Source organism: Talpa europaea (genome assembly GCF_964194135.1).
Source record: "Talpa europaea genome assembly, chromosome: 14".
Lineage (NCBI taxonomy): Eukaryota > Metazoa > Chordata > Mammalia > Eulipotyphla > Talpidae > Talpa > Talpa europaea.
The window spans coordinates 71,351,270-71,423,358 of record NC_140082.1 but is presented as its reverse complement, the minus strand read 5'-3'; the positions used below and the strand labels follow the sequence as shown (position 1 = coordinate 71,423,358).

Genomic DNA, 72,089 nt, shown 5'->3' with positions numbered 1-72,089 from the left:
CTGGGTACAGTCAGAAGCGCAGGAGGGTGAGAGAATTCACCAGAGCCAGAGCAGGGAGCAGAGCAGGCAGAAGGACCGAAGTACACTGCTGAGGGGAGCAGTGGGTGGCAGGAGAGGTCTGCACACCATGTGGGACCCTCCTCCGGTGGCCGGGGAGCAGCCGGGGATAGAACCGGCGCTACAGAGGCTGCGGGCAGCTTCGCAACCCAGCGCTCAACCGCTGCGCCACCGGGGAAGCCCTACAAGGTTGCAAGGTTGTCTTCTTATAAGGACACCAGTCACGTAGGTTAGGGGCCCACCCTAGTCCAGCATGTGTGCATCCCCCCCCCCTTTACTGATTACATCTGCAGTGGCTGTATATCCACAGGTGCCATTCTGCAGTACTGCATTAGGACTTCAACGTGTTTTGTTTTGTTTTGTTTTTTTGGAGGGGATATAATTCAACCAACAACACATGGCTAGAGCTCCTTGCAGCGCCTCGCATGGAGCCTACGCCATTGAGGGCACCTGAATTGGAAGTGTCTTTAGTACCACAGTAACTGTCCCTGGGATTAGGATGGAGAGTGGCCTGGAGGAGGCAGGTGACAATCACTAGGGGACACAGTGGCCCTGGTGTCCTCTCAGTCCACTCTGGAGGTCCCACTTCCCCTTTGTGCAGAAGCCTTCCTTGATCCCTATGCCTAAGGGATTTCTCTGTCCCCCCACCCTAGCAAACTGGAGGTGTCCCCAGGAAATACCATCAACCAAAGAGGAAGAGCAGTTGGCGCATATATACTTCAGCTTCCTCATAACTCAGATAGATTTAAAAAAAAAAAAGTTTATTGTAAATGTAGATACAGAAAAATACAGAGAAGAAACATAAGGCTTCATGAACTACTCTGAGGCAAACACACTGCGAGCACTGGCACAATTGTCACTGAGCACTGGGCCCACTACCAGTCGTGCAGAAAGGCTGATCCCATGACACCAGGTTTTTTTTAAAGATTCATTTATTTATTTATTTATTTATTTGTTTGTTTGTTTGTTTGTTTATTTATGCATACAAGAACTGGGGTACAGGCCAGAGGTGCAGGAGAGTGAGGATTCACCAGAGACAGAGTGGGGAGCAGAATAGTCAGATCCACTGAAATACACTGCTGAGGGGAGCAGTGGGGGAGACAGGAGAGGTCTGCTGCACCATGTGGGTCACCTCCCTGGTTGGTTGGGGATTGAACTCCTGCTACAGAGGCTGCCCAAAACTTCACAGTGCTATGCGTAAACCCTTGCGCCACCAGTGAGACCTCCATCACATGAGCTTTGGATAAGGGAAAGGTGCTTTATATAAATCAGTTGGCAAGGGCACAGGAGGTAAACTCATATGTCCCTACTTAAGAAAGGAAATAAAAAAAAAAAAAAGAAAGAAAAAAGAAAGGAAATGAGGGCCTCCCCTGGGGACACAGCGGTTGAGGCTGGGCTGCAAAGCTGCCCAAAGCCTCTGCAGCGCCAGTTCTATCCCCCGCCGCCAGTGAGGGTCCCACATGGTGCACAGACCCCAGCTGCTCCCCTCAGCAGTGTATTTCATCAGTCTGCCTGTTCTGTTCCCCGCCCTGGCTCTGGTGGATTCTCTCACCCTCCTGCGCATCTGGCCTGTACCCCGGTTCTTACATAAATAAATAAATCTTTAAAAAAAAAAAAAAGAAAGGAAAGGAAATGAGGGACCTCCCTGGTGATGCAGGGGTCAAAGTCTCAGCTTTATCAAGAAGTCAACAGCCACTACTGTATGAGTTCGATCCACAGTCAGGTATCTAACCCATATAGCGCAGCAGACCTCTCCTGTCTCATCATGTCTGGTGAATCCTCTCACCCCTGGCCTACACATACCCCAGTTCTTGTATGTTTAAATAAATAAAAATAAATCTTAAAAAAAAAAAAGGGGGCCTCCCTGGTGGACAAGGGGCTAAGACACAGCATTATGAAGCTATATGCAGCCACTGCATCATGAGTTCCATCCCCAGCCAGGGAGATACCCACATGGTGCAGCAGACCTATCTCACCCGCTGTTCTCCTCAGCAGTTTATTTCAGTCAATCCTCCTGTTCTGTTCCCCACTCTGTCTCTGGTGAATCCTTTCACCCCCACACCTCTGGCCTGAACCCCAGTTCTTGTATGCATAAATAAATAAATCTTTTTTAAAAAAGGAAATGGGGCCTCCCCGGTGGCGCAGCGGTTGAGCGCTGGGTTGCGAAGCTGCCCGCGGCCTCTGCGGCGCCGGTTCGATCCCCGGCTGCTCCCCGGCCACCAGAGGAGGGTCCCACATGGCGTGCAGACCTCTCCTGCCGCCCGCTGCTCCCCTCAGCAGTGTACTTCGGTCCTTCTGCCTGCTCTGCTCCCCGCTCTGGCTCTGGTGAATTCTCTCACCCTCCCGCGCTTCTGACTGTGCCCAGTGCATGTATAAACAAAACAAACAAACCAGCAAACAAATAAATAAAGCATAAAAAAAAAAAAAAAAAAAAAAAAAAAAAAAAAAAAAAAAAAGGAAATGAATTTATATAGGTTTGGGAGAAGAAAGAATTTAAATTTTATTGACTCAAAGGGGATAAGGACAAAGAAATATGGAGTTTGCTAAAGTTCATGGCCTAATAACAGGGCAGTTCATCTGTGAAGGTGTGTGAAGAGGCTTTCCTTCAGAGATCTGGAGTTTTGAATTCTGGTGGTGGCCCTCTCTGTCTTTATGCAGTGTCCTGGCTCTAGCCTTGGGGCTCAGCTCAAGAGCAGTTGCTTTTGCTTGCTCAGGCTGTTATCTGCAGATAAACAGCACCAGGAATGCAAGTCTCAAAGAGAATTACATGCTTTTTCTCTTTCCTTTGTGCCCTAGGGTCTGAGAGCAATCTAAACATTGCCCCTCTGCCCCAGGAGGGTTCTGAGATGTGTTCCATCTACTCTGCAGAAGTCACTATGGGACCTCCAACTTCTTTTTCTAATCTGTTTCCCTCTCCCCTTGTTAGGGGGAAAAGGATGTCCCAAAGCTAATTCCATACAGGCTTTGTGGACTCCACCCCCACCCCAAGTCAAAGCCAAAGACACTGGGAACTCCAAAGTCACTCTCAGAGCTGGCCGGATACTGCGAGCTGGCGGAGAGCCAAAATGGGGGACCCCCAAAGCCCACGTCTCTGCCTTTTATATCCACCTGGCTGCTTAACCCCACCCTCATGTCCCAGCCACCTTCCCTTTGGTGGTGATGGGATTTGTCTTTCCCAATGTCCTGATGGCTTTGGTCTGGAGTGGGGGTGGAGTCCACAAAGCCTGTATGGGATTAGCTCAGGACATCCTTTCCCCCTAACACCCTCAGTGCTCCTGCAATCACCTTCCAGGTAAGCTGCTTGCACCCAAGTTCATATCTCAGGGTCAGGTTTTGGGGAAACTTGGAACCAGGCAGTTAGTAAGTAAAGGCTTGTTTATGAAAAGATGGAATTTGCAGTGAGATCTCAATTGAGGTGCTCCAGGCAGAGGGAGAATGTTCCTAGTATATGCAACAGAGAGAAATCCATCGCGGCTGGACAGTGCATTGTTGTGCCCAGCGTCGACCAGTGCAACCCCCAAGGATACACAGACAGCCGCTGCAAGAACATAAAGGAGTTTATTACGGGCTCGAGTCCGGGCCCACGACATGCACTGATGTAACGGCGGAGGTCGGGAGCCCTGAACAAAGGGAACAGGGATCTTATATAGGGTTACAAGCAGATCTCTAAAAATTAAATCATGTTGGCAAACATTCATTGGTTACACAGGTGCATTTCCTAACAACGGTGGGTGCACAGTTTCAGTTTTTGAGCTGATTGGTCACATCAAGATGCAGCTCTATTTTATGGCTAGTTTGACCCTATTACTGGCCTGAATTGCTGGGCTCCGCTGTGGCTAGCCGACTGAGATAAGACCAGAGTGGGGTGGGGGGTCGAACTCTGGAATGCAGTCTTTTCCGGGGACAGCAAGATCTGAAATTCTAAAATGGCAGTTACACACAAAATGACAAAGCAATGGCTAAGAATACCTATGCTTGGTTCCACAGCATTAGTGGGAGAGCCCTGAGAAATAGCAGGAGAGGCGAGTAGAAGCCAGATCACATAGGCACATAGGGCCTTCCAGCCCAGGGTGTGTGTTTGTGGGTAGTGGGGAGGCTCCTCCAGGAGTGTGAGTCATGAGTCATGTGGGAGGTGTGAGCCACAGGGCTGGAGGACCCGGGGGTAGAGCTGCTTCTCCTTCCCTTTCACCCCTTCCCCCACCTGACACTCCACACATGTACACAGGGAGCTGAATTTTAAAAACCCATTCCAGTCCATTCAAATCAGGTAGTTAAAAAACAAAGCATCGGGCCTCCCCGGTGGCGCAGCAGTTGAGCGCTGGGTTGCGAAGCTGCCTGCGGCCTCTGCGGCGCCAGTTCAATCCCCAGCTGCTCCCCGGCCACTGGAGGAGGGTCCCGCATGGCGCGCAGACCTCTCCTGCCGCCCGCTGCTCCCCTCAGCAGTGTACTTTGGTCCTTCTGCCTGCTCTGCTCCCCGCTCTGGCTCTGGTGAATTCTCTCACCCTCCCGCACTTCTGACTGTACCCAGTGCTTGTATAAACAAAACAAACAAACAAATAAATAAAACATGCTTCTATTAAAAAAAAAAACAGCTTTTAAAAAAAAAAAAAAGCATCATTATGAGCTGCACTAAGTGTGTAGACAAGTGAATTGCCAGGACCCAGCTTCAACATCTCTTTGTATTGGCTAATCATGCAAGCAGCCTGCAGCTCAAGTGATAAAACAGACAGATAGCACAGGTGAGGCCCTGGCAGACTTGTGACTCTTCGCTGCACCTTCAGCCCTACCAGTCTCTCCAGCTGTGGAGGGGCGTGAGTGAGGGTGTCGAAAAGTTGCCCCAACCAGAAGCTGGGGAGGGTGTGGCTGCCACTCTGACTAATACCTGGCTCAGCCACTCTAGACTGAAATGAGGCCAGAGGATAGTTTGGGCAAGAAGCTTTATTTGCTGCGGTTTGGAGCAATTGTGACACAGCCTTTTGTTTCTGGCACTGTTCCAAGCCACCACTCTAACACCTCATTGTTCCCAGTGGTCCCAGTAAAAGCCAAGCAGGGACTGGGCCTCTAATATACAATCTCCACAAACCACCCTGGGAGGCAGATTGACACATAAGGAAAGCAGCTAGAAGAAACTCCTTAATTTGCCCCAGGCACAGAGGCACTCCAGAACCTGCTTTTCTTTCTTTTCTTTTTTTTTTTTAAAGATTTATTTATTTATTTATACAAGCACTGGGCACAGTCAGAAGCGCAGGAGGGTGAGAGAATTCACCAGAGCCAGAGAGGGAAGCAGAACAAGCAGAAGGACCGAGGTACACTGCTGAGGGGAGCAGCGGGCGGCAGGAGAGGTCTATGTGCCATGCGGGACCCTCCTCCTGTGGCCGGGGAGAAGCCGGGCATCGAACCGGCGCCTCAGAGGCTGTGGGCAGCTTCGCACCCAGCGCTCAACCGCTGCGCCACAGGGGAGGCCCAGAACCTGCTTTTCTTCCCCATTATTATTTTGAGAAGTCTAGAGGCCCTGTAGCATCCTCCAAGCCCCTAGGAACATTGGTGACCCTGCTGGGGTCCCTTCCTAGTGCCCCATTTTCAGGCCAGTGCTCCATCTGGCCTTGGCGACAGGGTTTTAGAGTTGAGGTTTATGGGCCTCCCCGGTGGCGCAGCGGTTGAGCGCTGGGTTGCGAAGCTGCCCGCAGCCTCTGCAACGCCGGTTCCATCCCCGGCTGCTCCCCGGCCACCGGAGGAGGATCCCACATGGCGCGCAGACCTCTCCTGCCGCCCGCTGCTCCCCTCAGCAGTGTACTTCGGTCCTTCTGCCTGCTCTGCTCCCCGCTCTGGCTCTGGTGAATTCTCTCACCCTCCCGTGCTTCTGACTGTACCCAGTGCATGTATAAACAAACAAACAAATAAATAAATAAACATGCCTCTACTAAAAAAAAAAAAAAAATAGAGTTGAGGTTTAACACCTGCCAGTTGCTCTACAGGTGAAGAGCAGGAGTGGGTGTTTTCAGTTGCTCATGCATGCAGGTGTCTGCCTTCCATTCTTATGGCAAACTGGGCTGGGTTTTTTGCCTGTTTTTCCTGGGATGACTGTCCCTTTGGATTATCTAAACTGGGCTTTACAGAGTGGTGTTGTTTGGAAAACCATGTTTCTCAGCCAGCTCTGAAAAGTGTTTGCTTCAGTGTAAGCTCCAGACCACAGGTTCCTGCTCTGACTTCCGAGCACTTTCCAGACAGCCCAGTGCACAATAGCTTAAGGACATGACAGGCCACATTTCCATCATGTTAAGAGCCATCGCTGGGCCTGTTTCCCACATTCCTGGGACTGGCAGAACGATATTCTTCTTTTTTTTTTAAAGATTTATTTATTCATGCACACAAGAACCCTGGTACAGGCCAGATGTGCAGGAGGGTGAGAAGATTCACCAGAGACAGAGCAGGGAACAGAACAGGCAGACTGACTGAAATACACTGCTGAGGGGAGCAGCGGGCGAAACAGGAGAGGTCTGCTGTGCCATGTGGGATAAAACTGGTGCTGCCCGGCCGGGATAAAACTGGTGCTGCAAAGGCTGCGGACAGATTCACAGCGCTGCGCTCAACTGCCTGTGCCACCAGGGGAGGCCCCAGAACAATATTATTCTTAGAAAAATTGCTTGTGTTAGACTAATTATAAGAGGGCTCTGAATTCAGGAAAATATTCTGCAAAATCCTCGTTAAGAAATGTGAACTTCATGGACTTTGAATTTAGACACTTGATTTGAGTTTCGACCTTTACTTCAGGCAAGTTATTCTTTGCTATTCATTTGTTTCTTTTGGCTGCAAAATGAGGATGATAACTAATGTGAGGGTTAACAATGCATGAAGAGGGGCCTCCCTGGTGGCCCAAGGGATTGAGCACAGCACTTATGAGACAATTAGCAGCCTCTATAGCATGAGTTCGCTCCCCGGCCAGGGAGGTGACCCACATAGCGCAGCAGACCTCCTGACTCACCCACTGCTCCCCTCAGCAGTGTATTTCAGTCAGTCTGCCTGTTCTGTTCCCTACTCTATGGTGAATCCTCTCACCTGCCTGTGCTCCCAGCTTGTATGCATAAATAAATAAATCTTTTTAAAAAATGCATGAAGAAACGAGCCCAGTGCCTGGCATGGGGGTGAGCCCTATCAGTAATGTCAGCCCCCAATTAGGATTCCCTCAGAATAAGCATCCCCTGGGCTCCATCATCCTGTAGCCCTCAATTACAGATTGGCTTCTTAACAACATAAAATTCTGTGAAGTTCTTCCTATACCCTCGCTTACTGTATTAGTTTGTTCAGCAAACAGCCAGGTCTAATGGGTCTGGAGTCAGATCATTATTTTCCCTAGATCTGCAACCATGAGCCTGAGCTGGTCACAGAAACAACTACTTGTGTTGTTAGCATCTCCCTAGAATGTGGAGACTCCTGGGGAGTGGGTGGCACCCAGCCTTCTCTGCAGAACAGTTACTTCCAATGACTGCATTCCTGGTGGGGCATTCAAAGACCCAGGATTCTCAACTGGACAGCAATGTAGCCCAAATGTCCTCATCTCATCCGAGACCAGACACAGAGACTCCAGAGATAAGTAATTGAAGGGAGGTGTCATAGTGTGGTGGTAAGGCTTGTGTTTAGAAGGAAGCTAGTTGAAATCTGAGTTCTGGTTCTGCCCCAACTTGGAGATCAAGTTGGTCAACTTGAGGCAATTTACCTAAAATTGATTCCAGGTTTCCTCCTCCTGGAAATGAGGACAAGATTTACGTTGTGTGACTTAAAAGGAAATAATGATTCTATATTGAAGTAGAACTGTCATTTTCCTAATACATGACATCCTTGTCTCTGATCCTTTAAGAAGTGAGACAACACAGGGGGCAGATGCCATGGTTGGCCCACCTGGCCTGAACGCTCAGGGTGGCACCTCACCCAGTAGAGATATCTTCTGATTATAAAAGAGAGAAGTAGGGATTCTAGGTCAGTTAACTTAAAGCCAACACAGTTCCCAAAGGACTAGGAGGATTTTGAAATATTACTCTAGTCCTTCCCTCTGCCACAGGAGAGGTACTCGTGCCACACCCCTCTGCGGGAAATAAAGAGCTACAAACAACTTCAGACCTAGGAGGGGCTTGTGGTTGGCCCAGGGGGTGGGGCCTCAGCCTTGGGCTGAATCTGGGGCTCTTAAGGGAAAGAAGAAATCTACAGAGAATGGTTGAATTTGTCATTCAGACTTGATTTTTTTGTGAATTCTCTTGCACTTCAAAAATTATAAAATTTTTGAGAAAGTAGTAGGAGATGAAAAATTTGCTTTCAGAAAAATGAGCAATGGCAGAGTTTGATGTAGAATCTGCAATTTTTCAACTCTAAAAGAGTCCTCCACAAGGGGTGCAGTGGGGGAAGTTAGCAGATTGATCTAGGATCATGTCTTGGGCTCTGGTCCGGGAATCTGTTCTAGCTGGGTCTAGAGTGGCCTTCCCTTGAGAAGCAGAAGACTGAGGATGCCCACACAGGTTTGCACCATGGTGGCCCTCCTGGGGAGTCAGTGATGGTATGGCAAGTGAGAAAGCAGCTGGTCCCAGTGGTGGGCCTTGGGAGTGTGCGCTTTGTGGCCAGAAAGAAGCGACTCACACAGGTCTCCAAAGCTGGTCTGGTGGGCTGTTGCCGTTTTACTGTCAGTACCAAAGCAGACATCTGCTCAAAAATAGAAAGGGAAAATCAAAGTGCTTTTAATAAAGCAAACAACACTTTCCAGCATATTCAAGGCCCAGCCCAGAGGGGAGAGCTAGTCTACTTGTGTGGCTATGCCTAGAATGGGAGATCATGCTTCAGGGAACAGGACAGCCCCTTGCAGCAGTAAAATTTTCAGCTACTTAATAGAAGGGAGGTTTGAGGGCTAAACCATTATATGGACAAATGACTGCCTGTTTTGCTTTTCGATTAATGAAGGCTTACTCTGGGTCTTAACAGGACTCTTCCTGAGGACCTGTTCAAGCAGCCTGGGATGATGACCTAATGGGAGAGAGATTACAGAGGCTTCTTTGGATTAGCGCATTGCTGTTTTATATGGATTTAGAAGCCAACATTCAGGGCAACTCAATTCCTCCATGCCTTTTTCACAGTGCATCTATTCTACTCTTTTCCCAAGGGTCACAAAACACAGGGCCCTGAACCTGGAAGCCCAAAATCCACTTGACTCTATAAAAAGATACTAGCATTTCTTTGGGTTCTGTCTTCTAAAGGAAATTCTAGGTGTGTGTCACAGATCCAAGAAGGCATATTGTCTGGCCAAATTCTCCATGCGGCCATGGTTACACAGAACCCCCTGGGACAGAGTCCTTGATCCTTGTCTTCCTCTCAGTTGACCATCCACACATGCCTATAACAGCAACTACCTTCTGAATGGTAATCTTAGAGATACTTATTGTCAGCATTGAGGCGTCCCATCAGTTGTGTCCAGTTAGCAGCTTCATGAGCTGACAATTCAGATTAAACTTGGCAAAAACCAAACTGTCCTTTTTCAGATTGCTTTCCACTGTTCTTTTTCCTCTAAGTCATTAATTTTCCAACCAAAAAGTGTGTTGATCAGCCTATTCCTCTGTTGTCAAATCCTGCTCCTTTTCCCAATCGGAACTCTCCCTGGGTTGTCAGTACATCCCTGTTTGCTGACTTCCCAATGCAGACAGTGTGTCCACAGCCATGTGGAACATTGAGTTCTACTCAAGTCTTGAGGCCTCTACTCCAGATGGCTCTCTGTTGCCCTCAGCCCCCTGTTCTCCCTTGCAGGGCCCCCACTCATCCGTGAGCCGTCTCAGAGTTCAGTATACATAGAGGGTCTTAGGCTTTAGTGCTTCTGGGTATTAGAGGCTACAGCTTTTTCAGGGCTTTCCTGGCTCTTTGGTCGTTAGACCATCCTTGCTCCAATCCAAATGGCTCAGGCTCTCGGAACACTTTTCTAACAAGAGAAGAAATAACACATTTCCTTGTTCAAAGAGTTTCCGGATCAGCTGGGCAAGATGCAGCACAGAAAGGGCACCAGCTTTGGCAGTCCTGGGTTCAGGTCTTGACTTTGCTGTCACTGTACATGCCCTCCCTCTGGTTAATCAATTCGAATCTTCACTTCCTGAAGTGACAGTGTGGGGAGTGCTATCTCCCTCACCAGGCTAACATGATGAGAATGATCATCCATTGACCGGGACAGTGTTGACACCTGCTCTCCACCTGTTCCAGCCACATCCTGACTTTCCTGTTTTTTGTTTTTTTTTTTTAATAGAGGCATGTTTTATTTATTTATTTGTTTATTTATTTTGTTTGTTTTGTTTATACATGCACTGGGTACAGTCAGAAGTGCGGGAGGGTGAGAGAATTCACCAGAGCCAGAGCGGGGAGCAGAGCAGGCAGAAGGACCGAAGTACACTGCTGAGAGCAGTGGGCGGCAGGAGAGGTCTGCGCGCCATGTGGGACCCTCCTCCAGTGGCCGGGGAGCAGCCGGGGATCAAACCAGTGCTGCAGAGGCTGCAGGCAGCTTCACAATCCAGTGCTCAACCGCTGCGCCACTGGGAGGCCCACTTTTTTTTTTTTTTTTATGCATGCATACAAGAGCTGGGGTACAGGCCAGAGGTGTGGCAGGGGTGGGAAGAGGGGAGAGGATTCACCAGAGACAGAGTGAGCAGAACAGGCAGACTGACTGAAATACACTGCTGAGGGGAGCAGCGGGCGAGTCAGGAGAGGTCTGTTGCGCCATGTAGGTAGCTCCCTGGCTGGGGATCAAACTCGTGCTGCAGTGGCTGTGAATAGCTTCATAGGTTGCGTCTTAGCACCTTGCGCCACCAGGGAGAGGCCCTGTTGATTTTAGATGACAAAATGCTCAAGTTCAAGGATATCTGATAGCTTATTAAGAACTGACCTCAATCAAGAACTGAGCTTGCCAGGGAATAAATAAAGGTCTTTTTTTTTTTTGCCTTTAAGTAGAGTTACATGACATATTTGCAAAACAGCATCATGAAGGTAACCACTGGTTTAGAAAGTTCAAAAAAGTTACTCTGGGGGGCCTCCCCGGTGGCGCAGCGGTTGAGCGCTGGGTTGCGAAGCTGCCCGCAGCCTCTGCAGCGCCGGTTCAATCCCCGGCTGCTCCCCGGCCACCAGAGGAGGGTCCCACATGGCGCAGACCTCTCCTGCTGCCCGCTGCTCCCCTCAGCAGTGTACTTCGCTTCTGCCTGCTCTGCTCCTCGCTCTGGCTCTGGTGAATTCTCTCACCCGCCCGCGCTTCTGACTGTACCCAGTGCATGTATAAACAAGCAAGCAAGCAAGCAAGCAAGCAAACAAATAAATAAAAAAAACATGCCTCTATAAAAAAATAAAAAAAAAAAAAGTTACTCTGGGGAGTCGGGTAGACTACAGAGAAGGCAGATGTTTAACTCAAAGGACTAGTTCACCAGACCTGAAATGGGGAAAGGGAATAGATGCAGAATGACATCTTAAGGCCAGTGAGTGATTTCCTGACACTTACTATGCTTTGAGGGTTCTGAAGCCCAACCTTCTGCTGATGCAAACTACCACAGGGCCCTCTCTGGCTGTCACAGCAGGGACTGAAATGATGAACTATGGCTAGCCAGAAGTGAGACTGGCTAGGAGACCTACAGGAGGCTGAAACCTGTCCAGGCAGGCAGTGATAAGGTAACCAGGTCTGGGAAGGAGACTGTCGTCTACTCTCCAGCAGGATTTGGAACTGAGAGAACTGAACTGAAAGAGTTGGAAGTTTTCAGCATTTACATGGCAGATTTAGTCACTAATTGGAGTTCCATAGGCAAGGTATTAAGACACCATCTTAATATCAAGCATCAAGTCCACAGGTGTCTCACAGATGCTATTTTTGGTGACTGACCAAGTATGTTTAAGTTACAAAGTTGGTTTCTACTATCCCTCTAAACTTTACATTGATGGTTCTTTAACAGTGGTCCTTTATACCAGTTTAAAGATAGTAGACATTTTCCTTGGTAAGAGCAGGGAGGGAAAGCAAAGTCCTTGGGAATGACAGTGTCTGTAATACAGGTACCTGATCATTCTGAGGAGACGTCTGCTCTTAAAGTAGATAAAAACTGTAACATGATTATCAAAACAGGAATTTATTAACACTTAAGGATGCCTAAGGATTGGTGTTATGTACAAATCGTAGATGGTTTTTGATACCACTTACATTTTTTAAACATTCACCATATAACCTGAAGTGACACACTTCAGATAACCAGGATGACCAGTCCAAGAGACCATGGTTCCAGTTACTTGGGTATCAATTATCATCGGGCCACACCAGTTTCCACTGCAATGAAATAACATATGGGCTGAGCACTTCTAATTCGATATTTAATGCATCTAAAAAAGGAAGTTGAGTGCTGGACGTGATTAAATTAGAAGCACTTTATGAATAAGGCTATGCAGGACGCAGCATTGTCTAATTTAAGCCCTACATACAACAGTAAAAATTAAAATGCATAATTCAGTTTGCAGTGAAATAGTTTCAGTCCCCACCTCCACCATTTCTTGGGTGAAATTTTTTCAAGAACCCAGACTATCATAAAGACAGTAGAACACAAGTGTGATAAACACGATTATGATTAATAGCTCAGTTTATTAGCTGTTATAATAAAGCAAAACTTTATAGTGAAAATAATATACAATAAATCACTGTTTAAAAGCTTTTTAATACAATGCTTACAAAATGTCAGACATGAGTGAAAACATCCTCAACAATGATAATACAACCAATAAGCTTCCTGCTAGTAAAGCTCAACACAGCACAGACAAGCTGTTAAAAGCCAAGTTAGCTTCTTAACAAGATACCATAGTGACCACACTTTTTGAGAAATTGTGTCAGAGTGGCGCCTAAACATCACTGTTCTTGGTTTGATAATGAAAAATTCCTTTGGTTATAATGACATTTACTCCAGTACCATCTTCCCTTTTTGGGGCCTCTTCATTCTCGAGTAAGGACTTAATGTGTCATCCATCACAAAATCATACAGTACTCTTATCCAGGAATTGTAGTGGGGGAGGTTGTCATAGTACTCAGCTGCTATTTTCCTCACCTAGAAAGGAAATACACACCAAAATGAATAATGGGTATTAACTGAGTCCTATTAAAGATGACAGATAAATGTTTGACACAATCACAGAAAGGAAATCATTGAGACTTTTCTCCTTACTCCCTCTCAAAATGAAACAAAACTCAAACTCAGCAGCTTTGGGAATTTTAAACAAAAAGTAGTTTGCATCTCCATAGTTAAATATACTTGACTTATTTGTAAAATCTGTCACTTGGGATTTTAACAACATATACGTGCAAAACCATCAAATTTATATATTTATATATTTAAGGTATATATTAACTCCCATGGTTAATGAACCTGGGGATACTAGCATGAAGTATGCAATTCTGCCATCTCAAGTTGAAAATGTCTTTAAAAATGACTACTGCCGAGCTAATTAAAAAGCAAGAATAAGGCTCCCCGGTGGCACAAGGGGTTAAGTCGCAGCACTATGAAGCTATCACTAGCCACTGCACCATTGCAGCGTGAATTTGATCCCCAGCTAGAGAGCTACCCACATGGCACAGCAGACTTCTCCTGTCTCGCCTGCTGCTCCCCTCAGCAGTGTATTTAAGTAGCTCCGACTGTTCTGCTCCCCACTCTGTCTCTGGTGAATCCCCTCACCCACCCCACACCTCTGGCCTGAACCCTAGCTCTTGTATGCATAAATAAATACATCTTTTTAAAAAAAGCAAGACTAATTAATTATGAGTAGTTAACAGTTCTGCCATTTCACCAAAATGCATAATATCTACTCTACTAGAGCCCAAAGGAAAGCAAACAAGCAGAATCCAAATGGTGAAGAGTTAACAAGAAAAAGAAAAGAAAATTAAAGTTTAATTTGGGAAATGTAATGATAGTTTCTGCTTGTGAAGAAGCAGATTAAGGGCCTCCCCGGTGGCGCAGCGGTTGAGCGCTGGGTTGCAAAGCTGCCCACAGCCTCTGCAGCGCCAGTTCGATCCCCGGCTGCTCCCCGGCCACCGGAGGAGGGTCCCGCATGGCGTGTAGACCTTTCCTGCCGCCTGCTGCTCCCCTCAGCAGTGTACTTCGGTCCTTCTGCCTGCTCTGCCTCCCGCTCTGGCTCTGGTGAATTCTCTCACCCTCCCGCGCCTCTGACTGTACCCAGTGCTTGTATAAATAAAAGTCAAAGAATACGGTTTATGTTTGAAATGTTTCTGTTGGGCCTCCCCAGTGGCGCAGAGGTTGAGCGTTGGGTTGCAAAGCTGGCTGCAGCCTCTGTAGCACCGGTTCCACCCTGGGCCACCAGCGAGGGTCCCACATGGCGTGCAGAACTATCCTACCACGCCCGCTGCTCCCCTCAGCAGTGTACTTCGGTCCTTCTGCCTGTTCTGCTCCCCGCTCTGGTGAATCCTCTCCCCCCCCACCCCGTGCTTCTGACTATACCCAGTGCTTGTATAAATAAATAAATAAATCTTAAAAAAAAATGCATTTAAAAAAAAGAAATGTTTCTGTTGTTCAAAAGCAGACCAGGGCCTCCCCGGTGGCGCAGCGGTTGAGCGCTGGGTTGTGAAGCTGCCCGCAGCCTCTGCAGCACCGGTTCGATCCCCAGCCTCCAGGCGAGGGTCCCACATGGCGCGCAGACCACTCCTGCCGCCCCACTGCTCCCCTCAGCAGTGTACTTCGGTCCTTCTGCCTGCTCTGCTCCCCGCTCTGGCTCTGGTGAATTCTCTCACCCTCCCGCTCTTCTGACTGTACCCAGTACTTGTATGTATGTATGTATGTATGTATGTATGTATAAATAAATAAAACTTAAAAAAAAAAAAAAAAGCAGACCAGCTTTCCTCTGTAAACTATAACCTTAAACAAATGAAACTTCACTTCCCTAGTCGGGGAAGAGGCCACAAAGTATTCAGAATGCACTACATCCCATTACAACAGTTGCAAAGTATCTTTGGACAATAGTGTGGTATTTTTGCCCAGACATTTAAAAAAATGTACAATCTACAAGAAAGATGAAAGAGTAGTGAGATGAACACAGAGGTGCCCTCTGCACAGGCCCACCACCTATTAACACTATGTCAGTCACCTCCTCTCCTACGCAACATACATGGTACATACTCTGCTTTCTTTGATGAACCTTTTCAGAGTAAGCTGCACACAATATGTGACAACCTGCCCTAGTGCTTCACCCCTGAATATTTAATGTGTACCTCCCGTTACAATGACATTCTCCCATAAAACCCTAACACCTGTACAGGTCTCATTGCACCCCCAAAGTAAATATTGACACAATATTATCCAGATGCAGTTTTCCCAGTGACCCAATGTCCTTTCTAAATTTTCCTTTCCTCAGTTTGAAAGCCAATTGGTAATCAAATATTATACTGAGGTGTCATGGCACTTGTTAGTTTTTAAACGGCCAACATTTAAAAAACTTAAGAAACCTATAAAAGTGGGTGGACATGATAGCATCAAATAACTGGCTATGGTTTCTTATACATTAGCTTAAAAAAATAAGAAAAATAAACATTACATTTCATACAGATTACATTTTTAGAATTCTGGCAATATTTTTTGATAATGGAACTCAAAAGCTACCCATTTTGAAAATGGGAAGTTTAGTAAGAAATTTCACCAGAAAGACAATTACAGTTAGGAAAAGTGGTCATTTTGGAGAGGATGAAAGGATGAAGGTCAAATGTCTTCTTTACTCCACAAACAATACTCCAAAAGTCTACTGCATAAAGAAACCTAAGTTTCCTGCTGTGGGAAGTTTGGAGTACTGGAAATTGATGTGTATTTATTCTGCAGATGAGTTATGTAGGACATCTGTATTCACAACAAACCAACATATAAATCTAACACATAAATCTTGGCTGAGTCTATTTAGTTTAATAGTGATGAAGGTTATGTGAACTTCTGCTTGCCTCACAGAGGAATTTCATTTTCCCTTTGAATTACAAGTTAGCAGATTTTGCAGCTCTGCCAATACTTCTATTTTTTTAAACAAAAAGATTTATATATTTATGAATACAAGAACTGGGGTACAGGCCAGAGGTGTATGGGGTGAGAGGATTTACCAGAGACACAGTGGGGAACAGAACAGGCAGAATGACTGATATACACTGTTGAGGGGAGCAGCGGGTGAATCAGGAGAGGTCTGCTGCGCCATGTGGGTATCTCGCTGCCAGGGGATCAAACTCGTGCTGCAGTGGCTGTGGACAGCTTCATAGGATAGCTTCACAGGTTGTGCCTTAACCCTCTGTGCCACCAGGGAGGCCCACTGTCAATACTTCTAAACCTTAAGTGTTACCACTATTATGAGCATCCAAGAGAGAGCATTCTGTAAAATAAGGCTGGCAGACTCAATTTATACTCTTGTGGTTTTCTTTGATGATAGACAAAATAAACAAGGTATCTTTTAAAATGAGCAAGTCAAGACTATTTGATCATATAAGCATAAGCAATGAGAAGCTTTACATCTTTACTTACCAGTGGAAGACTTTTTCCAGGAATGTTAGGGAAGTCATGGTGTTCGTTATGGTAACCCACATTGAAGGTAAGTAAATTCAAAGGCCCATAATATGAGTAAGTTTCATATCCCTTTAAGAACATGTAATGTTCAGCTATAAAATGTCCAGAAATCGGGTGCAAACCTAGACCAAGTAAGGATGCTGACAACATGTATACTAAGGATTTAATCCCCCAGACATAATAAACTATAATGTCAAAAGTGATCTGGATCACAGTATTGATAATTTCCAGGTTAGAAATTGGCTTGGGGTTGATGAACAGAGGTCGAAAAGCGTAAAAAAGAGGCTGAAGAATAACCCACATAAACTTTCTGAAAGTGGTACAGAAGAACCAGCCTTCAAAATCAGTTGGAATATCCACATCAATGCCATCACTACCAAGGTATCGATGATGGTCCATGTGATATCTCTTAAAGGAAATTGAATATGGAACACCAATAGGAAGATTAGCAAATATTCCAAACCAACGATTCCACATAGCTTTGCAGTGGCCAAAGGCACTATTGTGGGAAACTTCATGGATAGCCAGAGTCATGGAGTGGTTAATGCAGCTGCCAAAGGCATATGCCCAAAATATGACCCATTTCCAGTCCAAGTCTTTTACTAAATAAAAGGCAACCAACTGTGTAAGAACCATCATAATTATAATCCATATCAAGTTGGGATCAGGTTTCATCAAGGATTTTATCTCTGGATACTTTGCTGTAAAGAAAAAACAAATAAAAAATCAAGAACTGAAAGAAATACATAATGCCACAATTATAATTAAACCAAATTTATAATAACACCAAGTAAATGAAAATATTCACAGTAATTTTTAAAAACTTCCCAAATCAGTATACACTGTATTAGAGACTTTAATGAATATTATATATCATAGGGAAAGAGTAGTATATTCTAACAGTAAATTTACTAAATATCATGTTACAACAAATTGAGAATTTATGCAGGAAAAATAAAACATTACACAAAAATACAAAGGATTATAGCTTTTATGTTATCCAATTCCCTTTTCACCCCTAACAATTCCTTGCATATTAAATGAACAGGTGCTACAAAGTCATGATCATTGTCTAGTAAATCCATTCTATGTATCTGACAAAATATATATTTTTTCCTATATACATATTGTAATATACTACCATGTAGAATATATAACATATATGCAATATGTTTTATATATATATGAAGTTAAATATAATTATATACTTATATTTCACAATTTCCTTGCTACTAATGATTAAATCACTTCTAGTTGCCAGTCATAATTTTTAACCATTTCTCTATTATTAGACATTTAGATATCTAAAATTTTTGCCAGTATAGACTTTTCTAGTTATCTGGAAATAAGATAATTTCCAAAGTGTGCTATCAATTTACAATGTCACTTTTCCTATTGATTTATTAGAATTATACAGTGTGAATTTGTGAGAGTCCTGGTCAATCTCCATGAAAGTATCCAAGTATTATGAAAAAAGTCAGTAACAAAAGCTGCATTTCAGGAAAATGTCCCTAAGAGCAAATGCAGTCTCCTCTTAGTCTACCATCCCAGAGACTGAAAGTCAAATGTAACAAAAATCTTTAGTTTTTACAGGCCAATCTCTCTAATGAACACTGACGCAAAAATCCTCAATGAAATTTCAGCTATCAGAATCCAACAATGTATCCATAAGATAATTCACCATGACCAAGTAGAATTCATTCCAGGGACACAAGGATGGTTCAACATCTGAAAATCAATCAACGTCATCCAACACATCAACAAAAAGAAATATAAAAACCATATGATAATATCAATAGATGCTGAGAAAGCTTTCGACAAAGTACAACACCCATTCATGATAAAAGCCCTTGAAATTCTTGGGCTACAAGGAACATACCTCAACATCGTAAAGGCCATACATGACAAGCCAAACAGCCAGTATCATTCTCAATGGTGAAAAGCTGAAAGCAATTCCATTAAGATCTGGAACAAGACAAGGATGTCCACTCTCACCACTGCTTTTCTTTTTTTTTTTTTTCTTTTTTTAAAAAGATTTTTTTAATTTATTTATACAAGCACTGGGTACAGTCAGAGGTGCGGGAGGGTGAGAGAATTCACCAGAGCCAGAGCGGAGAGTAGAACAAAGAGAGTGACGAAGTACACTGCTGTGGGGAGCAGTGGGCGGCAGGAGAGGTCTGCACGCCATGTGGGACCCTCACTGGTGGCAGGGGAGCAGCTGGGGATAGAACCGGGCTGCAGAGGCTGCGGGTAGCTTCGCAACCCAGCGCTCAACTGCTGCGCCACGGGGGAGGCCCAAGCTTTTCAATATAATACTGGAAGTCCTAGCCAGAGCAGTAAGACAAGAGAAAGACATACAAGGAATCCAAGTAGGAAAAGAAGAAGTTAAACTATCACTATTTGCAGATGATATGATAATATACATAGAGAACCCAAAAACTCCACAGAAAAAATAATTCAACTAATCAATCTGTTTAGTAAAGTGGCAGGATACAAAATCAACACACAAAAATCAGTAGCCTTCCTACACACAAAAAATAAATCTGAAGAAGAAATTAAAAAAAACATCCCTTTTATTATTGAAACAAAAAAAAAATCAAATACTTGGGAATAAATCTAACAAAAGAGGTAAAGGACCTATGCAAAGAAAACTATAAAACACTGTTAAAATAAATAGAAGACACAAAGAAATGGAAAAAAATCCCCTGCTCAGGGATCGGAAGAATTAACATTATTAAAATGGCCATCCTACCAAAACCAATATACAGATTCAATGCTATTCCAATAAAACTTTCAATGACATTCTTCAAAGAAATAGAAAAATTATTGATGAAATTCATATGGAATCACCAAAAACCCCAAACAGCCAAAGCACTTCTGGGGAAAAAAAAAAAAAAAAAAAAAGAGAATGGAGGCATCACACTCCCAGACTTTAAACTATACTACAAAGCCATAACCATCAAAACTGCATGGTATTGGAACAAGAACAGACACACAGACCAATGGAACCGAATAGAAAATCCAGAAATAAACCAACAGATTTATGGTCAACTAATCTTTGATAAAGGAGCAAAGAATATGCACTGGAGCAAAGAAAATTTGTTCAATAAATGGTGCTGGGAAAACTAGGTCACTACATGCAAAAGAATGAAACTTGACTACTACCCCACCCCATGCACAAAAAACAACTCAAAATGGATTAAAGAACTAGACAAAAGACCTGAAACCATAAAATACATAGAAGGAAATATAGGCGAAACACTACATGACATGCATCTCAAAGACATCTTTACAGACACATCACCCAAAGCAGTGATAGTGAAGGCAAAGATAAACAGCTGGGACTACATCAAATTAAAGAGCTTCTGCACAGCAGAAGAGACAATAACCAAAACAAAGAAAAACCCCACCGACTGGGAGAACATTTTTGCACACAACACTAACGATAAAGGACTGACCACAAAAATCTACAAAGAGCTGATGAGACTCAACAAAAACAAAGAAAATAATCCAGTCCAGGGCCTCCCCGGTGGCGCAGCAGTTGAACGTTGGGTTGCGAAGCTGCCCACAGCCTCTGCGGCGCAGGTTCGATCCCCAGCTGCTCCCCGGCCACCGGAGGAGGGTCCCACATGGCGCACAGACCTCTCCTGCCGCCCGCTGCTCCCCTCAGCAGTGTGCTTCGGTCCTTCTGCCTGCTCTGCTCCTCGCTCCGGCTCTGGTGAATTCTCTCGCCCTCCCAAGCTTCTGACTGTACCCAGTGCATGTATAAACAAAACAAAACAAAACAAACAAACAAACAAATAAAACATGCCTGTATAAAAAAATAAAAAATAAAGAAAATAATCCAGTCCAAAAATGGGCAGAAGAGCTAAAAAGAAACTTCTCCAAAGAGGAAATGCAAATGGCCAACAGGCATATGAAAAAATGTTCAACATCACTTGTAATCAGGGAAATGCAAATCAAAACTACAGTGAGATACCATCTCACACCAGTGAGAATGGCACATATTAAAAAAACTAGCAACAACAAATGTTGGCGAGGGTGTGGAGAAAAAGGAACTCTCCTGCACTGCTGGTGGGAGGGCAAACTGGTCCAACCACTATGGAGAGCTGTGTGGAGATTTCTTGACCTACTAAACATAGAGCTTCCATATGATCCAGCAATTCCACTCCTAGGTATTTACCCAAAGGACACAGAAACAGTAATTCCAAAGGGCACCTGCACCCCTATGTTTATAGCAGCACTGTTTACAATAGCTAAGCTATGGAAGCAACCCAAATGCCCAAAAAATAGATGACTGGATCAAGAAGATGTGGTACATATACACCATGGAATATTACTCAGCAATCAAAAAAGATAAATACATGCAGTTTGCAGCAACATGGATGGAGCTAGAAGGGATCATGCTCAGCGAAATAAGTCAGAAAGAAAAAGAAAAATACCGGATGGTCTCACTCATAGCAGGAATTAGAAAACCTAAATAAGAGACCAGGAAAAAGACTAATCAATACAAAGTAAAAATCAAAATCAACAAGCAACTATAAACCAGAGACACACTATGGGGGCTGGGGGGCAGGGGGTGGTGGAGGGAGGGAGGAGCGGGGAAAGGAAGGAGTAGGGTCAAAATAAGGGGGGGTGCAATTGTATGGGGAATATAACCAAAATGAAAATGCATACATTGTGCAAAGATGAAAAAAGATGTAAGAATTATATAAAATAAAATATTTAAATAAAAAAAAACCTTTAGTTTTATGTGCTATTAAGTATGTTTGACCCAGGACCACAAAGGAAGAACCTTTTTCTTGGGACATTGAAAATGTTTTTGAAGATAAAATAGGGAAAAGAGGAGCAGTATTTTCTCTAATTGTGAAATGAGGAATTCAATACAAACTTAATATGCAAGACAGGAAGCTATTTAAGAAATAAGTAGTGTTAGCTGAAGGTAAGTAATTCTCCTAGTTTCTTTCCCTTCTACTTTTCTCTCTATTCCTTAAAATCTACTCTTTTGTTGGTGTTAGTTTATCAAATGTTAGTAATTTTTATAGGCAACAGACCACAAAGAGTAATCCTACAGGCCCGGAAATTAGTCTATAATAGAATAACAACCCTTCAGTTTCTTGGTTAAGCAATAATTCTTTGTATTAATATGAGTTATTTCAGTTTAGACAAAGCTCCAGCATTTTTACCTTATAGAAAACCTGATTAAACTAATATATTTAACAAAGGATAGGCAATAATCTACATTTTGTTGGTACTCTTAAGATCCTGAAACCTATGCAAAGTTCCCTCAGACAAATCAACTTGCTCCAAGCAAAATTTTGTACTAAATTTCTGCAAAACTGTAATAATACATAAAAACCAATAATATAAGGTGTTAATATAATTAAGTGGTGAAAGACAGTCCTCTGAATTGTGAACACATTCAAAAAGTTCTGGGATCACGTCCTCCCCGACACACACCCACACACCCACACGTGTAACTTAGCCAGGCAAGAATTTGAAACAAGAACAGGTTCTGTCTTATTCTAAGATGTAGCCTATGCAAAAATCTGCTGCCTGAGGGTAATCCAGCCTTTCAACCCCACTAACCAAGGGCCTGATAAAGAAGATTTAAACAATGGGTACCCAGCCTTTAGTCTCCACAGAGCATTCTTTAGAAATCAGACAGATGATTAAGTCCCAGGTTTTGCCCTCTGCTGCCAATAGATAGGCATCAGCAAATCTTTAAGATAATGTAGGAATTGGAAGATCTAAGCATATAGATGAAAACCAGAAGCCCCACCCATTGCTTGTCAAGAATAATTACATTTTTTGAGGTCAATGAATCAGCCTCTTATCTAAATAAACTAAACTCCAAGTTGTGATTGTTTAAAGTTCTCAAAGAGTAAGACTTTCTTGGGAGTGCTTCTTGGGTTCGAATCCTCACTGTGATTATCTAAGAAACTCTTTGTCTATTATTGAGGCTTTCATTTCAGTTAACACAGCATATTGTGCTGGAAGCAGATACCCACATGATAAAGAATGAAGTAGATCTCTTCTTTATTCCATACACAAAAAAATTAACTTGAAATGGATCATGGACATAAATACTACAAATCTATTAAAAACTTACAAAGAGGGCCTCTCCGGTGGCGCAGTAGTTGAGCGCCGAGTTGCGAAGCTGCCTGCAGCCTCTGCAGGGCCAGTTCAACCCCCGGCTGCTCCCCGGCCACTGGAGGAGGGTCCCACATGGCGCACAGACCTCTCCTGCCACCCGCTGCTCCCCTCAGCAGTGTACTTCGGTCCTTCTGCCTGCTCTGCTCCCAGCTCTGGCTCTGGTGAATTCTCTCACCCTCCTGCGCTTCTGACTATACCCAGTGCTTGTATAAATAAATAAATAAATCTTAAAAAAAAAAAAAAACTTATAAAGAAAACAGAATCAACTGTTTCCCAGTGCTTGTATAAATAAATAAATAAATCTTAAAAAAAAACTTATAAAGAAAACAGAATCAACTGTTTCTTAGATATTATATGAGAAGCACAAGTGACGGATAAATTGTACTGCATCACACACTTTTGTGTCCAAACGATACCAAGGAAGTGGACAACCCAAGGATGGAAGGAAAGACTGGCAGATCATATGACTTATAAGTGACTTATGCCCAGATTAAATAAAGAACTCTTAAAAATAATCCAGTTTTAAAACAAGCAAGGAATCTGAATGGACATTTCTCCAAAGCAAATATTCAAATGGCCCATAAACTCGTAAAAGATGTTCACCAGTATTAGTCATTAGGAAAATGCAAACTGAAACCACAATAAGGTATTACTTCACAACCACTAGGATGACGATAATGAAAGAGACAGGCAATAACAAGGATGTGGGGAAACTGGAGGCCGCATACACAGCTCACAAGACTCTGGTGCATCTAAAGATGGTCTTGAAAAACCACTCCGAGGTAGCTACCCAAGAGAAATGAAAATACATACCCATCCATACAGTAACTTGCATATAAATGTTCACAGCATTATCCAAGTCTACCAACTGATACTTGGAGAAAGAAAATGCCATATGGCCATAAATGTTAAGTGATTCAGGATGAGGAAGAATGACCTGCTAATACGTGCTACAACACGGATGAACTTTGAAACCCCTATACCAACTAGAGGAAATCACAGAGGACCAAGTACGATATGATTTATAAGAAATGTCCAGAATCGGCAAATCTACAGACACCCACAGTGGCTGCCTAGGCCTGAAGAGTGGGAGCAGAGGACACACGGGTTTGCGAAGCACGAGACCCGGAGCCTCGCCTGTCACCGGGAGCCACCTGAGCGCGGGCAAGCGAAGTGACTTCTCCCGTGAATAAGCGGCCTCGGGCAGCGACGCGCGCCGCCCACTGTGGGGAGCAGAGCAAGGCCTGCTCAGCCCGGCGGAAGGGCCAGCGGCGAGCGGCGTAGGGCCGGCGGGCTCATCTTGGCAAGTGTCCCCCATTTCAGCCTTCCCATCCGCAGGCCTGGGATGGGCAAAAACACTCACGAACCCGGCCTTCTCGCGACGCAGGTCCGCGGTGGGAATCCAGGAGACAACGTGAAGGGCGCACAGAACTCGGGTCCTGGAGCGCCCCCGCCCGTCCCCCGGGCCCTCCGGGTCGGGAGCGCCCCCCCCCCCCCGGGCCACGCCCGGCCTCGCAGGCAGCAGCCCGGCTCCGCGGGCCCGCCGGGGAGGAGGGCGACGAAGCCACGGAGGGCGCCGCATCCCCGGGGGAGGCGCCGCCCCTCGGCGGCCTAGCGGGCCCGCTCCACCTGACGCCGGCCGCCCGCCCCGGGGACGCGCCTGCGCCTCTCGGCGGAAGGGCCCGGCCGGCACGAGGCCCCCCGCCCGCGCCCGCGCCCGCCGCGCCGGGGGCCGCCGCCGCGCCTCGGCCCGCGCTGGCCGCCGCGGGGGCCCGGGCGCCGCGGGGGGAAGCGCGTCTGGGAGTCCCGGCGCGGGCCCGGCGAGGAAGGCGCGCCCCGCGGGCCCGCGCGCGCACATAACGGGGCGAGGGCCCGGCCTCACCCAAGATCTCCTGGCGCCGATCCGCGTGGGGCTGGTCGGTGTAGACCCACTCGAAGTCCTCCCGCGAGACGCGGCTCCCCATGGCTGCGACGGCGACCGGCCCGCTCCCGACACGGCTGCTCTGGCGGCGGCGCGGCGGCTCCGGCCCGGGTCGGCCTGGGCGGGCGGAGCGCCGGGGACTGGGCGTGGAGCGCTGGGCCCCGCCCCGCCCCGCCCCCCGGCCGCCCGCAGCCCGACGGCTCCGGACCCGCGCGGGCGGGAGGCGGCCCTCGGCCGCGCGCGCTGCGGACGACCCGGGACGCGGAGCCCTCCGGGGGCCGAGCCCCCGCCGTCCCTGCGCCCCGGCCTGGCCCGCCGCCCGCGCCGAGCTCGGGGGAAGGAGAAGATGCGAGGAGAGGCGTGGGGCGGCCGGGCTGCCGCTCTAACGCCTCGGAACCGGCAGAGCTCGTTACCGGGTTCTGTGGCGGTTTGTCAATGGCAGCTGGCCCGGGTTTAATTTTGAAAAGCAAATTACTCATTGAGCCAAGTTCTTTGTTTGCTTTTTGGCTGCTTCCTGGAAATAATACCGTAGGAAAAATACAGTGTGTGACAATTAAAAGCTAATTAAGCAAAAAGAAATCTCTGTCGTTGAGAGGGGGAATGGTCGGGAATTTGTTTTGCTCGAATTATTCTAGTGTGACTACAGAAGGAAAGCCCTGTCCTGCATCTGTCACAGCAGTCATCAGAACCACAAGCTTGTAGCTGTGGTTTTGTTTCAAAATTAGTTACCACTTCTCCATAAAAAAGAAAAATTTTTACAGATTACAAAAAAGGAAGATAACCAGACTTTGTGCACCGCCTAATAAAAGAACTCTTCTCCCCACATCCCCATCATTTACAAAGCTCCAAATATGATCCAATCTCTACATCCAACAGCTGTTCTGTAGAAAATAGAAAGGAGAGAGAAGCATGTTAAACGACACCACGAAAACGCAATCAGCAAGATCCCTACTCCACTGTGGGAAACCTTAGGACATATCCTGGGTTCTTAACACAGTAAATGCAAGAGAGAACAAAAACCTATAGATTAAAGGGGGCTTAAGGGATATCAACCTCTATTTACCTAACTTAGAATCTGATTCAAATAGTTAAAATTTTTAAAAATTGATATGAGAGAATTTAAATATTATCTATGTCATGATATTAAGAAATTATTGTGTAATTTCTTAAATGTGTTATGGTTATAGTTTTTTTGAAGTTCATATCTTTACAGAGACATATCAAGAAAAAATCGTCACAAAACCAAAACAATTAAGTTTGGTACATGCAGTTAATCATACCATGCTAAACTATACCACCTCAAAAAAAAAAAAGAGGAAGTTCTTTATGTATTAATTTGAACTGATCTTCAAAATGCAGTGTAGAGGGAGTATACACATATATTATATAGAATCTATTACATTATATATTATATATACATACTTATATATGTATATATAATACATACTTATATATGTATATATAATACATAATAATGTTTCCTTGGATGGACATAAAATATATTTAGAAAGATACCCCCAAAATAATACCATGTAGGAAAGAAAGTAGGCACTCAAGGCGAAAGGGTTAAGAGGGAATGCTTTCATTTAACTCTTTTTTACCTTTTACACTTGAATTGAATGTGGATCTTGACATTTTAAAGGAAAGAATTTGCCACTTGCACTGATCCCTACAGTCCAGCATGGCTCTTGACCTATTAACTTTGCTGCTTTTACTTCTTCTTGGCCCCAGCTCAGTCCTTACCACCTACTTCTACCTCCTAGTTAACTCTCAGGACCAGTGCCTCAGCTATCACTGACCAGTTTCAGGATGCTGGAGGCCAGCGCACCTGCCATGAGAACACAGGTTCTGATGGCCATACTCTGTTCTGAGCACTAAGGAGGATGCAACCAAGAGATAATTTGCCTTTACTACTGAAGATTATGGCATATACCAAGTTTTGAAAGCAAGAGAACAGGGCAGATATCTAACCAATTCATGATTCTACACACTGAAGCATGGAATGTAGGTGAAAAATTACAAAGAGATTACTAATGTTAAGAAGTGCAAACCTTTAGTAGCAGAGCTATGATGCCTGGGAGATCTTTCAAAATCTATAATTAATATTAACTATTTTGCCTACAGGAAAAAGGGCAAGAAGATTTGTGATACCAGTGAGTCAACAAACAACTCCAGACCTGAACTTCAGCATCTTTTCATTGTTCTGCCTTATTGGACAAGCCACCTGGCAGGTTTTTTACCTGCATCTCTTCTTCAAGGCCAAGAAATTGATTGAGTAATAAGGCCAGGTTTCCACCCACATTGTATCTCAGCTAGCAGAATGTCCCTGTTACAGGTCTGGCTTAAGGCATCCTCCCAACACAACCACCCAGAGATATTGGAACTTTCTTGATCTAATCTGTTAGTGAGGGAGGAACCGATATGTCAGATGAGGGACTTCTTTCTTTTTTTTAAAAAGATTTGTTTTATTTATATAAAAACTGTGGTACAGGGCCTCCCCGGTGGCGCAGCGGTTGAGCGCTGGGTTGCAAAGCTGCCCGCGGCCTCTTGCGGCGCCGGTTCGATCCCCGGCTGCTCCCCGGCCACCGGAGGAGGATCCCACATGGTGCGCAGACCTCTCCTGCCACCCGCTGCTCCCCTCAGCAGTGTGCTTCAGTCCTTCTGCCTGCTCTGCTCCCCACTCTGGCTCTGGTGAATTCTCTCACCCTCCCGCACCTCTGACTGTACCCAGTGCATGTATAAACAAAACAAACAAACAAACATAATAAATAAATAAATAAAAACATGCCTCTATTTAAAAAAAAAAAAAAAAAACTGTGGTACAGGCCAGAGGCGCGGGTGGGTGAGACAGAGTGGGGAACAGAGCAGGCAGACAGATAGAAAACACTGCTGAGGGGAGCAGCGGGGGAGACAGGAAAGGTCTGCTGCACCATGTGGGTAGCTCCTTGGCCTACTGGGTCATCAAACTCGTGCTGCAGTGGCTGCGGACAGCCCCAAAGTTTACGTCCTAACCCCTTGCACCACCAGGGAGGCACTCATGGGAAAAATCTTTAAGAGAAAATACTAATTCTTCTCTGAATGATATTAAAGACTTAAGAAAATCTTGAGATAGGCCATATTAATAGATTGGAAGACTGAAAGATGTCAGTTCTTCTCTTCCACACTGATCTCTAAATTCAATACAATTCTAATCAAAATCCAAATGGGTTTTGGTGGTACTTGATAAGCTAATTTTAAATTTATGTGGAATAATAAAAATATCAAGAATATCTCTATGACAGATATACCTATGGAAGAACAAGATAAGGGGACTTAGTTTACCATATGCTAAGAATTCTGATAAAACTTTACTATATAACATGTAGCATAATGTTAATTCAGAGATAAATAACATAATAGTGGAACAGAATAGAAAATCTAGAAATAAATTCTGTACATATACAGAAACGTAAAATCAATGAGGAAAAGGGAAAATTGACATTAAAAATGTGTTGGGGGGATCCTGGGGAGGCCTCCCTGGTGGCTCAAGGGGTTAAGATGCAACCTATGAAGCTATCCTCAGCCTCTGCAGCACAAGTTTGATCCCCAGCCAGCTAGGGAGTTACCCACATGGTACAGCAGACCTCTCCTGACTCGCCTGCTCTCCCCTCAGCAGTTTATTTCAGTAGATTTGCCTGTTCTGCTCCCCACTGTCTCTGGTGAATCCTCTCACCCCCCACACCTCTGGCCTGAACCCCAGTTCTTGTATGCATAAATAAAATAAATCTTTTTTTAAAAAGAGAAAATAGATTTTAACAGTAGACTAGTGACTGAATTTAAGAGCTGTTTATCAACAGAGGTCATAGAAAAAAGTGATACACCATAAAGTGAGAGCAAATATTTCCAACAATGAAGGATTAGCATTAAAAATATATGAAAAACTGGGGCCTCCCTGTTGGCACAAGGGCTTATGAATCTATCTGCAGCTACTGCAGCACGAGTTCGATCCCCCCTCAGGGAGGTGACCCACATGGCACAGCAGACCTCTCCTGACTTGCCTGCTGCTCCCCTCCACAGTGTATTTCAGTCAATCTGCCTGTTCTGTTCCCCACTCTGTCTCTGGTGAATCCTCTCACCCCCAGCACCTTTGGCCTGTACCCCAGTTCTTGTATGCATAAAAAATAAATCTTTGGGGGCCTCCCCGGTGGCGCAGCGGTTGAGCGCTGGGTTGCGAAGCTGCCCGCGGCCTCTGCGGCGCTGGTTCGATCCCCGGCTGCTCCCCGGCCCCGGAGGAGGATCCCACATGGTGCGCAGACCTCTCCTGCCACCCGCTGCTCCCCTCAGCAGTGTACTTCGGTCCTTCTGCCTGCTCTGCTCCCCACTCTGGCTCTGGTGAATTCTCTCACCCTCCCACGCTTCTGACTGTACCCAGTGCATGTATAAACAAAAAAACAAACAAACAAATATAATAAATAAATAAATAAAAACATGCCTCTATAAAAAAAAAAAAGATCTAGAAACATTTAAAAAAAATAAATCTTTGAAAAATAAAAAGTATAAAGAGGAACTCTTAAAGATCAGTTAGAAAAGGGAGGCTTAGAGAAAAAAATAACACATGAAATAAAGAAATATTTAATGGAAAAGGAAGAACTACTGATATATGTCCCAGTCTGAAAAAAAAAAACCAGGTATGTGGGAACCTGGGATATACAGTCTATAGGGAGAGACCCTCTGAGTGTAGTGCAGAAAACCATGTGGAAAGAATCTGGGCGCAAGCTGGTACTGATGGGTGAAAATGGCCAGGGAGGATGTGAAAATTGTCAATTTTATTAGTTATCATGGACCTCAAATAAAATCTACAATTACTTCCAGAATGGAGGTCTGAGCAGCTCTGTGGGCCTACTCTCCAGTTAAACAGCCTTACATGGTGAAAATGATTGGAAACAACTATTTAAAATCTTTGGAAATTGTTCTAAGGACATAAACACCAAGAAGAACTATTTATTTGAGAGAATCTAAAATGTCAAAACAGCAAATGTTCGTGGCATTTTAATCATGGCCTTCTAATTCTGCCCCTAACCCTAAGTCAGCATAACATACTCCACTCCCGGCAGATGCAGCCAGTAACAGAAGACTCCCTATTCGCTCAGCTCCCACTCAAGGGCTAATGGTGTTTTTTTTCTTCAAGGGCAGGTTGCCAGCATTTCTCTTTCTCACTGTCTCCATTTTCACTCCATCTTTCAGAGGTAAGAATTCAGGAGAGTGTAGCCAAGAAGTCAAGGGCTCTGCTCATCCATTCCATCAATTGTTCATTTCAATAAACATCAAGACTGTTACTTTTTCTTTTAAAAAAGATTTATTTATTTATGCATACAAGAGCTGGGGTACAGGTCAGAGGTGTGGGGAATGGGAGGATTTACCAGGTCCAGAGCGGGGAACAGAACAGGCAGATTGACTGAAATACACTGCTGAGGGGAGCAGCGGGCGAGTCAGGAGAGGTCTGCTGTGCCATGTGGGTAGCTCTTTGGCTGACTGGGGATCGAACTCATGCTGCAGTGGCTGCGGACAGCTTCATAGAATGCGTCTTAACCCCTTGCGCCACCAGGGAGGCCCAAGACTTCCTTTGAAGTCTTCTTTGGGTCACTTACTCAGTTCTGTTGCACTTAGATTTTCCCCTTGATTTATGTTCTATCATTTGTTGTATAATCCTGTCTCTTCATTTTGCTTAATACTATATGTTAATTTCTTTGTGTTGAGCTAAACAGCTTTCTTTCCTTAACTTATGTATTGAACTTATATTATGTGAACAGTTTGCAGGATAGAATCCTAGGTTGTTTGTCCAGGACACTTGGTTATCTGTTGCTTTATAAACTGAAACCTTTGGAGGACTGGGCCCCTAGTGTTGGCACAAGTTAAGAGTTAGGGCATCTGGAAGCAAAGAGGTTCCTGATGGAGAGGACGTAGAGTTCAAGTCTTCCTAGAGGTTGTGGGTGCTAGACCTGAGGGGGAAATCTGCAACCTGCTTCTCTAGGCCAGTTCCTTAATCAGAGCTTTCCCAGAAGCCTCAGGTCAATACTGACCCCTCAGCTGTGGTCCAGCTCTGGACTGCAGGTTCTACAATTCATGTTTTTCCCAGGAGTGCCTGCACAAGCAGTTATGTGGGAGCTGGGGGTTTGCTTGCAGGCTCTCTCAACCCTCTCTTGGAGGTTTGCCCCAGGAGAGGGTGGCGCAGCGGTTGAGCGCTGGGTTGCGAAGCTGACCGCGGCCTCTGCGGCGCCGGTTCCATCCCCGGCTGCTCCCCGGCCACTGGAGGAGGGTCCCACATGGCGCGCAGACCTCTCCTGCCACCCGCTGCTCCCCGCAGCAGTGTACTTCGGTCCTTCTTCCTGCTCTGCTCCCCGCTCTGGCTCTGGTGAATTCTCTCACCCTCCCGTGCTTCTGACTGTACCCAGTGCATGTATAAACAAAAGAAAACGAACAACAACAAAAAAAAAGCCTCTATAAAAAAAAAAATAGCCTTAGCTTTAAAAATAAATAAATAAACAAACAAACAAATAAATAAATAGATAAATAAATAAATAAATAAATAAATAAATAAATAAATAATAATAAGATCAGGAGGGAACTGCAATGGGTCTCTTTCTGGCAACCTCCCTGAACAGACTCTCCTTGTTGGCACAAGCTCCTACCACAGGGCCTGAGTGCTTTGAACTCTGATTAATGTCAGCAAGCACAGTAAATGCATGTAAGCATGGCAGTTGCCCCAGGAGGGGCTAGGACAGGTATAACAAAGCCAGTTGTAGAGAGGAGATTATCTCATGAGGGGGCCAGAAATGGATGTCTATCTACTTCCAGTAATTTCTACTAACTGGACCTTCCCCAAAGTCTCAAACTCCAGCTGCCTACACCCAAGGGTTATAGATTCAAGCTGACAGTCACTGCTTTGGGGAACAGTTCAATGGACAGTTCCATAAGGACAGTTCAATGGCCTTAGGCACCCTTAACAGTAGGGGTGCAGGATGTTTCACCCTCTGGCCTGGGCCTCTTGGTTGACCACTAGCAGCATGGCATTTGCTCTTGCTGCCCATCGGCTACCCCAGCACTTGGACGTGGATCTCTGGTCTCCAGTATCCTATAGAGGAAGGCCCATTGTCAGCTGAGTTATTAAAAATAACTTTTATTTTGACCTTTTTCTTAAAGCTTTGTAGTTATTGACAGTGACATCTTGGAGGCAGCTCCTACCAGCTTGAAGAACAGAAAGAAATGAATCATCAAGACCTTTATGAGTCAGTTGATTTCACTGAATCATAAAATTAGTACCTTGAACTTTGCCATGGTAGTTATTTATGCTGCAGAAATTGCAATTATTACAAATCATGGCTTCTCCATCCCTTGCAAACGTGTTGTAAGACACAAACACATCATTGACTGCATCTCTCTGTAGCTCATTCTTTATACACATTCTTTTTCTAAGGAAAAGAAGGAAACAAGTTCACCAAATCCAGCATAGTGGTTAACATGAGGGAGGCATACGATGGAGAGGAGCCTGTGGGCTTCTGGGGTCAGTTATGTTCTCTTTCTTGGCCTGGGAAGTGCACCCAGTTGTAGAAAAGGACCACAGACTTACAATTATTTTTTTTAAATATGGCATTTGTCACTTATTGAAGATTTCTATGTGGGAAGAAAGGAGGGGACCAGCCAGTCAGAGACTAGAGGCTAGAATATCTCAATTATCGACATCAATTTTTATGGACACAGAATTTGTGTCAAATTCCTGCCTTCCCCCTACCATATGCGATTATTTCTCGAATTGCTTTGGGATTCAAACAATGGAGAAGGCCTTGGATTCACAACTAAACAAACCTCAAAGGCTACCACATTTGAGAACACCTTCAAATATACATCTTATTTATTTATTTATTTTTAAGCATTCCCATGCCAGCAGTACATATTTATTATTATACATGAATGGTCCAAAGACTTACATAGATGAAATAGCGCTTAGTGACATGGAGTGGAAATTACAATTTTATATATATTTAAAAAATACATACACACACACACATTCCCCTCCTCTCTCCACGGCTCACCATACATTGCTATAAAATTGGGAGGCATGAAGCTGGAGGAGTTCCAATATACATAACTCACTGAACTATCTCAAGCATAAAAACTGAACTGATGCTGCAAAAATAAAGTTTCTTTCCTCAAATATTTTGATCTGAGTTCAAGCAAAGCAGATAATGAACACAAAGATTTTCATCCTATTCAATACACTTTAAAACGTAAAAGATTCAACAGTTGTGAAGTCCAGCAAAGGTAGAGGTTGTTGGAATGAATAATGCATTTCATCAAAAAAAAAAAAAAAAAAAAAAAAGGTCTACAGCAGATCGGTTTTGTCCTGGCTCTCAAATATTTAAGAATCATAATTTACTACACTCAAACAGTAAGTTAAGCCAGAACAAACAAATGATAAACAGAAATCATTACTTCAAACAAGGCATTATTTATTGCCCTTGGTTTCTTTAGACAAAAATTTCACTAGTGCAAGAGCATCATTTACCTGAAAGCTCAGGAGTCACAATTAAAGAGCACTCGTACAAAACTATTTCCTTTTTTTCTGTAAAAAGTGCCACATACTATACAAATGAACAAACAAAAGCCATGCATGGACTAATGAAAAGCCATTTGTCTCCATCTCTTGTCATTGAGGAAAGGCCAGAGTGATTCTTTGATTCCAATTCGAAATGGAGTCCGCTGGCCAATGCCCAAGGTCTCTAACTTGGAGCAGTCGAGCTGAGCGTTTCTTGGACGCTGTGCTCCCAAGACAGGACTGTCAGTTATAGGTCTTAAGTGACTGCTGGGGAGGCTGAAGGCATCCTCAATTGCACAAGCCATTTCATACTTGGTCATCTGTTCATTGCCAGACCAGTGAAAGGTTCCCTTAATCGATGGATCCACCATTCTCTTCTCCGCTAACTGGCGACACTGTGGCTACGTCTTTGATATGCATGGTGAACCTCTGCTGCCAGTGGTCCACGTTTGCGGACTTGTTGCTAAACTGCGCTTTATCAAACATAACAGTCACAGCACTTTCCTCAAGCTTTTCAACTTCTCCATATAGAATTGGAATCCTTAAAACAGCAGCTCCTAAATTGTTCTGTAGGACAGACTTTTCTCCTTCTAATTTTGTTTTACCATACAGATTTAGATACAGATTTAGGGGACATAGTATGTCTTCCTCTCTGTAAGGTGGATGTATTCCATCAACTACATAATCTGAGCTAATATAGATTAGAAATGCTCCCATTGCAGCTGCTTCCTTTGCTAAATTCCCAGAAGCATCCACATTAAGTTGAGAGCAGCATCTGGCTGATTTTCTACAACATCTGGCCTTCTTTCTGCTGCACAATGTACTATAACGTGGGGCTGAAAATCATGAATGATGTGATGAACTGCAACAGCATCCAACAAATTCACCTGTTCAAATTTCGGTCTCACTCTTCTAAAACCACAGCCAACAAAATGCTTTCTCCTGAAACTCTTTGTACACAGCTCTGCCAAGCAGCCCGCTGGCACCAGTAATCAGAATCCGCCTACTGGGGATGTTAACTTCCTCCTCCACCAGCAGGCAGTCCCCAGGAGTGAAGTGGATGGACGGCTCCTTCTCGAGTCCCACCAGGCCCGTCATCTTGTAGCCGTCGCCACGGTGGCCACCACCTCCTCTGGCCCAAGACCGCTTGGGCCCAAATATACATTTTAAAAGCAAAGAATGTCACAATAGTCACTCCAAATAATGGGAACGACAAAGAGCTCATAATGGTTGTAGAAGGCAATAGAACATTAATTTTGTTGTTATAAGCTGAGCTTTTAACTCCTAAACTACATAACAGAGTTCTATAAAGAGCAGAGTTCTTTAGTACATGGATTTCTTTCTTTATACTGTTCTATTTTATGCCATATTTCATAAACATTAAAATTGGTGACAGTGTGCATCCTTGCTGTGTTCTTGATCGTAAAAGGGAAATTTTTCCAGTTTTCAAGTTAGGTATTTTATTGGTTAGGTCTATGATAGATGACCTTTATTATGTTGACACATGTTCCTTCTTTTGTCATGTTGTTTAAAATATTTGTCTTAAATGAAAATATCGGGTGGTTTCACTTATAGGAGGAATATAGGGGAACCAAACAAGGGATCAGGAAAAAAAAACAACAACAACAAAAAAACAAAAACAGAATTATCCAGCAAACTATAAACTGTGTAAAAATTGGAGACATTCAGCAGGGGAGGAGGAAGGAGGAGGATCAAAATAGGGGAGGGAAGAGCACAGGAGACCATGGTGACTGTTTACTGGTGACTTGGTGGTGGGAATTTAATGGGGATAATACCTGAGAGGAGAATTCAAACACTGTACAAAAATGAACAATGATGTAAATATATGTATATATAAACTATATTTATCTTAAATGAATGTTCTTATCAAAAACTTTCTCTGCATCTATAGACATTGTTATATGATTTTAATCTTTTGCTGATGTGATATATTGAATCATTCTTACATCCCTAAGAAAAATCCCACCTGAGATAAATTCCTAATGATGTGCAATCCTTGTAATGCACTGTGGAATTCTGTTTGTGTCCACCTTATTCGTTGTGTACTGTCTTTAATTTGCTCTCTCCATGCCCTCTCCCTTTTGTATAAACTCAATTCTTTTTTTTTTTTAGGATTTATTTATGTGTACAAGAACTGGGGTACAGTCCAGAGGTGTGGGGTGGTGAGAGGATTCACCAGAGACAGAGTGGGGAACAGAACAGGCAGACTGACTGAAACACACTGCTCGGGAGCAGCAGGTGAGACAGGAGAGGTCTGCTGCACCATGTGGGTAGCTTCCTGGCCGGGGATTGAACTGGTGCTACAGTGGCTGCGGATAGCTTCATAGGTTGCTTCTTAACCCCTTGTGCCACCAGGGAGGCCCTAAACTCAATTCTACAGACAGACTTCTAGGGTTTGTTTTTGCTTTTTTTCTGACACTTTTTTTTTGTCTCTACATTCCACCTATGTGACACCATTAAGTATTTGTCTTTCTCCTTCTGGCTTATTTCTTTGAGCATAACCCTTACAGTTCTATCCATTTTGTCACAAATGTTGAGTTCATCTTTCTTTTTATATCTCCGTTGTCTGTCTATATACCACATCTTCCTAATCCTCTCATCAGTACTTGGGCACTTAGCTTGTTTCCATTACTTGGCTATTGTAAGTCAGGCTTCAGTGAACACATTATATATATGTTGCTTTGAATTATTATTTTGCATTCTTTGGGCAGACATCTAGGAGTGAAACTGCTGGATCATATGGTAGTTCTATTTGTTTTCAATATTCCTTGCAGCTTTGTCTCACTTATAATTATTTTGTAGAAAAATGTTTAAACTCCTTTCTTATTTCTCTTGTGTATATTCCATAGCTGTTTTTTTTTTTGGGGGGGGGCGCGTTAACCTGGGGGTTAAATTTAAATTTTTTTTAAAGATTTATTTATTTATACAAGAACTGGGGTACAGGCCAGATGTGCAGGAAGGTGAGAGGATTCACCAGAGACAGAGCAGCACAGGACTGACTGAAATACACTGCTGAGGGGAGCAGCGGGCGAGACAGGAGAGGTCTGCTGCACCAAGTGGGATTCTCGCCAGCCGGGCAGGTGGGATTGAACTGGCGCTGCAGAGGCTGCGGACGGCTTCACAGCGCTGCGCTCTATACCTGCACCACCAGGGGAGGCCCCTAAGTTTAAATTTTTATGTGATAACACTCTGATTTGAATTTATACCAACTTAAGTAACTTATAAAAATTTGGCTCCTTGAGCCCTCTCTGCTCACCTTTCAGTTGTTGATGTCACAAAATTACTTCTTTATACATTTTGTGCCCCAAAATATAAAATATAAACTAATAATTCCTTTAAATGCATTGGTCTTTAATAATTGGTCTTTAATAATTCCTTTAAATGCATTGGTACAAAGTAAGATTTGGTGTTACAAATCAAAGTTACAATAATACTAGCTTCCCTGGTAGTCTGCCCTGGTAGAGCAAAATTTGTGGTCACTGCTTTCGTCGTGATCCACAACATAATAGTAAGGAAATGGGGAACCTCTTACCAGGCCTCAGACCACATGTTCTGCTAGGACTGCCTAGTTGGTTTCTTATTCAAGAAGTCTTAGAAATGTTTTCTTTAACCTGTACGGTGAAAAACCATACGGCATACAGCTTTAGGGTTAAACTTGCCTTCTTCAAGTTCAGCCAGTCTTTTCCAGATTTTAAGTTCTGTATGTTACAGCATTGACTACTTCTAGTGGATGAATGGCATGATTATCTATATATATTCATTATGTAACCTCGAGTCTCATTGCTCCTGGGTTTTTAAAGAATGTATTAATAGTATAATGTAGCAGGAAGCACATAAGTTTTGGAAATAGGTAGCTCTGGTTCAAATCACATCATTCACTTGTATAACACCTTGGATATTATACAAAATGCTTAAGCCGAATCAACTTCCCTATATTGAGTAAAACCTGATTTATAAGGTTGCTGTGAAGATTTAAACAACACATGTAAAACACACAGTGTAGAACTTTAAGAGGTGGTAGCTGTTAATATGGCATCTGTTAGAGTGAGCTCTATAATCTCATGTATGAAATACAAAGCAAACAAGTAGCACTGGTAACAACACATTTATTTATGTACCCTGTTGTGTGACCGGGAGGTGCTTTTTCACTTTCAAATAATTTAACAATTAAAATTCCAAAAGGTAAGCTAGTTATTTATTGTTGCTCATGAGCATAAGTAAACAGACATGATACCACATAAAGGAATTAAACATATCTAAACTTTTGGTATAGCTTTGATTGTGGACCAGTATACTTTGGCAATGGACCTAATAAATTACCAGTATGCTTTGAAATAACATGGTTCTCTTCAGACAAAACAGGAAACACTTGAAAGTAACTTTTGAATTTCAAAAATAAAGATTCGTAGGAAGCTGGAAAAGGCCAACATTACCTAAGCCTATTGTATTTATCATGAATACAAATTTTATGCTATTAAAAATAAAATGGTAGGCAGCAGTCAACAAATTGCTCATTTCATTTTGCAGACTAGTTTTTTAAATTCATCTCAGATGATAGGCAGTATTTATTTTCAAGTAGTTTTTACTAACTTTTTGTGCGCGTTAAGGGAATTCAGATTGATCCCAATTATATGGTATGTAAAATTGGATTTTGTATTAGAAATCACCATTTCCAAGACACTGCATCACATGGGATGTTTCCTTTCAGAATGCCTTATTATTCCTGGCTTCAAATCTTACTTACAGCATGTTATTTTTAGAGGATTTGATAACAAATGTGTACTCTTTGCAGGATTAGGATATAGGAATGTGCTGGTCACCAAGGATGAATTTTATATTACACTGAAACTATATACTGTTGGAAATAGACAAGATAGGGAGTTCCTAGATCCTAGAAAATATTATGGCTAAGGAAATAGGGAACTCAAAAAAGAAATCCACCTCCTAGAAACTAATTTCGTATAGTAAAATAGAATTAAGTGCCCTGTCTTAGGAAAAAGTTTATTAAAGAACTGGGACATCAAACATCATTTCTTTGGAGATTAAAGTGCAGGCTATGAAATGGCATATAAAATAATGCATAAAATAGTGCAATAAGGTGTCTTTTTTTAATTACACATAGCCTTATGTTCACATGTCCCTTTTTCTCTCAAAATTCCAGCTGTAGTGACACCTTTAGCTTATTTAAGCATTAAACTCTTTTTACTCACCTTTGGGGCTACATAGAATATTTTAACAAGTAGAATAACAACACACACATCTTGAAACTACTAGAAATTAAGGCAAGCCCCAGTAAAGTTCAGTATTCCTCAATAACGTTTTACACAACAAAGGTGACTCCAAAACTACTGGCTTTAGACCTGATGGCACCCCAATGGTCTTTAAAATATGTTAAAGAATCCATTTTGTATTTGTATCATCACTGAATCCATTTTGTATTTGTTTCATTACTTTCAGGCTCTATACATCAAAAAAAGAGCTGGAAAAAGAACAGATTCTATAACTTCATGTTCTGAGATAACATCATTTCAGGAATATGTGAAAACCAAGCCAGGCCCATGTGGGATATAAACTGAGGATCCTGCTGGGGTGAGGTGGGGGCAGTCTTCATTTTTTATCTATGTCTGTTCACATTCTCTTTAGTGTTGTATAATAATCAATTTCTGAGTGGGAACAACCCATTAAAATAGAGAAGTCTCTTCCGAAAAACAGCCAAGGAAGATGACAAGAACAGTTTACGAAATGTTGTTCTAGGACAACACAATATTAATATATAGCATTTAAATTACTGTCTATAGTCCAGGGCAGGATAGTTTTCTCTCAGGAAGCTAAGTTATATTTTTCCTGTAACATGTCAGTTTTAGTTGATCAAAATAATTTGTGATTTGTTGAATTTTAAATACCACTATACTATCCAAAAGTATAACTATCAAATAGGTAATATCCCAACATGTTTTAGCTAGGTAGTTTAATAAGATTTAAAACAAACAACTTAACTGTAGTGTTTTATTCTCTGTTGTTACGGAACATTCGTGCATTAACAAGTGCAACTCGTTAATCTTATGGGCAGGTGATTACAGTGTATACTGTAGAAATTTGAATTTTGAAACAAAATCCACCTTCTATTAGTGTGAATGCTCATTATGAAAGCCAAATTCTCATGTTAACTAATGGAAGACTGTAGGTACATTTAGGGTATCTACATGTAGTTTAAAAAGAAATTCAGGAAAATTTAACTCATTAACAACTACTTAAGGAAATAATCTGAGGTTATATCCCTTTGATGCATAAGGATCATACTTTGCAAACCTGTAAACATGTACTTTGTTACTTAAAAAAGTCTTCCCATTACAAGGAAAGCAGACTATTAAAGGCCATGAGTATTACAGCAGGCCTCCTCCAAAGTTATGACAATATGGCTAAATCCTATGATTACAAAAAATGAGATCTGCTGAGAAAATAAGTTCCAGACGTGACGTAGACTTTTATGGATGACCTTGGCTGACAAGTGTTTTTTGGAAATTGTTTATTTTAGTATTACCTTCCCAACAAACCATGAAACACTTGGATGTTACTTTATGGTTTTTCATTGAAAACATACTATATTGTAAATGGAGTTTCAAACTAAGACATAGAGTTGATCAAAATCTAAGGACAATGTTATGTAAGGACAGTATTAAAAATGGGTAAGAAAAATTTTCATTTGGTGAAATTAAGCTAAAAGATGCAAATCCATGTCATGTTGGAGGGATAAAAAAGGTGGTATCCTTGTGCTTTTCTTCAACTAAGGTACTTACCACAACCTTAAAAATTTATACAGGTGTCAAACTCCCACCTGGAAAGGGATAGTTTTCTACATTACACCTAAATTTATTTTAAATAACTGAAGTCCAAAGCAACAGTTTTTAAAAGAACTTAACAGTAAATAGTAACTACATAATTTAGTACATTAAAATAAAACTAGGACAGTAATAACTGAATGTCTCAAAAATATACAAGTGGGGAAAATAACCACTGTACACAATTTGGAGGTTGTTTAAAGTGACCACTCAGAAGGTTGAACAGTGCAAGACATGCTTTTCCAGTTACAAGCTCAAAATAGGAGTGCAAACGAAATTAAAGCTTTTGTTTAAAGTTGTAGGAAAAGGAAAGCTTGAAATTATTAAAAAGCTTCCCTCAGGTCATCCCCCAGAAATGAAATTATCAAAATGCTTTTTCATGGTAAAATTTTCTCAATGAACTTTTTTCAAAGGCAAAACTGCATCCCACAAGTTGAGTCCCCTACTCAGTCACCACACTGGGTCAATGAGCACATACACAGTGGTGAGAGTGAGGAACAGTACTAGTTACCAGAGGTCTGATATTGATAGAGCCTTGGAATTTGGGGTTCTGCCTTAGCCAGTATACCTGAACCCTACAGAGAATAGATAAAGCAACAGGGCTTTAATACTCTTGTTCCTGTAAAACTGGAGGACAAATGGACTAATAAATCCCTTCCCCTAGAGGCAAGCCACTGTGGTGGAAGATGTTAAGTGCTTAAATAAACCAAGACACTGCTCTAAAAAGTGGAGAAGTATAGAGGTTCAAGATCAATACCAGTGCAAGAGCTTTTTAAGTGAGCTGACTAGGCAATGCATGCATCCATCCATGCAAATGTAGGACATGGCCCCCAAAGAAAACTGAAAATATATGTAACAACTGGATAAACCCCTTGACAGTAATTTATAAAAATATATAGTCAATACTGTAGAGGCCCCTTCTACAGTCAATACTATGGAAGTCCATTTTTAGTTACCCATTATTTCAATACCAAAAAGCATTTACTACTTTTCAGACATTCCAGACAAAGGTCACTTATAACAAAAAGTCAACTTTTTTTAAACAAGATATTGTCCATTTAAAAAGTAGATCTTTTCTTTCAAGTGAACAGGACATTTTCTGTATTAAGCTTAACTTCTAGTCTATCAAGACTGGTTTGTTTAAGATCCTTATGTAATGTGCATATACGCAGAAACAAATAAACTTACTTTAAACATTTTCTGCACAGAAAAAAAGTTAACTTCTTAAACATGATAGAACAGGTCTGGTTAGTACAAATCTATTGCAAAGTAAAAAGATTCTGTGCATCAGTTCAACCAGGAGAAGCAGGAAAAGAATGTCCCAATCATGAAAGTTCAAGTGTAAGTTGTGTTCTGAAAGCCTAGAAGCCTAAAGGACACCATGCTGCTCACAGTATCCTGATAAGCGTAATTGCTTAAGCTACTAAGCCAGTGTCTTCCTCTGCAGCTAGAACCACATTTCAATTTACTTTCTATTCCGGAGACGTTTAGATTTCCTAAGCGAGTCTATGGCTTCTGCAGCCTTTTTTCGTTTCCGAGGAGACTCTTCATTCTGCCCGGACCCTGAGGAGTTTCCTACTGCACTTTCCATGACTTCTCGTAGTTTGCGCTCTAGCTCTGCCAACCGTGCATTCTGTTCACCTATGATCTGGGTCTGCTCTAGCAGTTTCTGGTCCTGGTCTTGAAGCTGTTTCTGCTGTTCTTGCACTTTGGTGCGAAGCTCAGAAATTTCACGCCTGAGAACAGTCACACCAGCACCATTTGTCTTAACCTGCTGCTGAAGTTTTGTAACCTCTTGTCTTGAAGGGTTTTGCTTGGAGAAAAGCTGCATTGTTGTTAGGGCTGCAGAAGGTCCTGGAACTGTGGAGAAATAGTTCAAAATAGTCAATCACTTGAAATGGCTATCAATAATACCGCATTAATTAAACTTACTTTAAAATGGGAGATCTTTATGCCATCACTTGTGAAAATTTCTTCTTTGCAGTCTGCTTGGTTTCTAATGGGTTAGTATCAGACACCTTATTTTAACTGTAAATGAGTTGCAATTCTAATTCTCATATTTATGTGGTAATATGTGGAGTCAAAGCAAATGGAGAAGGGTATAGTAGAATAAACTTAGACTTAAAATATTATAAAACATTTTTTAGGACATAGTAAGAAAATACAAGTAGTGAATGTGGAATATAATTATTTTCTATCTTATTTCATATAAGCAAACAATCTTTCTTATTAAAAGTACAGACCATTCATATGTCTAAGTTCTCTCTATACTCAGTTGTATGCGAAGGCTTTAACTTTAGCCAAACAATAAGAATACCATCAAAAAAATGGGCATCATACATGATCGTCATGAAGAATTTCTGACATGGTTAGGAAGACTTTGGAGCTACTCTGTTTGGGGATAAATCGTGTGCATAAAATTTTCACTATTTTAAACTATTTTTTTTTAAAGATTTATTTACTTATGCATACAAGAACTGGGATATAGGCCAGAGGTGCAGGGGGTGAGAGGATTCATCAGAGACAGTGGGGAACAGAACAGACAGACTGACTGAAATATACTGCTGAGGGGAGCTGCGGGCAAGACAGGAGAGGTCTGCTGTGCCTGGCTGGCTGGGGATGGAACTCATGTTGCAGAGCCTGTGGACAGCTCCACAGTGCTGTGTTTAACCCCTTGCACCACCAAGGAGGCCCCTCTTAACGGTTTTCTAAAAGGACAGACCCATCTATTCTGACCCTAAATCCATCATGCTAATTTTCTCCTCGTTCATCTAAATAAACAGAATATTTTCCTTGACAGAGGTATCATCTTCCTTCTTTCTCTGCTTATCTTTTCCTGACTTCCATTTCCACATCAAAGCTCAAACCAATTTTTACCTCTTGTGAAGATTAAATAAGACCAGTCAACAATGAATTATCTTCCTTAAGATTATCTAAAACAGCTTATATATTTAAAATAAATATTTAAAAATATTTGAAATATCTAAAATATTAAAATATTTCTCTTTGTCTATGATAATTTAACTATGACTCTGGATATATATGCCTTACTTTCGAAATAGTAAGATCTTTAAGAATAGACACCACATATCAAACTTTTTAGTCTCTCCAGGACACAGTACAGTGTTGTGTGCAAAATAGGTACTTAGTAAACAGTAGATGTATTAATGCTGAGTTTTGTTATTAAATTACAGAGAGCCACTCAGTTACCCACTGACTACTCCAGGGAGCTTCTAATCTAAACAGAACACAGCTTCAGAAATTTTTCCCCCTCACTTAAAGTATTTGCAAGGATTGAGAATACTGAGCAATTTAATCTTCTAGTAGATAAGGGCACAAATCTCTAGGATCCAGTATCCTTTTGCAAAACAGCTATCACAGAAGAAGTGACAGTGTTCAAAATAGCCTTTAGAAGGTTTACAGCCCTGTCTTTTAAAGCAGCAGTTAGATAATTTGGGGGGCTGAAATAATTCACTGGATATTTTTATGAAGAATTTTTTTTGTTTTATCTGGTTCATTTAATTTTGTTTTACGGTAATGAAGATTAACTAGTCAGAAACATCAAAGAGACACACAAATTCAAGATACATGGTTAAGTGGGTGGGGAAGAAGTTATAACTACGTATGAATGTTATTATAAATTGAATATATTACAAACAACAGATACCTGGAGGAGAGCCCATGAGTCTTCCAGATACATCTGATCCTGGTAATTTCCTCTTTAAAATTGGAACAATTTTTTCATCAAAGTATTCCATTGCCATGGAGGAAATATCCCTCAATTCTTGAAGTACTTCATGAGCTCGTTGAGGGGCTCTGGTAGAATTGACATATCTCAACACACGATAAATCTCATCAATAACCTAAAATAATGAATTCTCATTAGCACTTTCAATTTCTTAAAAAAGAAAAGTTAAATAGGGAGAGAAGTGACTGCTTATTTTATAATTTCTGTGAAGCTCTATAGAGTAATTTGATATTCCAACTATAGCTCTTGCCCTTAAAGAAATCATAATGTAACTGGGGAGACAGATGTTTTAGTTAAGAGACATAAAGAGGAATATATAAATTGCTAAAGAAACTAGAAGATAAAACTCAATCCTCTCTGTAAGCAGTGCTAAAGGTGGGAGGAATTATTCAAAACTGGATTTTGTTAATTCTCTAAACCTGATTCACTCTAACTGGAATCTATTTCCCAAAGCCTCAGAGACTCAACCTGATTTACTTCTCTCTTTCTGTACTGACACCACATGCTCTATCTCTTTTTTACTTTCAGACTTGCTATGGACTGGAAAAAGGTCTTCTTAGATTGATCTTTCTTGCTATCACCAATGAGTAGCAAAAGATCCTTTTCCGTTTTAATGATAATTGTAATGGGGAAACACAAGGCACAACACATAAGAAGACACAAAATTCCTATAAACCTTGTTTCTAATTTTTGCTGGAAAGACGTTTTTCCTTTTATCTATTTATCTGTGAAGTTATGCTTAATACTTCCCCTGGTTTTAGCATAGACCTGAAGATAAAAATTTTTTTATTTATTTATTTATTTGTTTGCTTGTCTGTTTATACATGCACTGGGTACAGTCAGAAGCATGGGAGGGTGAGAGAATTCACCAGAGCCAGAGCGGGGAGCAGAGCAGGCAGAAGGACCGAAGTACACTGCTGAGGGGAGCACTGAGCGCGGCAGGAGAGGTCTGCGCGCCATGTGGGACCCTCCTCCGGTGGCCGGGGAGCAGCCGGGGATTGAACCGGCGCCGCAGAGGCTGCGGGCAGCTTTGCAACCCAGCACTCAACCGCTGCGCCACCGGGGAGGCCCAAGATAATAATTTTTAAAAAAGATTTATTTATTTATACAAGAACTAGGGTACAGGCCAGATTTGTGGGAGGGTGAGAGGATTCACCAGAGACAGAGCGGGGACCAGAACAGGCAGACTGATGAAATACACTGTTGACGGGAGCAGCGGGTGCGACAGAAGAGGTCTGCCGTGCCATGTGGGACCTTCGCCCACCGGCCAGGATGGAACTGGCGCTGCAGAAGCTGCAGACAGCTTCATGGTGCTGCACTCAACCGCCTGTGCCACCAGGGGAGGCCCTGAAGATAATATTTTTTTTTATTTTGAAGATAACGATTTATATCTAGACCTCTAGTCTAGATATCTATTCCAATTGGCCTTTATGTCACAAAAATATTGGGTTAATCAGCCCTGAATTCCACTGCATTTATCCATTTATCCAGTACCCACCTCTGGAACAGTTTTATTTTATTTATTTATTTTGTAAAGATTTTATTTATGCATACAAGAGCTAGGGTACAGGCCAGAGGTGTAGGGGGTGAGAGGATTCACCAGAGACAGAGCGGGGAACAGAACAGGCAGATTGACCGAAGTACACTGCTGAGAGGAGCAGCGGGCGGGCCTGGAGAGGTCTGCTGCGCCATGTGGGTTGCTCCCTGGCTGGCCGGGGGATTGAACCCGTGCTGCAGCTTCATAGTGCTGTGGCTTAACCCCCTGCGCCACCAGGGAGGCCCTGAACAGTTTTATACTCTGTATTCTCTTCTCCTTTACTTGGGCCTCTGTATACTACTAAAGAAACATGTAATCTTGCAGGATAATACCACAGCAAACTCAGTCCTTAACATTTTATATACTCAGTAGAATGGGATGGTCCTTGTCAGTTTAGCATCATATATGCCTAATAAATGCCAGCAAAATGGAACTGTTAGGATATGTCCTTATGTGAACCAGAGAAGACTCCATAGGTGTGGCCACATCTGATCCTGGAGAGATGGACAGGATGAGTTGGTATATACACAAGCAGATATAACAGGAGGTAAGACATGTTGCGTTCCAGTTACATGAGACATGCAGGTGATACCAGCCAGCAAGCAGCTTGTAATATAGGTTGGGAGTTCAGAAAAAAGAGTGCAGATGACAGAGAGGTCTCAAGCCAATGGCACTGAAGGGACTGGCAATGTTAAGGGAGAAGATGCAGAAAAAGATAGTCAAAGGCCAAATCCTGAAGCACCAATGGTTAAGTCATACATTTATTTTCGGAACAGTAATTATGAACCCACTTCAGAAGAAAGTAACACTTTCAACAATAACTTTTTGAACCATCAAGTTAGAAATTAGTATAGATTGAAAAAAGCAAGAAAATAAGAGTACTATCCTTTGGGCTTAAGAATTTAATTATATGAGCATATTTATTAAGATAAACATTTTCAAGCATGTATCAGGTTCTTTAGAGGTGTGTAGTAAGAAAGCATAGTATCTGCCCAATTCTCAAGATATTTAATCTTCTGAGTAGGTTTAATTACTTTCTGAAAATAATTTAAGCAACAAGAATGTAATGGCATAAGTCTTGAGGTACAGTGGAAAGGCCACAGGCCTGATGCAGGTCATTTAAACTGTTAATGGCTGCTTCTACACCTTTCAAATAACATGCCACATGCTGAATCATAGCCAAGCTTGAGATAACAGAATAGTTATGAAAAATATCAATTTTAATAAAGTATGGTACAAACTAGATGTGAACAATTATCTCATTTCTAACACATGTAGTTCACTCTATGATGCTTATGTTTAAATTGACATAGTAATAAATGCTATATTATAAGCATCATTTCACTCTTTGCCCTGTTGTGGGTAAGAACATTTCTATCTCATTTAACCTATTTACCAAACAAAGTTCCTATTAGAATATTGAATATGTTTTCATTTTTAATCTTTGCCTTTTTATTCTACTTGGGATGTCCTTAATTTCCGTTTCTATTTTCTAAAATTTTCTTCTATATTTTACAAATGTACATTTAAGTACATTTAACTTTTTCTTTATATGACAGTATTTACTATATATTTTCTTACTTCCAGAATATTATAGTTTCTACTTGAAGTTTTATATCCTTGTATGGTTTTCTCAAAGGTGTTTCCCCCCATTTAGTTTATTCTGTGTTTCATATTAGTCTGGTGAGTCTCTATCTCTCCCTGTATTTAAGAATGGAGCAGATAAAAAGCTGATTACAACTCCTTTAGTCAGCTAAGATTGTTGGTGAGGCCACGGTTGTGAGGAGTGGGGGTAGGAGGAGTGGGGATGGTTTAAAGAGAACAAGGGATCTAAAAATTCTATGTGGAAGAAGATTGACTCTTTTTTTTCTTCATTTTAAATGCTTATCTGGGATAAGAATAATAAAGGAAGAAATGTTCCCAAATAATCCTGACTTTTAATAGTAACAAACAATTCTAAAAGAAACAAAAAATACAACATTCTAATACAAATTTAGACAAACTCAAATTTAAGACTCAAAATACTCAAAGTACTCAGAATAACTGATCCATACTGCAAAAATGTGAAGATCAAGAAGAGTATTGCATCAGTATTAAATGTCCTGTTTTTTTTTTTTGTATCTGTATTGTGATTACGAGAATGTTCTAGTTCTTAGAGAATACACTAACATACCTCACAATAAAGGGTTACAATTTCTCCTATATATTTTCAAATGGTCCAGAAAAAATAAAATGCATATGTAGAGAGAATGCATCAAAACAAAGTTACAGGGCCTCCTTAGTGGTGCAAGGGGCACAGCACTGTGAAGCTAAATGCAGCCTCTGCAACATGAATTCCATCCTCAGCCCGCCAGCGAGCCCTCCACTGGCCAAGGAGCTATCCACATGGTATAGCAGAGCTCTCCTGCGGCAACCACTGCTCCCTTCAGCAGGGTATTTCAGACAGTCTACCTACCTGTTCTGGTCCCCACTCTGTCTCTGGTGAATTCTCCAAACCCCGCAGCTCTGGCCTATACCCCAGTACCCTAGTTCTTGTGTGCATAAATAAATAAATCTTAAAAAATAATCAAAAACCCAGTTACGGGCCTCCCTGGTGGCGCAGCGGTAGAGCGCTGGGTTGCGAAGCTGCCTGCAGCCTCTGCGGCGCGGGTTCGATCCCCGGCTGCTCCCCGGCCACCGGAGGAGGGTCCCACATGGTGCGCAGACCTCTCCTGCCGCCCGCTGCTCCCCTCAGCAGTGTACTTCGGCCCTTCTGCCTGCTCTGCTCCCCGCTCTGGCTCTGGTGAATTCTCTCACCCTCCGCGCCTCTGACTGTACCCAGTGCATGTATAAACAAAACAAAAACAAACAAGCAAACAAATAAAGAAAAACATGCCTCTATTATTATTTAAAAAAAAAAAAAACCCAGTTACAACCCCAAAAGGAATTAAAAAAATCCAACACCACTTAGTTTTTTCCTCCCAAACATTAGAACCCAACAACACCTAACACGTAGATTTTAAAGTGTCAGTTTGTACAAGGAATTCTAACTTAATGGCCATGTGCAATCACTTACACTGAAAATCCTGAGTGTTAGGGATGACCGTATTAAAGTAAACACGAAAGGGTCTGACTTCTGTATGTCAGCTATAAGACCTGAGAAATGTAAACAGGAGTAACCTAAAATTGATAAGCTCTTAGTTCTGAGAGAAGATAAATGGAACATCAATATGAGGTCAGAATTAAAAACTATCTAAAGTGTGTCTGCTTTTGCAAATAGGTTTTACTGGAACACAAATGGACACATTCATTTCACGACATACTGCCCAGGGCTGTTTCTCAGAGTTGAGTAGCTGTGACTGAGTTCACGAGGCCCATAAAGACAGAAATATTTAATATTGGGCCCTTTATAGGAAAAGTTTTCTGATCCCTGCCACAGATGATAGTGATAAACTCCTGATCAGTCTGAGATTTTGAGACAGGTTTTCTTTTTTTTTTTTAATTTTTTTTTTTTAAAGATTTATTTATACAAGCACTGGGTACAGTCAGAAGCGCGGGAGGGTGAGAGAATTCACCAGAGCAGGCAGAAGGACCAAAGTACACTGCTGAGGGGAGCAGCGGGCAGCAGGAGAGGTCTGCGCGCCATGTGGGACCCTCCTCGGGTGGCCGGGGAGCAGCCGGGGATTGAACCGGCGCTGCAGAGGCTGCGGGCAGCTTCGCAACCCAGAGCTCAACCGCTGTGCCACCAGGGGAGGCCCGAGACAGGTTTTCTTTTAATGGCCTTAGTGTCAAGTATAGTTTCCTTGCCATTTTAAATTTCACCAGTAAATAATTCCTAGGTTTTCTGAGTTAGGAGGGCAATGATCTAGCTTGAAGTTGGAAAGAGAATCTGTAAGTTTAAGTCACTGTTAAATATAGACCCTGAACCAACCATCCTGTTTTATTTTTTTTTTTTAAAGACGTATTTATTCATGCATACAAGAACGGGGGTACAGGTCAGAGTGTGAGAATTCACCAGAGAAAGAGTGGGGAACACAACAGGAAGACAGACTGAAATACACTGCTGAGAAGAACAGCAAGTGAGATAGGAGAAGTCTGCTGCGCCATGTGGGTAGCTCCCTGGCCAGCCGGGGATTGAACTCGAGCTGTAGTAGCTGCAGACAGCTTCACAGTGCTGCGACTTAACCCCTTGTGCCACCAAGGAGGGCCCACAACCATCCTGTTTTAGACCTACCCTTTCAGAATTGCTTGGAGAGTTCAATTCCAGAGATTTCTAGTGGTTTAAACTTTTTCAATTCTGCTAAGTCAGTTACCATTTGTTTCCCTACTTTCAAGCTTCCAAAATTGAAATGATACTGTCCCTTCTGATCCTGTTCTCATGGGTCTCTGTAGTTTTTACCTTTTAAAAATGAACCCATCTACTACTTTACTGGAGTTCTGGGAGAATAAGGTAAAAATGTAAAGTAAATCCACTTAACTTTGCCAGTAGGTTCTTGAAAACTGTGGCTCTAAACCTTATGATGAAACTGATTTTACCATAGACTACTTGATATAAACAAGAGTTAAGTCCCTATGGTATATTTCTATTCACAATATAACCTGAGTTCTTTAAAAAACCCAAAACATTTCTAAAATTAAACAACCATTTCCATCCATCCATCCATTCATTCATTTTCCAACCAGTTTACTCCAGTTCAGGGTCCAGGTGACCAGAGTCTATCCCAGCATCTCAGGGTACAAGGACATCTTTCCATCCAGGGCACACTAACACCCATAATTATTAAAACTGGGATAACTGAGCCAGACCAATGAACCTAACATGTACATCTCTGGAATGTGGGAGAAATCCCTCATATCCAGAGAAAATCCATAGACATAGGGAAAACAAGTAAACTCCACACGCACAGTGGCCCCTACCAGGAACTGATTTTTCCCCCTCAATATGAAGCAATGTTGTATGAAGATGCTATCTGTGGAACCTGCCAGATTTAATCTGGCATCTTTAATTTAATTTTTTAAAAAAGATTTATTTATTTTTATACAAGAAGCGGGGTACAGGCCAGATACGCGGGAGGGTGAGAGGATTCACCAGAGCCGCAGTGGGGAGCAGAACAGGCAGATCTACTGAAATACACTGCTGAGGGGAGCAGTGGGTGAGACAGGAGAGGCCCGCTGCGCCATGTGGGTCACCTCCCTGGCCGGTCAGGGATCAAAATCATGCTGCAGTGGCTGGCGATAGCTTGATAGCACTGTCTTTAATCCCTGCACCACAAGGGAGGCCCTCTAGCATTAATTTTAAGACAATCTTATTGCTGTTTGAGAGAACGATTTTAAAGATAACTTTTTTAACTATTAAAGGTCCAAATTTCTGCACATATCAAGTAATCTAAACTATAATGTTTTTAGTATCCAGATTCACTTCAGTAATTTGTGAAAAGCAATTTATGAAATGAAATGCTTCTACAGACCTGATTTTTAACAAAATGATATATTCTATACAAAAATCACAAAAATTAATTCTCTTCAATGTATAAAAGCTCCTGAACTTTTATTGTAGTATTACTCATCTTGGAGAAAACAAGAATAACCTAGTATAGGGCCTCCCTGGTGGCGCAGCAGTTGAGCGCTGGGTTGCAAAGCTGCCCGCAGCCTCTGCAGCGCCGGTTCAATCCCCGGCTGCTCCCCGGCCACCGGAGGAAGGTCCCACATGGCGCGCAGAGCTCTCCTGCTGCCCACTGCTCCCTTCAGCAGTGTCCTTCGGTCCTTCTGCCCGCTCTGCTCCCCACTCTGGCTCTGGTGAATTCTCTCACCCTCCCGCGCTTCTGACTGTACCCAGTGCTTGTATAAATAAATAAATATTTAAAAAAAAAAAGAAAAAGAAAAGAAATGCCAGGTCTTTATGTTTGGAAGACAGGATGAAAAATATAAGAAGCCCACATGAGGCAGCAGACCTTTCCTGTCTTGCCTGCTGCTCCCCTCAGCAGCGTATTTCAGTCAGTCTGCCTGTTCTGCTCCCCACTCTGTCGCTCGTGAATCCTCCCACACACACCCCCCCACTGCACCTCTGGCCTATACCCCAGTTCTTCTACGTATTAATAAATAAAAAATAAACCTTAAAAAAAAATCCAAGGGGAATTAAGATTGAAAATAAACACAAAAGGCCTCCCTGGTGGCACAAGGGGTTAAGGCGCAACCTATGAAGCTATCCCCAGGCACTGCAGCACAAGTTCGATGCCCGGTCAGGGAGCTACCCACATGGCGCAGCAGACCTCTTCTGTCTTGCCCACTGCTCCCCTCAGCAGTGTGTTTCAGTCAGTCTGCCTGTTCTGCTCCCCACTCTACCTCTGGTGAATCCTCTCACACCCCGACACCTCTGGCCTGTATCCCAACTCTTGTGTGCACAAACAAATCCTAAAAATAAATAAATAAATAAATAAATAAATAAAAACAAAAATTATTTGTTACTGGGAGTTGTTTTTCCAATCAAGTTCAGATTTGCAGAAGAAAAAAGAAATCAGGATAAATTCTTGAGAAGAAATGGGTACTATTAAGGCAAAAGAGAAAACAGTGAAGAAGACAATTAAGAAATCAGAACTCAAATGCAGTTTTCATCAAATCACTTAAGTTCCACAGGTCTCTCTTATCAGTGAAATAGAATATTAATTCTTGTTCTATATAACTTAAATAGTGTTGTTGAAAAGTAAATAAGATAATGTATATGAAAGTGCTCTAAGAATCAAAAAGTAGGGCCTCCCTGGTGGCGCAGCGGTTGAGCACGGGGTTGCGAAGCTGCCCGCAGCCTCTGCAGCGCCGGTTCCATCCCCGGCTGCTTCCCCGGCCACTGGAGGAGGGTCCCACATGGCACACAGAACTCTCCTGCCGCCTGTTGCTCCCCTCAGCAGTGTGCTTCGGTCCTTCTGCCTGCTCTGCTCCCCACTCTGGCTCTGGTGAATTCTCTCACCCTGCTGCGCTTCTGACTGTACGTAGTGCTTGGATAGATAGATAGATAGATAGATAGATAGATAGATAGATAGATAGATAATAAATCTTAAAAAAGAAAAAAAAATCAAAAAGTATTTCATAAATATAAGATGAAAGCAATGACAGGGTCTCCCCGGTGGCACAGCAGTTGAGCGCTGGGTTGCGAACCTGCCCACAGCCTCTGAAGCACCGGTCGATCCCCGACTGCCGGGAGAGGGTCCCACATGGAGCGCAGACCTCTCCTGCCACCCGCTGCTCCCTTCAGCAGTGTACCTTGGTCCTTCTGCCTGTTCTGCTCCCTGCTCTGGCTCTGGTGAATTCTCTCACCCTCCCGCGCTTCTGACTGTACCCAGTGCTTGTATAAACAAATAAATTTAAAAAAAAAAAGAAGAAAAGAGAAATGTGCATTTTAAAAAGATGAAAGCAATGATAAAAGAAATAGATTGGTATCTATAGGTAAATTCCTTTGTTCTTTTATTGTGGGCAAGGTAAAGATTTCAGTAAAGGAGCTGTACAAAGCAAATGTCCAAGGGAATCTAATGCATCGTGAAAACTGGCTATTTGCCTTTGCTGCACCTGTACCTCAGTTTTGTTCTTTTATTTTGGTACTAGAATTTAAAGTGAAATGTCAACAAATAGTTCCCAGAAATCAGCAGGATTCAACTAGATTTAGTCTCGATTTTTTATTATTAAACTCAATTTTTAGACAGTAAATAACATCATTCCAACTACGTGATCCTAATCAAGGAGAACAAAGATGGGCAACTTCTATAAAGGTCAGTATCTGAGGTTTTGCAGGCCATATGAACTCTGTTGCAAGCACTCAACTCCTCTTAGCAACCTGTGATTGAGTTTTCTCTTAGGTTATGAAAACTATATGAGGCCCCTTAAACATTCATCTTCTTGACAATAAGATAGGCAATAAAAACTATGAAGCTCCGGCGTCCCTGGTGACGCAAGGGGTTAAGACACAACCTATGGAGCTGACCGCAGCCACTGCAGCACTTGAGTTTGACCCCCGGCCAGGGAGCAACCCACATGGCACAGCAGACCTCTCCTGACAGTGGGTACACTGCTCCCCTCAGCAGTGTATTTCAGTATATCTGCTTGTTCTGTTCCCTACTCTGTCTCTGGTGAATCCTCTCACCCCCATACCTCTGGCTTGTACCCCACTTCTTGCATGCATAGATAGATAAATCTTTAAAAAAAAAACAAAAACCTATGAGGCTATAAGAGACAATCTGTACTATAGTTCATTGAACTTCTCTGGAACTCTTTGTTTTTGAGGCCGATAAATCAGATTTGATCTAACTTGGCACAAGAATCAGAAACTAAATGCAAATGAATTACCCTTTTACAGTATCTTTCAAAATTATTTGTAGCTAATATGAAAGATTCACCAAAGATTATTTCAAATAAAATTAAGAAATAGGATTCCTCACAAATATAAACATCACAGAAAATTTTATTTATTTATTTATTTATTTATTTTTAAATAGAAGCATGTTTTATTTATTTATTTGTTTGTTTGTTTTTTGTTTATACATGCACTGGGTACAGTCAGAAGCGCGGGAGGGTGAGAGAATTCACCAGAGCCAGAGCGGGGAGCAGAGCAGGCAGAAGGACCGAAGTACACTGCTGAGGGGAGCAGCGAGCGGCAGGAGAGGTCCGCGCGCCATGTGGGACCCTCCTCGGGTGGCTGGGGAGCAGCCAGGGATCGAACCGGTGCCGCGGAGGCCGCGGGCAGCATCGCAACCCAGCGCTCAACCGCTGCGCCACCTGGGAGGCCCACCATCACAGAAAATTTTAAATGGAGGAAGTATAATTTTGCCAACATTAATTATAGTAAAAAGAGACCATTCAAATTTTATTAAATTAGTCCCAACCCCATTAAGGGAACCTTTGCCAACATGAACTAAGTAGCAAAATAAACTCAGTCTCCACTCTTTGCATATGAAAAGATAAAGATATATTTCATCTGAATTGACAATTCAAGAAACAAGATATTTCTGAAGGCATGAGCAGCAGGTAGAAAGTTGAGGTCTTTCTTGAAGGGAGGGAGAATGAATATCTGGTTCATTGTTGTATCTCTGGCATATTAACTAAGAATATAAGCTCAAAAAAATTTTTTTTAAAGATTTATTTATTTATGCATACAAGAAATGGGGTATAGGCCAGAGGTGCAGGGGGGTGAGAGGATTTATCAGAGACAGAGTAGGGAACAAAACAGGCAGACCGACTGAAATAAACTGCTGAGGGGAGCAGTGGGTGAGACAGGCAGCGCCATGTGGGTAGCTCCCTGGCTGGGGATCAAATTCATGCTATAGTGGCATGATAGTGCTAAGACTTTAACCCCTGTGCCACCAGAGGGGCTCATAAATTTTATGAATTTCTCAACAAACCTCCCTAAAGAATTAAGTAGGGTTTCTGTTTATTTTATAATTAGAAGTTTAAATATAGAGAACAAATGAATCACAGTCATATCACAGTCACAGTTACTGTATAGAAGCTAAACAAATCCATTCTTTTTTTTCTTAAAAGATTTATTTATATATACAAGAACCGGGGTATAGGTCAGATTCACAGGAGGGTGAGAAGATTCACCGGAGACAGAGCAGGGAGCAGAACAGGCAGACTAAATAAATACACTGCTTGAGGGGAGCAGCAGGTGAGACAGGAGAGGTCTGCTTGCCATGTGGGACCCTCGCCGGCCGGCCAGGATCGAACCAGCACTGTAGAGGCCGCAGCTAGCTTCACAACACAGTGTTCAACTGCCTGCGCCACCAGGGGAGACCCTAAACAAATCCATTCTTTTTTTTTTTTTTTAAAGCATATTCTTTTTTTTATGAATTCCCTCTTAGGAATCTTTTTTTTTTTTTAATATTTTTATTTATTTATTTATTTATTTATTTGTGCATTTATTTATACAAGTACTGGGTACAGTTAGAAGCGTGGGAGGGTGAGAGAATGCACCAGAGCCACAGCGGAGAGCAGAACAGGCAGAGTGAGGAGGTACACTGCTGAGGGAAGCAGCCGGTGGCAGGAGAGGTCTGCGCGCCATGTGGGACCCTCACCCGGCGGCCGGGGATGGAACCGGCGCTGCAGAGGCTGCGGGCAGCCTCGCAACCCAGTGCTCAACCGCTGAGCCACTGGGGAAGCCCAACAAATCCATTCTTAAGAAACTTATTCAGAGAAGCAGGAATGATTCTGGTATTTCAAAATTCAATGTGTAACTTTATAATAATTTAAATTTCACAGAATACAGTCTACCTGTTTAGATAAGCATTTCTATTTTACCTTTCCTGGGATGAAGCAACAGAGGTTGGAATCCACATACTTCATGAAAGTCATGTTTAGTAGTGATAGCCTTGTTTCAACTGCAGCAAGGATATCTGCATGACGAGCTAATGAATGATTTCTCCTTTCTGACTCTCTCCTATAATAAAAAAAAGCAATCATTAAAGAAGTACTGTGTACTACAATGCAATCAAAATGCTTTAATGAAACAGTCTAACAATTACATTTAATTCAGAAATCTACAATTGAGTCATAACTAAACACTAATGATAAATGAGTCACTATGTCCAAAAACTTGCCAAGAACTGGTATTTATTTTGATAAAATATTTGGGGGAAAAAATGTACTTTTTTTTTTATACCAAGTCGTTGGAAACAAAGAAATCAGATAAAGAATCACATACAGACAAGCAACTATAATATAGTATGGGACATTTTGTGTGTTTTTACTTAATAGTTCTTCAGGTTTATCCATATTGTAGCATGTCAGTACTTATTCCTTCTTTCTGTCAAATAACCTTATATTGATATACTATAAGATTAGATGTACTCTGGATTTCCATTTTTTTGGCTATGATGAATAACGCTACTGAATAATGCACTTAGAAGTTTTTATGTGGACATATTTTTATGCCAGGTCATATGGTAATTCTATGCTTAACTTTTTGAGGAACAAACTATTTTCTAAAGTGGGTACACCATTTTACAATTTTCCTAGTAACAAAGGAAGGTTCCAATTTGTCCATATTCTTCCCAACCTTTTTTATTTTAGCTTTCCTAATGGGTTTTGAAAAGTGGTATCCCACAATGTTCTGATTTGTAATATCCTAATTTCTAATGATGTTGAACATCTTTGGTGAGCTTGTTGGCCTTTAATGTATCTTTTTCAAATAAACGTCCATTCAATCCTTTGCCCATTTTTAAATTTGGTTGTCTTTTTAATGTTGAGTTGTAAGAGTTCCTAATACTATCTAGAACAAATCTCTCATCAGTGATATTTTGAGAGCTGAAAATGTTTTCTCCTATTCTGTCGATCATTTTTAATTTTCTTTTTTTTAAATTTATTTATGCGTATAAGAGCTGGGGTAGGCCAGAGGTGTGGGGGGTGAGAGGATTCACCAGAGACAGTGTGTGGAGCATAACAGGCAGATCTACTGAAATACACTGTGAAGGGAGCAGCGGTTGAGACAGGAGAGCCCTGCTGCAAATATGGGTAGCTCCCTGACTGGGGATCGAATTCATGCTACAGTGGCTGCCAACAGCTTCATAGTGCTGAGACTGAACCCCTTGCGCCATCAAGGAGGCCACTCTTTTCATTTTCTTAATGGTGTCTTTGAGTCACAAAAGTTTTCAATATTGCTTAAGTCTGGTTGGTCTACATTGTTCTCTTTAGTTACTTAGGTTTTTGGTATCACACCTAAGAAACCATCGCCTAATCCAAGTTCATGAACGCTTAAGTTTTCTTGTACACGTTTTATGGTATAGCACTGACACTCTTATGTCTATGATTGATTTTGAATTATTTTTTGTATAGTATGAGGAAGATGTCTGACTTCATTTTTTTCCTATATATACACACAGGTGTCACAGCATCATTTGTGGAAAACATTATTCTTTCACTATTGAATTGTCTTGGCATCCTTGTTCAAAAGCAATTGACTAAAAATGTAGGAATTTATTTCTAGACTCTCAATTCCATTGATCTCTATGTTTATACTTGCACCAGTACTACACTGTTTCGATTAGAGTAGCTTTGTGTTAAAATTTTAAACTGGAATGTGGAACCCCCCAAATCTGGTCTTCATTTATCTAGACTTTTGTTTATTCTGAGTCTTTTGTATTTCTAGAGGAATTAAAAATTCAGTACATCAATTTCTGCAAAAAAGATAGCTAGGATTTTGAAAGGGATCACACTGAACGAACGAATAGATCAATTTGGAGACTGTTACCATCTGTACAGTAAGGAATTACTATAAGCATCGAATGTGTAATTGTTATTAATTTTTTTAACAATGTTTTGTAGATTTCAGCACACAAGTCTTATACTACTTCTATTATATTTGTCACAAGGTATTTTTTTTCTTTTTGATGGTAAATAGAACTGTCTTTCTAACTTCATTTTTAGATAGTTTATTGCTATTGTATACAATTACACAACTGACTTGTATATCAATTTTGTATCTTCTATTTTGCTAAACTGGTTTATTGCTCTAACAATTAATTATTATAGTCATTATATACAAGGTTCACATACATACAAGATCATGTCACCTGTGAAAAGAATATTTTATTTTTTTCTTCTCAATCTGGATGTCTTTTATTTTATTTTCTTGTCTAACTGCCATGGCTAGAACTTCCAGTAAAATGTTGAACAGCTATGGTGAGAAAGGACAAACCACAGCAAAAGTCACTTATAATCATCCCTGTGCCTTTTTCTATAAAACCTTGGAAATCATTAAACCTCCAGACTTAAAAAATAAATACACAAAACCACCAATTATAAATCATTACCACTGCTAACCATAACACACCTTGGAAGTTGTGCTTTAACTTGTTTCTGACATAGATTATGGTACCTCTCCACTTTTAGAAATCCCTGATTCAACATTCTCTGGCAGACCAAGTCCATTCTTTTACAAACCTATTAGGGAAAGAAAAGGAGAAAGAATTTTAAAAAGTAACAACCAAATTATCATCCATTAATTTCGATCATAACTAAAGATGGAAAACTCTTTGTGCTAATATTGTCCCCCGGTTTGCTGTCTGAATTTTTCAATCACTATACATGGGTGAATTGCTCATTATAATTCTTGCACTACTGCATTAAGAAATTAGTATTATGCATAGGCAAGAAATACTTGACTCCTTTACTTCAGATATTTGTTAAATGTTCTGAATACATTCCAATTATTAAGGTCAGGTAACATCCTGAAGATCAGTACAAGAACATAGTCAAAAGTTTTTAATGTTTGAAACAAAATTCTCCTTGGGCCAAAATGTTTATTCAAGCTTGAGTCTTAACTTCTCACAAGGTTTCTAAGATCTATACCCAGAATGAGAATTTTTATTTATTTCTTCTTGTAATTTTTTTGTTTTTGTTTTTAAATAAAGCTTTATTGTAGGTGATAGCACACACTTAAGAGTGAGTGCAGGCAGATTCAGAGGCTAGTCCCTTCTAGGGATTTGAGATAACTATGGAGAGTTCATGATGGCCAGGATCCTATACTAGATAGTTATACCCTCCAAAATATTTTAAAACATGTAGCTGAAGCAACTGTTCTGGAACTTGGTGTCTTTATACAGTAAAAACAGGATAAGAAGTCAACACCCATATTTATGTCCAATTTTTATGCACTGGGGTATGTGAGGATTCATCAGAGACAGAGTAAGGAGCAGAACAGGTGGATCTACTGAAACACATTGCTGAGGGGAGCAGCAGGCGAGACAAGAGGGGTCTGCTGCGCCATGTGGGTCACCTCACAGGTAGGCTGGGGAATGAACTTGCTGCAGTGGGCTGGCAAATAGCTTGATAGAGCTGTTGTTAACCTCTGCACCACCAGGGAGGCCCTTTTTATGCATTCTTGAGCAAGTTAACTACCAGTTGAAAACTGAAATCAGGGCCTCCCCGGTGGCGCAGCGGTTGAGCGCTGGGTTGCGAAGCTGCCCGCGGCCTCTGCAGCGCTGGTTCGATCCCCGGCTGCTCCCTGGCCACAGGAGTAGGGTCCCACATGGCGTGCAGACCTCTCCTGCCGCCCGCTGCTCCCCTCAGCAGTGTACTTCGGTCCTTCTGCCTGCTCTGCTCCCTGCTCTGGCTCTGGTGAATTCTCTCACCCTCCCGCGCTTCTGACTGTACCCAGTGCTTGTATGTATGTATGTATGTATGTATGTATGTATGTATGTATAAATAAAGAAAGAAAGAAAAAAGAGTATTTAAAAAAGAAAAGGAAACTGGAATCAGCCATTTGTAAAATGTGAATAGTATTTAACTCAAAGGGGTGTTATTAGAATTAAATGAAACAAAACACACTAAATAACTTGGTAAACTCTAAAGTGTTACAGAAAAATTGCACTAATTTGAAAACTTTGCTTCATACCCTTAGTTGCTATATTTCTACAATATCCCAGTTTCTTTAACTTTTTATTATTTTTTAAAGATTTATTTATGCACACAAGAGCTGAGGTGTAGGCCAGAGGTGTGGGGAGAGTGAGATGATTCACCAGAGACAGAGTGGGGAGCAGAACAGGCGGACTGACTGAAATACACTGCTGAGGAGAGCAGGGGACAAGAGAGGAGAGGTCTGCTGAACCATGGATTGAACTTGTGCTGCAGTAGCTGCCGATCCTGTAGTGACAGCAGGAATGGAATTTTTTTTTTTAAGATTTATTTATTTATGCATGCAAGAGACAGAGTAGGGAGCAGAACAGGCAGACTAACTGAAATATACTGCTGAAGGGAGCAGTGGGCGAGTCAGGAGAGGTCTGCTGCGCCATGTGGGTCACCTCCCTGGCCAGCCAGGGAATCGAACTCATGCTGCAGTGGCTGCGCACAACTTCATAGGTTGCGTCTTAATCCCTTGCACTACCAGGGAGGCCCCAGGAATGGAAATTAATGAGGGCTTAAATACTCTAACAGTGAATACTAGATACTTCCTAAATCACAGCATACCAAATTTAAGATATTAAGGAACACAGTTCTTTTCCATTTCAAATTAAATTAAAATATAAAGTTTAAGTACTGTACTAAGAATAATGCTAATAAGTGATATTTTAAATATGGTGGAATTTATTTCTAAGTTAGCAACATTTGCCCAGTGTCTAGAAAACACAAATTATATTTATATGCACAGATTTCATTAGCTTATATGCACAGATTTCATTAGCTATATCACATAGCTACTGAAAGAATGAGTAAAAATGCAAATAACATCTTATAACCATAATGAAAATATTTTGAATCTTACATACTTCCTGAAAAGGTCTTGATAACCCCTCTGGGATTCCTGGATCATACTTTGAGAAAAAGTGCTCTAATCCTGAATAACTATGTTGCCATAAACAATGGTATTAAAGTTTATATGAGATAAAAAGAAACTTTTACTGTGTTACTGAAGGAAGGTAAAGAAAGGGAGGAGGTTAAATTCTTATCTCTCATAGTAGAAAATCAACAGTAATATCAAATGAAAGAAAAACCCCCAAAGTCTTGAAAGTGGTACCTCTGGAGACTCAAAGTTGGGAGTTACAAAACTCTCAATTTTTACTTTTTGTCATTAAAACTATTTGTTGTGAGGCATCCTCTAAACATAACTTTGTAGAGTACATCTTGCCTTTTTGGACTCTTTCATAATTTCTGAGATGAAATAGTAGAATTAAACTTATTGTGGTAATAATCTTACAATATATGTAAGTTAAATCATTATTATATACACTTTGTACTTACACAGCACAACATCACCTGTGTCTCAATAAAACTGGAATATGTTTGTAAGAAAAAAATTAAGGTTTACTATTACTAGTGGTAATAAGTTACTACTACTATCTAAATTATTTTATACTAGAATTTTGCTGCATTGAATCTAGCTAACTCCTGGGATATAGTTTTTAATAATTTAAAAATTCATCTGAATATATAAGTACTAACTAGGACAATTACTTACTAGATGATGAGCATGCGAATAAATAACGAGATCAGGTTAACCAAGGAAGACCTTGCATGCTACAAGATTTGAATTAGGCTTTAAAGGAAATGAGAGCAAAGACTGCCAAATTAGACGAGAGGATGTATGCAAAGGTACAAAGTCTGGAATTACCAGGGAGACTATTTCTGAAGATAGAGCAGATGCGTAGGCATCAATCAGATTTGTGAGGAATAAAATTTCCTGTTTTAAGTGGGACAGATAATAATGAGAAACAACTTTTTGGGAAAGATCTGGGATTGGCACAGTAGATGGGTCATTTTTGGCAGCAAGTATGTTAGGAATAAAGATATGGTTTTGGAAATTTCACAAGGAGATTGCTGAAATCACTGTATATGATCCCCAAATAAAGAAGTGAAGGATAAGAAAATAAAGGCTTGTAGATGAATCTCCAACTGTCATTTATAGTTAGATGTTGTAAAAAGACCAGACAACAGGTCACAAAGACAAATTAGAAAAGCACCATAAAAGTCAAAAAGATTTTAAGCATTAGCTGGTATTATATAAGAAGAGCACTTTTTAATGTAATATTCTTCCTTTCATGAATGTTCAATAAGCACCGATTGACCAACAGTGCAAAAACAGAGAGAGAACAGATCAAGTATCTTTTGTTGATTCAGACAGAAGCAAAGTGACCTCTGGAAAACAGAAATATACTCATTTCCCCTAAGGTAAGCAGTTTAAAGGTAAATGCTGACAATGTATGCTATCTTGCAATACAAAAGCATTCATTTAAGTAAAGTGTAGCTCCAAATTAGTAGTTTCCCAAGGCTAAAGGGAAGAAAATTTATTTCAATGGTTAGTAAACAAACATGTCAAAATACGCAATTTGGCAATTACTAGCAAATTGGCAAATTTGACAAATTATTAAGACAGTAAAATAAAATGCTGAAGTCTAATAAATCAACAAAGATGATGAACTTTGTCAAAAACAATGGAACATTTAGAAATTAGTAATAATATACACTATAAAAATAAAAGGAGTAAATCAGTCTACAATAAAGACATTTAGCCTAGATCCCTGTGACTTGCTGTTCTAGTGTGTGAATAGACACGGTTTTCCTTAATTACTTCTGGACTTAAAATGCCATGTTTATTCTTATTATTTTCTAACTTTAGTGGTCAGGACTAAAGATTTTTCCTCATTTGTATTTGTTCAGAAATATTTTCCAATTTGTTGCGACACCAAGCTCCTTAACACAAGACATGTGTCATAAATTTGTGAAGTCCATAATTTTCCTGTTAAACCTAATCTTTAATATGAAATCTTAGTTGATTTTAACACACATTTTTCATATTTTAGTATTTGACAGTAGAATGGTCTTACAATATGTATCTTACAGTTATAATTGGTAGCATTCCTTTCTCAGATGTCTTAGAGGCCTTGAACATACATGTTATCAATTTAATAAAAGTTCCTCTAGGAAAAAAAAAAGCCCTGCCATGATACAAGTTTATTAAGACATATTCTAATTTCAAAAATGTTAAAACATGAAACAGAATCAAAGAAATATTGTAATAGAGTGAAATTCTTTAAGTATACATTTGGTACTCTGTAGTTCTCAAATGTTTTTCTCCAATTAATTCAGAAGCTATCATCAAAGGTTGGCCCTAAAACGGAAATGAACTAAACACACCACAATCTATTCATTTCTTTTTACAGTGAGAAAAACCGAGATTTTTAAGAGATTGTATGATTTGTTCAAGGTCATCTAGTTATTCAGGTCTTCTAATTTCTCTATTTTTAAATTTAAAGATCTGTAGTTATTTAGCTCAAAATAATTATTCTCAGTTGATTAGATATTGTATGGTTCCACAGAAACGGCTGGCACCATCCTAAAAAGTAAAACTTTTTGAGGCAATATGGGAATTTATGGACATTAATGGGGGTCCATCCCAGGAGCTACTGGTAGATCAAAATCTTCCTACAATCCTTCCAAAATTCACGGGAAACAATTAGACAAATCTTCACTATTGACTATATGACAAACCATGTGGCTTGGATTCTTTAAAAAGTCCATGACAGGGCCTCCCCTGGTGGCACAGCAGTTGAGTGCTGGGCGGCGAAGCTGCCTGCAGCCTCTGCAGCTCTGGTTCGATCCCCGGCCACCAGCGAGGGTCCCACATGGCATGACAGACCTCTCCTGCAGCGCCCGCTGCTCCCGCCTGTTCTGTTCCCTGCTCTGGCTCTGGTGACTTCTCTCACCCTCCCATGCTTCTGACTGCACCCAGTGCTTGTATAAATAAATAAATAAATCTTTAAAAAAAAAAAAAAAAGTCAATGACATGAAAGAATAAAAATAGTGGTCGGATTATTCTAGAGTAAAAAGATTTATTAAATTCAAAACTCTTCTATTCCCCATCTCCAAAGCTATAAAGAAGATTTTGGGGGAAAACTGGGCAATCTCACCATAAAATGTAATGTTAAATCCATTGAAGTAAAAACACTGTAATTATGTGAAAGACACATATGTGAAATGTGAACAACAAATGAGCCACAACCATTTTGGTTCTTTTCTTGTTCATATGCTTTTTCAGGAAACACACCTTTACTTCCTTCACCTATTAAAAATATGAATACAAGCTGTCACTCCCTTTATAAGAACACATTAATCTTTTATAAACATTTTTTATCTAATTGATGTGATTGTTTAAGATATAATACTGTAGAGACAGAAATTTTTATTATTATCTGCAGATAGAAAAAAAATTTTAAATTCCGAGTATCCCCCTTGGATTTCACTTTTATTTTTAGCTTGAGCAAAACAAGTAGGAAGAAAAATCTGTCCAAGATTTCTACAATGCATCCTGAAAGCAACACAGAAAGCCTTTCTACTATTCTGTTTTTGATTAATCAATTTTGATTCTCATAAGAGTTCTTATTTTAGTCACTCAGCTTCTTAAAATAGTCTTGAAGATGTTTAAGACATTCTGGGTAAGGGCCTCCCGGGTGGCGCAGCGGTTGAGCGCTGGGTTGCGAACCTGCCCGCAGCCTCTGCGGCGCCGGTTCGATCCCCGGCTGCTCTCAGGCCACCGGAGGAGGGTCCCACATGGCGCGCAGACCTCTCCTGCCGCCCACTGCTCCCCTCAGCAGTGTACTTCAGTCCTTCTGCCTGCTCTGCTCCCCGCTCTGGTGAATTCTCTCACCCTCCCGCGCGCTTCTGACTGTACCCAGTGCATGTATAAACAAAAAACAAACAAACATGCCCCTATTAAAAAAAAAAAAAAAAGACATTCTGGGTGAACTAACATCTTTAAAATAAAAATTTTCCAAATCTTCTTTGTTGGAGTATATTAAGCACTGTTCAACAGTACTATAAAGTCTACAGAGATGGCTACATTTATTTCACAAGGGTATATATTTTCTACTGCTTACTAAGAGAAGAGAACTATTTCACTTATTCAAGAAATACTGAGTACTTATATCACAGACTAAGGACATAAAGATTCATTGTGAAAGAATATGTCATCCTAATGGAGCTTACATTTATCAGGAAACAGGCACATCCAAAGATATTTCAAAATAATACGTTATGTACAATACTGATATAACGTGAACTTACGGTACAGATCTTTGCTAAGAGAGGGAAACAAAGAAGAGGTTGCAGGCACAAAAACCCATGTGTTTGGGAAACATCAGAGTGATGTTTATTTCAATCTATCTTAAGTGCAAGATGTTAGAAGGAGTTGGTTGGGAGAAATCTCTATCAGAAGTTATCTTTTGCTGCTAGTCTCAAAAATCATGATTTTTGAGATCAAACTGGATTTATATGCATAGGTCACCTTCAATACTGTAAGACTACACTACTCAATTTACCAGGGTACACAGGTTTATCTGGTTTCTTTCAGGAAATAGTGATGATGATAAGGAATGGAAGTTTTCTTTTTTAAAGCTTTTTTACTTGCCTGTCAACCAAAAGTTGTGAACTGTCAAAAACAGTTTCTTAAATTTGACTGGTCTGTAAATGAAAATGGTGGGAAGGAAGCGGGGAATCTGACACTAATCGAGGCCATCTAAATCTCCAAACTTCCAAATTCAATCTCATCTTAATCCCTCTAAGAACTCACATTTCTCCAATTACTTCATTACATTATACATAATTTTCTTCTGTTTTACAGAAAAAGTAGATAGAAACTCATTATCTTAAGGAAGCCTCTCCTGATTAAACCCTCCTGATTAACCTCAACATTCTTGTATGAACTACCTTTACGTTTGTTATCCTGGTGCTTTATAAGTGTGCTCACAGGAGATATGTACTTTTTTGTCTCGATGACATTATCGTCAGAGTTACTGCAGACTTGAATGGGCAGAAAAATTAATTATCACCAAAGTATAATTTTTTACCTACATAAAATCAATAACCTGATGAGCTGTGGGGGGGGGGGAGGGACAAAAACAAAAATCAGAACTACAAAGTATATGCCCCCGCTAATATGGCAATATTGAGCAATGGTTCTCAAAGTAGATTTGGGACACCCAAAGTTATTTTGAGGGTCCTCGAAGCTAAACTATATTCATAATATTACAGTATTATCTGCCATTTTCATTCATTCTCACAATATACAATAGTGGAATTTTCCAGAGGCAATGATGACATTGTTCTGACAGCTAAAGGAATATGTACTATGTACTCTTGTGTTTTCCAGAATTTTCTAAGCTAACCTCTATGAGTTCTCAATAACTTTTAGGGGAGTAAAGGTGTCCCAAGGGAAAAAAATTAAGAACCAGCAATATGAGGAAGACGGCTTACACACTTAAAAAGAAAAAGTAATGGGGCCTCCCCTGGTGGGGCAGCAGCTGAGTGCTGGGCTGCGAGGCTGTCCGCAGCCTCTGCAGCGCCGGTTTGTTCCCCAGCCGCCGGGGAGGGGAGGGGAGGGGAGGGGGAGGGGAGGGGAGAGGAGGGGAGGGGAGGGGAGGGGAGGGGAGGAAAGAGAAGAGAAGAAAAGAGAAGAAAAGAAAAGAAAAGAAAAGAAAAAAGAAAAGAAAAGAAAAGAAAAGAAAAGAAAAGAAAAGAAAAGAAAAGAAAAGAAAAGAAAAGAAAAGAAAAGAAAAGAAAAGAAAAGAAAAGGTAATGGTTTTTCATGCTCCATTTTTCTTTTTTTTTTGAGAACAGAAAAGCGGATTTATTGGAATATACTGCTAAGAGAGAGAGGCAGCAGGTGAGACTGCTGCACCTGTTCCATCTTTCTTACCAATCAACACTCTAAATGAATTTATCTTATCTGAAGAAAAAAACTCAACAGGAACCATAAATGGGTAACCAATTTAAGTTGTTAGAATGCTCTATAGAAACATCTGGGGATGAAAACATGCATTTATTTTATCGACCAGAAAATTTCATTGTAGATAAGAATTCTGAATTTTACCTTCAGTCAAATTTATGCCCAAAATTAGTAAGAAGGGCCTCCCTGGTGGCACAAAGGGTTACGTCTCAGCACTATGAAGCTATCAGCTGCCACTGCAGCAGCCAGGGGAGTTAACCCACATGCGCAGCAGGCCTCTCCTGTCTCCCTGCTGCTCCCCTCAGCAGTGTATTTCAGTCAGTCCACCTGTTCTGCTCCCCACTCTGTCTCTGGTGAATCCTCTCAGGCCCCCACCCCTGTACCTTTGGCCTACACCCCAGCTCTTGTATGTATACATAAATAAATATTAAAAAAAAAACAAAATTAATAAGATTCCAAAAAAATGATAGGAACTAAAATTAGAGGGAAAATTATATAGGACTGTGCTAAAATATCTATTTTTTATAAAGATTTATTTTTATTAAAGATTTGTTTTATTTATTTATACAAGCACTGGGTACAGTCAGAAGTGCGGGAGAGTGAGAGAATTCACCAGAGCCAGACCAGAGAGCGGAGGAACAGGTGGACTGAAGAAATACACTGCTGAGGGGAGCAGCAGGCAGCAGGAAAGATCTACATGCCATGTGGGACCCTTGCCGGAGGCCGGGGATCAAACCAGCGCTGCAGAGGCTGCGGGCAGCTTCTCAGCCCAGCGCTCAACCGCTGCGCCACCGGGGAGGCCCCAAGATTTATTTATTTATGCATACAAGAACTAGGGTACAGGCCAGAGGTGTGTGTGGGGGCTGTGTGTGAAAGGATTCATCAGACACAGAGTGGGGAACAGAACAGGCAGACTGACTGAAACACACTGCTGAGGGGAGCAGCGGGAGAGTCAGGAGAGGTCTGCTGCAGCATGTGGGTCTCCTCCCTGGATGGGGATGGAACTTGTGCTTCAGTGGCTGCGGAGAGCTTCATAGGCTACATCTTAACCACTTGTGCCATCAGGGAGGCCCCTAAAATATCTTTTAAAAAGCCATCAGTGAGAATATTGTGCTTACAAGCCAGTTAGTCTTGATATGCTCCCTAAAAAGGATAGGACCTCATTTCTTAGAAACTAACATTTCAGACTTTCATACCTGTCAAGAGCGCTTAGGGGAATCTAATGCTGCAGCAGCACAAATTTGTCTGATTTACTGAAAAACATCTCAAAGTACATGTTTTGTCATTTTAAAAGTTGGGTTCAGCTAAATAATTTTAAATTTTAAATTGGGGGAGTAAAATATTTAAAGAACTATTTTTGTGTAACCAGGATTTCCAGGACCTGGGTGCATTTTTGGAGCAGAAGTCAATGGCAGGAAAAAAAATTAATAAGGCATTTGGACAGTCCTTTGTAAATAGATGGATAGAAATTCAAATTTCAATTATTCATGGCAACAGAAAGCAAAGACTATCATCAACTAAATTACACAAATAATAGCAATTTCAACTTGGAACAGAAATCTTTTAAAGAAAATAGAGGGCCTCCCTGTTGGCGCAGCGGGGTTGAGTGCAGTGCTATGAAGCTGTCCACAGCCTCTGCAGCGCGGGATTGATCCCCTCCAGCCAGGGTGATATCCACATAGCGCCACAGACCTCTCCTGTCTCACCCACTGCTCCCCTCACCAGTGTTTTCGGTCCCTCTGCTTGCTCTGCTCCCTACAGAACAGAGGAGTCTCTAGTGAGTCCTTTCACCCTCTCACGCCTCTGGCCTGTACCCTAGTTCTTGTATGCATAAATGGAAAGATCTTATGCATAAATGGATAGATAGTAGCAAGTACATGGATTGTGCTAACAACAGAAGTTCTACTAAGTAAACTGGGAGGGGAAAAAAAATAAAAAAACAGAACAATTTATAAACAAGCTATCAGTCATGGAATAGGTGACATTTAGTTTTATGAATTCTATTCTTAATGATCACTTTCTCGCAAGCATATTCCAGTCTTAAAATTCTTTTTTGAAAAATGCTTATAACAAAAGGAACTACTTAACTTACATGCTAGACAGCAGCATACCTTAAAGTTTTTGATTTTGGGCAAATGAATCTTTAGGTATAAATGATCACTTAAATTGGAAAGGCAAGTAATGCCTTTGGAACTGTCTCTAGACTGCCAATTTCATAAAAGGATCATTATTAAATTAATGCCTATACCTAGTGACAAGAAAGAACATTATCCTTATAATGTCACTTGAATACTCTAACACCGGACCAATGAATCTAAAATAGACAATTCCAAATTTCCATACAAGATTATTCATTTAATCTATTGAAAAATCATATAAAAAGAAAGGAAATAGAAAATAGTTCTCTACTACTAAATGAGAAAAACATCTTTGGGACATAAAACTGGCTGCAGAATCTTTTGGGAGAGGGTTGGTGAGGCACTTCTTATGAAAAAAAAATTCGTTTGAAACTACAAATTTGTTACCTTAAAAGGCTAAAATAGATACCTGCTTCAAAATTAAGAATGCAGCTGAATATTTCACTTGAAAGAGATGTCATTTGTTAATAAATTGTGAGATGTGTTTTAATTGTCCCCCTCGGGTAGGTGGTTCCATATCCTCCCCTTTGAATGTTTTTAATTTTTACAAAAGAAATCAACTAACGAACAAAAACCCCAGTTATCTTCAATACTTAAACAGTACTGTGACTATTACAAAGCCATTGTCTGGCTGAAAGTTTCAATTCAATCAAATGTTATGGCAATTTCCAGAAAACATGAACGTGTAGCATCAACCTTTATCCTTTGTAACAATTTGAAGGAATATTTAAGATTCTAGGTGAAATTTTAGGATTACATCTTTTGCAAACTCAGGGACAATCAACTGTGAAATATCACTTTTCAACTGAAGTTGTTTCCATCCTGAAGATTGGCATGTTTTGAGCTGCTATGTTGGGGGGTCAGGGGTGGGCGCAGGGGAGCGGGGAACCTGACCATCAGTTTGAATTAATACGTATAAGCTTTCTTTCCACAAAAAAACAAACAAACAAACAAAAAAAAAACCCACATTACTTCCTGTACAAAAATGCAACCATAATAGTTTCTAAACTAAAGATGCAAACCTAAAATATGACATATTATTAAGAAAAGTCAACACACTTGCACATTCAGAAATGTCTTTGTCCTCTTTAAAACAATCCCCACCACAGATTTGGTTTCTACACAGAATCGGTTTGCAATCACATCAAAATGTCCACCCCCTTCAATTTCCTTGCCACTGAAAAGACAAACTCAATGAAAGGGAGCAAAATACCTGATTCAACTAAGATATTCATCAAACCTCAGTCAAACCTCTGAAGTGAAGTAAAATTCACTATTTTTATAAATCATGACTGAGCTGTGATTTTAAGGTTTAAAGCCTCTCCTAAAGCTGGCGGTTGGGCGTAAATCACTAGTTAGAAAATGAATTGAAAGAGAGAAAATAAAACCAGTCACGGGGCAAGCTGCTTCGCTCGGGGTGGGAGTTCTCAGGGTGCGGCAAATTCAGGACGGTCATTTCTCACGGCTCTACTTTACTGGTCAGCCAGGGCGCCGGGGCTGAGCTCTGAGAACGCGTTTCAATTTCTTAGACCCTCGACCGCGTGTGTGAGGCTTGACCCCCCACTTTATCTTCTCTAACAAGGAAACTTGGGTGGTTGGGGACAATGCGTTCTCCGCTGGTCAGGTCGCCACTCCGGCATTTTCCCTCCGACCCCGGCCGCGCTGGAAGGCGCGTACAAAGGCGAGCGACAGACCCTCGGCTCCGATCTCGGCGGGCGGAGGAGGAAGCCAGCTCCGCCACCTCCCCCGCTGCGCCCCCATTTCCGTGCGGGGGGGCAAAAAGGCCCCCAAGGGAAGTTTCCTGTAGCAGTCGCCCCCAGAGCTGAGCACGGGCGGACCGGGACGAGCCCTGCCGAGCGGCGCCCAGAGAGACTTTGGGGCGGGAGGGGCGCGCGCAGGGTTCTGGCGCCGACGGTGCTCGCGGGGGCCCCCTCCCACCCCAGACCTCAGCCCAGGGGGGGAAGGCGGGGAAGACAACGCGAGGGCCTCACCAGACGGAGCTGGCTAATTTCGTCGTAGGACATAAAGCTGAGGATGTTCTCGATGGCTACGATAGGCAGCGCCAACAGCGTGTTGTTTTGAGGCAGCTGGTCCGGAGCCAGCGCCGAGCTTGGGGGCGCCTGGGACCCCGGCTGCTGCGTCTGGGGCGGGGGCGGGGGAGGCAGCCGTTGGGTAGAGCCGATGGCCGAAAAGGAGCTGCTGTCGCCGGGGCCGCCGCCTCCTTCCTCAGCCATCCGCTCCTCCGACGCCGCCGCCATCTTGGGGGTTTGAGTCTTTCCACCCCCCTCCCTGCAAGGGGACTGGGGCGCTTCCGGTGCGTCATTTCCTCCTCTTGCTCCCCCGGGGAGGGGGCACCTGGAGAAGGGGGCGGAGCCTGTGGAGCGACTGGCGAAGAGAGACTTGTTCAAGTAGAACTGAGGAAGATCAATAAAATTCTGGAAAGGTCATCTTTGTAGGCCCTTTTTTATATGTTTGGAAACTAAGTGAGGGTGAGGACATCCTGTCTATTAAAATTAAAATTAACTCCCCAGTTTTCTTATAAAGCTCCCTGGTAAAGGATGATAAACATAATGTTGTCTAGTAAATGTCAATAGAGCAATATAGTTAGAATGTTACCACTTTCAAGAATCATACTGATAATTGATTTTAACGAATAAAAAGGAAGTATTGATTAAAACTACCATATGGAAGAACCTTGAAAATATTTTGATAAATGAAAGAAGTCAGATTCCATTTACTTGAAGTTACTCAAATAGCCCAATCCATAGGGACAGAAAGCAGATTAGTGGGTTTCCAGAAACTGGAGTGAGTGGAGGAACAACTGCTAATGGAGGACTGTTTTTCTTTGGTGGGTGGGATGGAAAGGTTTTTTAATTAGAGAATGGTGATGGTTGCATAACCTTGTGAATGTCCACTTTAAAATAGTGACTTTTATAATATGTGCATTGTATCTGCATTATGAAATTGATTTAGGCAAGAATCATCAAAACATGCCAAAAGTAGCAAGTTAAGGTATGATATAAAACTATACATACATAGTCTGAAAGTAACTCCCACAAATTAGTTTACAATAGAGAACTGTAGGGGATACCACCATAAGCAAATGATCAGTCAATATCATAAGTTATGGTAGATATGGATATCATGTGCCTCTTGATGTGATATACTGAAAGGACATGACCTAGTGTACAGCAAAATAAAATAAATAAATAAAACAACCCACACACACAAAAAAAAATTCTTGTATTTGTGGTGGGAAAGTCAAGATAACTGCCCCCACAGTCTTTAAAAATATTGATATCAGGAAAGACAAAGACTAAGGATTTGTGCCAGATTAAACGAGACTAAAGAGAC

The 72,089-nt window shown here is 41.6% G+C and overlaps 2 protein-coding genes and 1 pseudogene across 3 annotated transcripts; all 3 read right to left on the bottom strand.

Moving 5' to 3' along the window:
- Positions 1–12,929: 12,929 nt before the first annotated feature.
- DEGS1 (delta 4-desaturase, sphingolipid 1) lies at positions 12,930–24,751 on the bottom strand (the record flags this gene model as incomplete). The annotated part of the gene is made up of 3 exons (XM_084254180.1): positions 12,930–13,136; positions 16,590–17,332; positions 24,670–24,751. 3 exons carry the CDS (start codon positions 24,749–24,751, stop codon positions 12,990–12,992), a joined length of 972 nt encoding a protein of 323 aa, XP_084110306.1. The 3' UTR covers positions 12,930–12,989.
- An 8,609-nt stretch (positions 24,752–33,360) lies between these two features.
- On the bottom strand, positions 33,361–34,378 carry LOC311184211 (methionine adenosyltransferase 2 subunit beta-like; annotated as a pseudogene). Its single transcript has one exon. The product of its transcript is annotated as a methionine adenosyltransferase 2 subunit beta-like (transcript).
- Positions 34,379–41,605: 7,227 nt separating this feature from the next.
- Positions 41,606–70,993, bottom strand: FBXO28 (F-box protein 28; the record flags this gene model as incomplete). The annotated part of the gene is made up of 5 exons (XM_084253049.1): positions 41,606–42,000; positions 43,808–44,003; positions 55,683–55,821; positions 58,213–58,322; positions 70,727–70,993. The coding sequence occupies 5 exons, from the start codon at positions 70,991–70,993 to the stop codon at positions 41,606–41,608; spliced, it is 1,107 nt and encodes a 368-aa protein (XP_084109175.1).
- Between the last annotated feature and the right edge of the window lie 1,096 nt (positions 70,994–72,089).